The 53,986-nt window shown below is 41.3% G+C and overlaps 1 protein-coding gene and 1 long non-coding RNA gene across 7 annotated transcripts; one reads left to right on the top strand and one right to left on the bottom strand.

Moving 5' to 3' along the window:
• Positions 1–18,124: 18,124 nt before the first annotated feature.
• Positions 18,125–20,699, top strand: LOC106605037 (uncharacterized). 4 transcript variants are annotated; one of them, XR_001328778.3, is made up of 5 exons: positions 18,125–18,248; positions 19,293–19,363; positions 19,470–19,577; positions 19,679–19,868; positions 20,098–20,699. It is a non-coding gene; the product is annotated as an uncharacterized LOC106605037 (long non-coding RNA). The 4 variants fall into 4 exon arrangements; XR_001328777.3 differs by having other exon boundaries at positions 19,432–19,577; XR_001328782.3 differs by having other exon boundaries at positions 18,141–18,248; positions 19,191–19,363.
• An 8,400-nt stretch (positions 20,700–29,099) lies between these two features.
• Positions 29,100–49,719, bottom strand: LOC106605019 (cysteine sulfinic acid decarboxylase). Of its 3 annotated transcripts, none has more exons than XM_014200239.3 (16): positions 49,578–49,705; positions 49,188–49,242; positions 41,983–42,083; positions 41,601–41,737; positions 39,175–39,301; positions 38,875–38,965; positions 38,559–38,781; positions 38,399–38,478; positions 38,239–38,293; positions 37,832–37,948; positions 37,278–37,342; positions 36,979–37,060; positions 33,275–33,474; positions 29,791–29,842; positions 29,614–29,703; positions 29,100–29,478 (listed from the first exon to the last, which is right to left on the bottom strand). In XM_014200239.3, the coding sequence occupies exons 3-16, from the start codon at positions 42,065–42,067 to the stop codon at positions 29,305–29,307; spliced, it is 1,578 nt and encodes a 525-aa protein (XP_014055714.2). In that variant the 5' UTR covers positions 42,068–42,083; positions 49,188–49,242; positions 49,578–49,705; the 3' UTR covers positions 29,100–29,304. The 3 variants fall into 3 exon arrangements, with proteins under 3 accessions (XP_014055714.2, XP_082831340.1, XP_082831341.1); XM_082975214.1 differs by lacking the exon at positions 49,578–49,705 and adding an exon at positions 49,514–49,569; XM_082975215.1 differs by lacking the exon at positions 49,188–49,242 and having other exon boundaries at positions 49,578–49,719.
• Between the last annotated feature and the right edge of the window lie 4,267 nt (positions 49,720–53,986).

Raw genomic sequence — 53,986 nt, 5'->3', positions numbered from 1 at the left:
CTCAAAGATATAGAGAAGGCGGGAGGAGGCGTGATCAGGTGGGACCATTCTAGCCAATGGAAAGGCAGATACGCGCGTGAACAACAGGCGAAAGAGATATATCGAGGACTCATATTTTTATCTGTGCAATTATAGTGTCTGTGAAAGCATGGTCAGCGCCATTGAGGCTATCTCCATTTTAAAGTAGAACCTTTTCTTCTTAATTGGCTGATTACTCCCAACTCATAGGAATCCCCACCCAGTTGACTACTTTAAAATGGTGAAGGGCAATGTCCATGCTAAAATGGGTTATAGCCATGATGAGTCCTCTATCTATCTCTGAAAACAGGCACAACTCCAATAGTTTTTTGTTGCAAAGTTGCCGAAATGCCATTTGCGTCCACTTATATCAATCAATCAATCAAATGTATTTTTAAAGCCCTTCTTACATCAGCTGATGTCACAAAGTGCTGTACAGAAAACCAGCCTAAAACCCCAAACAGCAAGCAATGCAAATGTAGAAGCACGGTGGCTAGGAAAAACTCCCTAGAAAGGCCAGAACCAAGGAAGAAACCTAGAGAGGAACCAGGCTATGAGGGGTGGCCAGTATTCTTCTGGCTGTGCCGGGTGGAGATTATAACAGAACATGGCCAAGATGTTCAAATGTTCATAGATGACCAGCAGGGTCAAATAATAATCATCACAATGGTTGTCGAGGGTGCAACAGGTCAGCACCTCAGGAGTAAATGTCAGTTTGCTTTTCATAGCCGATCATTCAGAGTATCTCTACTACTCCTGCTGTCTCTAGAGAGTTGAAAACAGCAGGTCTGGGACAGGTAACACGTCTGGTGAACAGGTCAGTGTTCCATAGCCGCAGGCAGAACAGTTGAAACTGGAGCAGCAGCACGGCCAGGTGGACTGGGGACAGCAAGGAGTCATCAGGCCAGGTAGTCCTGAGGCATGTCCTAGGGCCCAGGTCCTCCGAAAGAAAGAAAGAAAGAAAGAAAGAAAGAAAGAAAGAAAGAAAGAAAGAAAGAAAGAAAGAAAGAAAGAAAGAAAGAAGAAAGAAAGAAAGAAAGAAAGAAAGAAAGAAAGAAAAAGAGAGAGAGAGAGCATACTTAAATTCACACAGGACACCGGATAAGACAGGAGAAATACTCCAGATATAACAGACTGACCCTAGCCCCCGACACAAACTACTGCAGCATAAATACTGGAGGCTGAGACAGGAGGGGTTGGGAGACACCGTGGCCCCATCCAACGATACCCCTGGACAGGGCCAAACAGGCAGGATATAACCCCACCCACTTTGCCAAAGCACAGCCCCCACACCACTAGAGGGATATCTTCAACCACCAATTTACCATCCTGAGACAAGGCCGAGTATAGCCCACAAAGATCTCCGCCACGGCACAACCCAAGGGGGGGCGCCAACCCGGACAGGAAGATCACGTCAGTGACTCAACCCACTCAAGTGACGCACCCCTCCTAGGGACGGCATGGAAGAGCACCAGTAAGCCAGTGACTCAGCCCCTGTAATAGGGTTAGAGGCAGAAAATCCCAGTGGATAGAGGGGAACCGGCCAAGCAGAGACAGCAAGGGCGGTTCGTTGCTCCAGTGCCTTTCCGTTCACCTTCACACTCCTGGGCCAGACTACACTCATTCATAGGACCTACTGAAGAGACGAGTCTTCAGTAAAGACTTAAATGTTGAGACCGAGTCTGCGTCTCTCTTATATCAGTGCATTCATAACAACCTAACCATTACAAAACGTATATACTTTTATATAAGTCTTACGTAGCATTAGCAATAAAAAATGTTGTTGACCAAATTCGACCCTGTCATTGACCTCAATACAAAAATTCCTCACTTCGTGAGCTTATTTTCGTGTACAGATTTTGGGCTGAGTAAAACCTCTTGCTTTGCTTCTTCCTCTCTTACAGCACTCATTTCAGAACCACCTCTGTTACCATAACCATATTCCAGTAGAGATGGATAGGATACTGAATTCCTATGTCTCAGCCAGAGGGTCTCTCCCTCCCTCTTGGTCTCTCTGCTGGTGCCCAGCCTAGTGGGACATCACAGTGGGCTTCATCGCTGCTGAGTGGGCCCCAACCATCTGCTCATGTAGAAAGGAGAGGGGAAACAGGGTAATTGTGATTAAATCAGAGAAGCCTGGTGGGAGGAGCTATAGGAGGACAGGTTCATTGTAATGGCTTAAATGGAATCAATGGAATGGTATCAAACACTTCAAACAGATGGAAACAATGTGTTAGCCTGTTATGGCTAGGGGGCAGTATTTTCACGGCCGGATAAAAAACGTACCCGATTTAATCTGATTATTACTCCTGCCCAGAAACTAGAATATGCATATAATTATTAGTTTTGGATAGAAAACACTCCAAAGTTTCTAAAACTGTTTGAATGGTGTCTGAGTATAACAGAACTCATTTGGCAGGCTCAAACCTGAGAAGATTCCATGCAGGAAGTGCCCTGTCTGACAATTTCTTGCCCTTCTTGATTATCTCTATCCAATACAGGGGATCTCTGCTGTTACGTGACACTTCCTACGGCTCCCGTGGGCTCTCAGAAGGCGGCAAAAAGCTGAATCGTGGCTTTGCAGGCTCTGGCTGAAAAACATTAGCGCGTTTGGATAGTGGCTACTCACAGTACTGTGAGACTCAGGCTCGTGCACGAGTTGACTCCATGTTTTATCTTTGAACGAAAACCACCACTCCCGGTCGGAATATTATCGCTTTTTTACGAGAAAAATGGCATAAAAATTGATTTTAAACAGCGGTTGACATGCTTCGAAGTACGGTAATGGAATATTTAGAAATGTTTTGTCACGAAATGCGTCGTGCGCGTGACCCTTCGTCACCCTTGGATAGTGTCTTGAACGCACGAACAAAACGCCGCTATTTGGATATAACAATGGATTATTTTGAACCAAACCAACATTTGTTATTGAAGTAGCAGTCCTGGGAGTGCATTCTGACGAAGAACACCAAAGGTAATCAAACTTTTCTAATAGTAAATCTGACTTTGGTGAGTGCTAAACTTGCTGGGTGTCTAAATAGCTAGCCCTGTGATGCCGGGCTATGTACTCAGAATATTGCAAAATGTGCTTTCACCGAAAAGCTATTTTAAAATCGGACACCTCGATTGCACAAAGGAGTTCTGTATCTATAATTCTTAAAATAATTGTTATGTTTTTTGTGAACGTTTATCGTGAGTAATTTAGTAAATTCACCGGAAGTGTTCGGTGGGAATGCTAGTTCTGAATGTCACATGCTAATGTAAAAAGCAGTTTTTTGATATAAATATGAACTTGATTGAACAAAACATGCATGTATTGTATAACATAATGTCCTAGGGTTGTCATCTGATGAAGATCATCAAAGGTTAGTGCAGCATTTAGCTGTGGTTTTGTTTTTTGTGACATTATATGCTAGCTTGAAAAATGGGTGTCTGATTATTTCTGGCTGGGTACTCTGCTGACATAATCTAATGTTTTGCTTTCGCTGTAAAGCCTTTTTGAAATCGGACAGTGTGGTTAGATAAAGGAGAGTCTTGTCTTTAAAATGCTGTAAAATAGTCATATGTTTGAAAAATTGAAGTTTTTGTATTTTTGAGGAATTTGTAATTCTACGTGATTTTAGATATTAGCAGAATCTTTTTTAATACCACACAAATTACCGAAGTTACAGGCTAAGAATGGACAGAGATTCTCCAATGCCAAATCAGTGTGTCTTGTTTGCAACGAAACTGTCCCTGTTTGCACATCATTTAATCTGAGACATCATTGGGAATATGTACTTTCAAAACTTAGGCCTACCTTTCCACCCCAGACATAATAGGCCTACTGATGCAGGAAAATGTAAGCTTTAACTGCTGGCTACTCTTCTTCCGTGGCATAACCCAACGAGAGGTCACAAGTGTTTCCCTAAAAGCTGTCTGGGTTTAAACATCTTCTATTGTACAGACAGTGAATAGCTTAATCAATTGATAGTGACAGAATTACTTCCCAAGCAAAGTCCATTTTTGTCTCCTTGGCTATAGAAGGTTGTATCTCAGCCTCTGAATGTCATAGAAACAAAACAATATCACGTCTTTAAATGGGTATTTTAAAGCTTGTTTCTAGCATCAAGCATCGTGGACCAACTTGCTGTTATAGATTGCTTTATATGATTTTATCCGTTTTCTTTGTTCTTCAGAATCTTAAACTAACGAGGGGTAGGCCTGTGCTTTTTGCCATTTTCTTTAATAAAAAGTAGGCCTATGGTGTACCCTCTCATACTCCCTCAATTCGAGTCTTGGTTTTAATTTAACAGCCCTTCACTGACAAAGAGGTAGGCTATTTAAAGAATGCATTGTGGGTGGAAGAATTGACAGAAAGATCTATGGATATATCAGACTATAGCCTAATTTCATCTGTCAAACAGGTAGGCCTACCTCATTTTTTAAAGGAAATAAGCTCAACACAAAGCCCTCTTGTTGTTAGTAAAGTCTAACTAAAATTAGTTTTCCTGCTCTAAATTGCCTACTTTCAGCACCATAAGCTGTCCATTGATTGTGTCACGGCTGCTGCTTCAAATTTCAGCACCACACTGTAAATTACTCGAATCAGGCGTATTGTGAGGTCAATAACTCTGATAAATAGGCCTACATCATGGGCCAGAAACATATTGTTTTTAATCAAATAAATGATAGTAGGCTAGCAGCAAGCTATCAAAGTTGACCTCCAGTCCTCATCTTCACACTCTTTTTCTAAAACTGAACATAACACAGGCTGTAGGCTAGTCCACACGCAAGACAGTGAATTGTTTTGGACTAGTCCTAATCTAAATGTATTTTAAGAAGAAGCCTTTGACTCTCCTCCTGAACTGCCTCGGTAGGCTTAGACAGCACAGCCATTGGTTAGGCAGCACAAAAAAGTTCAGCAAGGGCCCGATCCCGATTTAAGATCCAGATTTAAGAATTTATGCCTGTCCTTTTCAGTCATGTAACGCGCTCTGCAGGTGTGGCTACCTTGTGCGCTCGGAATAAATGTCATTCAACTGCTGAAAACCCTCCCACTTGCTGTCCAACATTTCTCATGGAGTTTTCATTCAATGGGGTTTTCAGTACATTTATCTTAAGCCATCCCTTTAAATATGGTGCACCTTAAATTAGAATTTTGTCCACATACTGAATAAAATACAGAAAACAGGGTCAGAATATAGAGATCAATTAAAGAAAGCCATATATGCATCTTCGTCTCCGTTTCAGCACCAACTGGTAGATTTAAAAATACTCTGATCTTGTAGATTATTTAGGCACATTTTGGGGTTTGGCCAGACAAAATTGATTCACTGTTTAACGGATTTTCCCCCCAGAAAAGTGAGGCGAGTGAGAGAAAAAAACGAACAAATAAATACAAACATTAAGTGGATAAGGAATAACAGCACTTTACCACATTGTCCTAGGCACTGTGCATGCTCTAGGCCTAATTCTTAAAAATAATGCATTTGTTACAATGTTATTATGACTATGAGAAATTAAACCCAATAGGAAGTATAACTTGTGACAGTTTCTTTATTCATGATTGAAAAAAATGCCTGATAAAAATCAAGAACAGCTTCACAAGACACCATAACTAAAGTTGGTCGTGTGCCGTAGATCACATACTGGGTGTCAACAAACATTGGTGATTCAACCTGTAGAATTGTCTGGAAATGAAAATGATGGCCAGTGTTCTGTAGTCCGAGGCAATAGCACAATCACCTGCTGCTTTTTACTGTTCAACAGTCTCTAGGGTGTTCATTTATTTGTAAGATTTATTGGATCTCTCGTAATGAACTGCTTCCCTTCTTGCTTACACACCTGGGCACGTTGGCCTGACATGTTGGAATTGTTGTTTGAGCCTCACCACCTCTTCCCCCTCAAGAACATCTGGTCATCCACAATGGACACACATCTGGGAATGACACTGCGATTGCTGAGTAATACTGCGTCTCCACTTGCGTTCCACAGGGTAGCCCCTTGAAAGCAACTATCGGCTCGTGATATGGGATTGTCTTCTTGGAAAATCTCTGAACCACATGTAAACATGTTCTCACCCCGAATGCGTTGGACTGCTTTCTGTTCTTCTTTAGACAGCTTGCTATTGGCATACAAGCACCTTGGTTTCTCACATTCAACACAGTTGAAGGTTGCTCTCACCTTTGCACTGACCATGGCAGCACTCCTCTTTACATTTTCTATATTTGGAGTCAGAGAAGGCCTATCCTTGTCAGTGGTGTCCAAGCTGTACACATCATATGTCTGGTATTCCCGTCTGTCTGCTGTAAATGTTGAATAAGGCACAAACCTTAACTTCTTAAATTGTTCTTCTGGCAAGCGTGGAGGATTCATTAAGCAGTACCAGCATGGATCTTCTCCCTTGCATTTCTTGATCTGTACCATCTATTGTGACATCTTGGAATGTACTGTTCCTTGTCAAGGTCTTTTCTGCTGAGGTCATGCATTATGTCAACTTCTGGATCAATGATGTTGAATTGTTGTGCAATATTGGCAATTTCTTCCTGTGTTGCAGGCTAATGTACTTCTATGGGGGTTCCTTTCCACTTCAGATGCTCAAACCGGTGTCACGCCCTGACCTGAGAGAGCCTTTTTTATGTCTGTATTTTGGTTTGGTCAGGGTGTGATTTGGGTGGGCATTCTATGTCCTTTTTTCTATGCTTTGTATTTCTTTGTTTTGGCCTGGTATGGCTCTCAATCAGGGACAGCTGTACATCGTTGTCGCTGATTGGGAGTCATACTTAGTCAGCCTGTTTTCCTTTGGGGTTTGTGGGTAGTTATTTTCTGTTTTGTACATTTTGTGACCTGACAGAACTGTTGGCTGTCGTTCATTTTCTTGAATTGTTTTGAAGTGTTTCTTTTTATTAAATCATTAATATGAACACTCACCACGCTGCGCTTTGGTCCACTTCTTCTACAGACGACAAGCGTTACAACCGGCCACTCACGAGAGCTGCAACAGGATGCATACTCTTTTCAAAAGCCTTTTTCAGCGCTGGTTGTTTGCTGGCTGTTTCATGTAGGCTTGTCATTGTGCTACACTTCTTCACACGCTTCTCATTTTATTCTTCCATCTTTTCCCTCGCCAGGGCTGTTCCCTGAAGCCCCAAGGGAATTAACTCTCTCGGCAGGGTTGGCCCAGCTGTCACCTGGTGCTGTTCTATAGGCGAGAAGCATGTCAAGATCCAGTTGAACAAACAGGAGTGTCTGGCATGCATAAACAGAGGCATAAGTGGTTCTGTGGTCTGGCCCACCATCAGATTGAATTGTCAAGATTGACTTGTTGAAGGCCTTCCGAGTGGCGCAGTGGTCTAAGTCTGGGCTCTGTCGCAGCCGGCCGCGACTGGGAAACCCATGGGGCAGCGCAAAATTGGCCCAGCGTCGTCCGGATTAGGGAAGGGTTTGGCCGGCAGGGATGTCCTTGTCCCATTGGGCACTAGCGACTCTTGTGGCGGGCCGGGCGCAGCGCACGCTGACATGGTCGACAGGTGTACGGTGTTTCCTCCGACACATTGGTGCGGCTGGCTTCCTTGTTAAGTCGGCATTGTGTCAAGAAGCAGTGCGGCTTGGTTGGGTTATGTTACGGAGGACGCATGGCTCTCGACCTTCGCCTCTCCCGAGTCCGTACGGGAGTTGCAGCGATGAGACAAGACTGTATACCAATTGGATACCATGAAATTGGGGAGAAAAAGAGGTATAAATGTATTTATTTTTTAAATAAAAAAATGTTTTGTTGAGAGAGACATCTTCACTGTACTGTAGTTCTCTCTGAGGATGCTGAGATTTTCAACTGTGTGTCGAAGGGGTCTGGATTGCTGGAAAACCTTGACAGTGACATGCACTTTCCCATCATAGATATGAACTAGATGGAGATGCTGGGATCACATGACAGATGGTATAAGTCCACTGATGTGGTAATCATGGTCGGCAGCTGCTAGAACTGGCCCACTCACAAGAGCAATACTTGGATGTCTGCCTCTGTTATAGGTCCCTATTGGCTGGCCAGGTTCTCTGACAGGGATGATTGCCTTATCATCCACACATAACACTTCACAGTCCTTCTGCCACATGCAGGCAAACTGTTTAATGTAGTTCCACTGTACTTCAACAAACTGAGTCTTGATGTCCCTTTCTTATCACCTGAGACTGGACCATGAACTTGAGGTCAAACCTTCCTGTGTACTGGAGAGCAGACATGGACCATGGATTCTTGGGTGTAAACTGCTGTCTTAGCCACTGTATTGATGAGATTTTAGTTTCTGGTGGAAGCCGCTTTTCCACTATGTCACGCAAGGCATCAACTGATATAGCAAAAGGTAAGTACAAGTACTTCCCATGTCTGCGATAGTTGACCTAAGCTGTGTAGTCGTTAAAATACTTATGTACTTCATCCCAAAAGGGCTGGAATGAGGATTGCGGTTTGCATTCAGCTTCCTTAAATCCATGATCAGGTCTGGGTCATCACCATCAAGGAGGAACAAGGACACACTCTCATCAAGTAGGCCCTGTTCATCATCGTTTGCTGAACTCTTGTCATCTGTCAGAAACCGACACATTTCTCTCAGGAAGTAGCTGTTCACTTTGGCAGCATGTGCGTATTTGTTCAGGAATGCTTTTTTCATTGCTCTAGTGTGGTATGTTGGTATTTATTTTCTCAGTGTGGAGATGACAGACGCTTATCTGGTCTCATGAACGCCATTGTTATGTGAGGATACCTTCCGTATGAATGTCAGAGCACCTACACTACCGTTCAAAAGTTTGGGGTCACTTAGAAATGTCCTTGTTTTTGAAAGAAAAGTTGTTTTTTGTGCATTAAAATAACATCAAATTTAATCAGAAATGCAGTGTATGTCACGGGCGTCGTAAGGAGTGGACCAAAATGCAGCGGGTATATTGCTCATCTTCTTATTTATCAAAGAAAAAAACACTTAAACAAAACAAATGACAAAAACAGTCCAGTAAGGTGCACATACTATACTAGGAACAACCACCCACAAAACACAAGTGAAACAAACCCCAACTAAATATGGCCTCCAATTAGAGGCAACGACAACCAGCTGCCTCTAATTGGAGGTCCTACCAAAACCCCAACATAGAAATAGAAAAACTAGATAAACACATAGAAATAGAAAATGTAGAACATAAACCAAAAAAAACCGAACTACACAAAACAAACACCCCCTGCCACGCCCTGACCAAACTACAATAACAAATAACCCCTTTTACTGGTCAGGACGTGACAGTGTAGACATTTTTAATGTTGTAAATGACTACTGTAGCTGGAAATGGCAGATTTTAAATGGAATATCTACATAGCCGTACAGAGGCCCATTATCAGCAACCATCACTCCTGTGTTCCAATGGCACGTTGTATTAGCCAATCCAAGTTTAGCATTTTAAAAGGCTAATTGATCATTAGAAAACCCTTTTGCAATTATGTTAGCACAGCTGAAAACTGTTGTTCCTGATTAAAGAAGCAATAAAACTGGCCTTCTTTAGATTAGTTGAGCATCAGCATTTGTGGGTTTGATTACAGACTCAAAATGGCCAGAAACAAAGAACTTTCTTCTGAAACTTGTTAGTCTATTCTTTTTCTGAGAAATGAAGGCTATTCCATGATACTAATTTAGTTTAGTTACCTTAGCTTTCTTGGGAACAGGAACAATGATGGCCATCTTGAAGCATGTGGGGACAGCAAGATTGGGATAGGAATTGATTGAGTATGTCTGTAAACACACCAGCCAGCTGGTCTGCGCATGCTCTGAGGACGCGGCTAGGGATGGCATCTGGGCTGGCAGCCTTGTGAGGGTTAACACGTTTAAATGTTTTACTCACGTCAGCCATGGAGAAGGAGAGCCCACAGTCTTTGGTAGCAGGCCACGTCGGTGGCACTGTATTGTCCTCAACGCGCGCAAAGACGTTGTTTAATTTGTCTGGAAGCAAGACACCGATGTCCGCGACGGGGATGGTTTTCTTTTTGTAATCTGTGATTGTCTGTAGACCCTGCCACATACGTCTCGTGTTTGAGCCATTGAATTGCGACTTCACTTTAACTCTATACTGACGCTTTGCTTGTTTGATTGCCTTACAGAGGGAATAACTACACTGTTTTGTATTCGGCCATATTTCCAGTCACCTTGCCATGATTAAATGCGGTGGTACGTGCTTTCAGTTTTGCGCGAATGCTGCCAGCGATCCATGGTTTCTGGTTAGGGAAGGTTTTAATAGGTTTTATAAACTCGCTCACCGAGTCAGCGTATACGTCAATGTTATTATCGGAGGCTACCCGGAACATATCCCAGTCAATGTGATCAAAGCAATCTTGAAGCGTGGAATCCGATTGGTCAGACCAGTGTTGGATAGACCTAAACATGGGCGCTTCCCGTTTTAGTTTCTGCCTATAGGAGAGGAGCAACAAGATGGAGTCCTGGTCGGATTTGCCAAAAGGAGGGCAGGGGAGGGCCTTGTATGCATCGTGGAAGTTAGAGTAGCAATGGTCGAGTGTGTTACTCCCTCATGTGCTGCAATCGATATGCTGATAGAATTTAGGTAGCCTCGTTCTCAAATTAGCTTTGTTAAAATCCAAAGCGGCAATAAATGCAGCCTCAGGATATGGTTTCCAGTTTGCATAGAGTTCAGTGAAGTTCCTTGATGGACGTCTTGGTATCCGCTTGCGGGGGGATATACACGGCTGTGACGATAACCGAGGAGTGTTCTCTTGGGAGATAATACGATCGGCATTTGATTGTGAGGAATTCTAGGTCAGGTGAACAAAAAGACTTGAGTTCTTACATGTTGTTACAATTACACCATGAGTCGTTAATCATGAAACATACACCCCCGCCCTTCTTCTTACCGGAGAGATGTTTATTCCTGGTCGGCGCGATGCACTGAAAATCCCGTTGGCTGTACGGACTCCGACAGCATGTCCACAGCTAGCCATGTTTCTGTGAAACAGAATGTTACAATCCCGGATATCTCTTTGGAAAGCAACTCTTGCCCTGATTTCATCGACTTTCTTAACTAGGGACTGGACATTAGCGAGTAATATATTCGGAAGCGGTGGGTGGTGAGTGCGCATCCGAAGCCTCACTAGAAGACCGCACCGGCACCCTCTCCTCCAGTGGCGTTGTTTTGCGTCGGCCTCTGGAATCAGTTCAAATGCCTGGGAAGTGCAGACAAAGGATCCACTTTGGGAAAGTCGTATTCCTGGTCGTAGTGCTGGTTGTGCTGGTAAGTTGACGTCTCTGATATCCAATAGTTCTTCCTGACTGTATGTAATAACACTTAAGGTTCTCTGGGCTAACAATGTAAGAAATAATACATAAAAAACTAAATACGTGATACCGGTATGCCCATGGCTGGGATATTGAGATAGCGAGCAGACTGCAGTGATCCCAAAGCTGATCTTGACTTAGTTTTGATGCCTTGTGTCGTGTTTCCTGGTTTCTGTTGTAGGATCCAAGGCCTTGTGGTAATTGCAGGAATCTGTCTGGTATGGCTAAGCCTCTCTCTTTGAACTTCTCTAGATGGGGGTCCATATACCAGAGTGCTTTTGATAAATTCGGGTAACAAATGTCCAGGCTATATGGACATGAAAAATAGGAGAAATATTACATTTCAGCCTGTTTATCAGATTATTTTTATTAATACACAAATGAACATGAATGAACATTATTCACATATGATGTATAATAGAATGCAATATTCTATCATATTCAAAAAACAATTGAAAAAAAAAAGTTAATGTATGAATGTATACTGCTCAAAAAAACACTTAAACAACACAATGTAACTCCAAGTCAATCACACTTCTGTGCCAGAGAACACCAAGATTGGCAAATTCGCCACTGGCGCCCTGTGCTCTTCACAGATGAAAGCACGTTCACACTGAGCACGTGACAGACGTGACAGAGTCTGGAGACGCCATGGAAAACGTTCTGCTGCCTGCAACATCCTCCAGCATGACCGGTCTGGCGGTGGGTCAGTCATGGTGTGGGGTGGCATTTCTTTGGGGGGCCGCACAGCCCTCCATGTGCTCGCCAGAGGTAGCCTGACTGCCATTAGGTACCGAGATGAGATCCCCAGACCCCTTGTGAGACCATATGCTGGTGCGGTTGGTCCTAGGTTCCTCCTAATGCAAGACAATGCTAGACCTCATGTGGCTGGAGTGTGTCAGCAGTTCCTGCAAGAGGAAGGCATTGATGCTACGGACTGGCCCGCCCGTTCCCCAGACCTGAATCCAATTGAGCACATCTGGGACATCATGTCTCGCTCCATCCACCAACGCCACGTTGCACCACAGACTGTCCAGGAGTTGGCGGATGCTTTAGTCCAGGTCTGGGAGGAGATCCCTCAGGAGACCATCCGCCACCTCATCAGGAGCATGCCCAGGCGTTGTAGGGAGGTCATACAGGTACATGGAGGCCACACACACTACTGAGCCTCATTTTGACTTTGATTTCCATTGATTCTTTTTGTGTGATTTTGTTGTCAGCACATTCAACTATGTAAAGAAAAAAGTATTTAATAAGATTATTTCTTTCATTCAGATCTAGGATGTGTTGTTTAAGTGTTCCCTTTATTTTTTTGAGCAGTGTGTATATATATACATATATATATATATATATATATATATATATATATATATATATATATATATATATATATATATAATCAAGAATGATGGACAATAAATAATTGTAATTAAATTGATGTATAATAAGGACTTAATTCCCTGAATGCATCTCTAGCGTCTATAGGTGTTAACAAAATATTCATACAAATATGATTAGGCCTCTCATAGACTAGGCCTTGTAGAAAGAGGGTCAATCAAGTTAGGTCTGCCAAATTAATGTAGCATTGGAAAAAATACATAAATCCAGCTATAGAGAAATGCCTATCATCAACAAAATAAAAATGGCGTTTCTAACACGCACAATTAAAAGCATCAATCTATATAGAGCAAGCTTGACTAAATTCGAGCCCAGTAACTTTGCTCACCACATCCTCCTTCGATTGTCTCGTCTGGCTGCCACAAAAAGCCCCCACTATGGGGGGTGATAAGAGACTTTATAAAGCCTCGACAACCGCACCACCGTGTGGCTGCCTTACTAACATCTGCATTAATTAAGCCTAGGCAACCGTACCACCGTGTGGCCTGCGTCGTGTGTTAACGAAAGTCATAACGTGCATAGTTCATATTTATGTTCATTTATGTTAATTCAATCTCAACCATAAATGTTAGAAACGTACACATTTTCCTGTGCAAGCAGACATTCCGACGTAGCCACCTTGAACTATAGTGTAGCCTACGCTTGTGTATTTCTGGTTATCGCTAATGGCCTGGAAAAGATTATGTCCAATCTTTAAATAATCTGTTTTTCCCTCAACACCTCATGGAATGTTATATTATCTCGCTGCATACAGATCTAAATGTTGTTTGCCAATCACAGACTGTGTTGTTACCAGTTCCCAGTAGCCTACATCAGACAACTAATAAGAGTCGTGTCCGTGGCTTTCAGTCGAATAGAGGAGTTCATAGGCTTTCCCAGAAGGTCCGTGCTGTTTGGGATCCTTGGGATGTCCCTACCCCTATCAAGTATAAATGTAAAATGGTCAAGTTTAGTGTTAGTTCAGGGTTTAGGTTTCAGGGTAAAGACGTCCCAAGGAATCCAGATAGCAGTGACTGTTCTTTGTGAGAGACTGGTACGGTATTTGACACAGACATTCATTTGTGTTTTTTTACAAGCAGCAGAAGTAATTTTCGAGCATCAGCCACAGATAGTTTCCTTAGAGACAATGAAAATAATTACCAAGATGTCCTTGATCCAACTGAGGAATAAGTTAGGCTATATTTATTTTTTTGATATCGTTAGGAAATATTTATGGCTACTCTGTTGATAAGGCAAATTTGGTTTATTTGAAAAGAATGACTTTTTGTTGATAATGAGTTGATAACGTATTGTCGAAAGAACTTGGGCAATATTATTTACTGTGTCGATAGGGGAGTAGGCTAACAATAACGTAATTTGATGTGCTGGTATTATTTATTAAATGGATGAATTAAATTGTACATGAAAATATACACACGTGGTGCTATAGGATATATACATATTTTGCATTGTAATACAATACCCCTACATGCCATTGTACGATAGGATATATACAGTTGAAGTCAGAAGTTTACATACACTTAGGTTGGAGTCATTAAAAGTCATTTTTCAAACACTCCACAAATTTCTTGTTAACAAACTATAGTTTTGGCAAGTCTGTTAGGACATCTACTTTGTGCATGACACAAGTCATTTTTCCAACAATTGTTGACAGGCAGATTATTTCACTTATAATTCACTGTATCACAATTCCAGTGGGTCAGAGGTTTACATACACTAAATTGACTGTGCCTTTAAACAGCTTGGAAAATACCAGAAAATAATGTCAGGGCTTTAGAAGCTTCCGATGGGCTAATTGACATTTGAGTCAATTGGAGGTGTACCTGTGGATGTATTTCAAGGCCTACTTTCAAACTCAGTGCCTCTTTGCTTGACATTATGGGAAAATCAAAAGAACTCAGGCAAGACCTCAGAAAACAAATTGTAGACCTCCACTAGTCTGGTTCATCCTTAGGAGCAATTTCCAAACACCTGAAGGTACCACGTTCCTCTGTACAAACAATAAGTATAAACACCATGGGACCACGCAGCCGTCATACTGCTCAGGAAGGAGACGCGGTCTGCCTCCTAGAGATGAACGTACTTTGGTGCGAAAAACATGCGGTTTTCTGGATTTTTTTGTTGTTATTCTGTCTCTCACTGTTAAATAAACCTACCATTAAAAGTATAGACTGATCATTTCTTTGTAAGTGGGCAAACGTACAAAATCAGCAGGGGATCAAATACTTTTTTCCCTCACTGTATATTGAAGCAGCATATCAAGACATCAGTCAGGAAGTTAAAGCTTGGTCCCAAATGGGTCTTCCAAATGTTCAATGACCCCAAGCATACTTCCAAAGTTGTAGCAAAATGGCTTAAGTACAACAAAGTCAAGGTATTGGAGTGGCCATCACAAAGCCCTGACCTCAATCCTATAGAATATTTGTGGGCAGAACTGAAAAACCGTGTGGGAGCAAGGAGAACTACAAACCTGACTCATTTACACCAGCTCTGTCAGGAGGAATAGGCCAACATTCACCCAACCTATTGTGGGAAGCTTGTGGAAGGCTACCCGAAACGTTTGACCCAAGTTAAACAATTTAAAGGCAATGCTACCAAATACTAATTGAGTGTATGTAAACTTCTGACCCACTGGGAATGTGATGAAATAAATAAAAGCTGAAATAAATCATTCTCTCTACAATTATTCTGACATTTCACATTCTTAAAATAAAAGTGGTGATCCTAACTGACCTAAGACAGAATTTTTACTAGGATTAAATGTCAGGAATTGTGAAAAACTGAGTTTAAATGTATTTGGCTAAGGTGTATGTAAACTTTTGACTTCAACTATACATATTTTATATTGTAATACACTACCCGTACATGCTATTGTGAGCTGGAGCTATGGGTTTATTTTTTCCATTGTCACTAGGCCAACACATTCACACTCAAACAGAATTGAATGGGGGATGCATAACTACTTTTCACTGAAGAAGGGAAAGAGGCACGACATACAACTTTGATCGAAGACCTTAAAACTTCTTCAGGATTGGTGGGTCCCCTGTGGGACGGTTGAGCTAACGCAGGCTAATGCGATTAGCATGAGGTTGTAAGTAACAAGACCATTTCCCAGGACATAGACATATCTGATATTGGCAGAAAGCTTAAATTCTTGTTAATCTAACTGCACTGTCCAATTTACAGTATCTATTACAGTGAAAGAATACCATGCTATTGTTTGAGGAGAGTGCACAGTTTTGAACATGAAAAGTTATTAATAAACAAATTAGGCACATTTGGGCAACAACATTTTGAACAGAAATACAATGGTTCATTGGATCAGTCTAAAACGTTGCATATACACTGCTGCCATCTAGTGGACACAATCTAAATTGCACCTGGACTGGAATAATACATTATGGCCTTTCTCTTGCATTTCAAACATGGTACAAAAAATGCAAATAAATTGTGTTTTTTTTCTTTGTATTATCTTTTACCAGAACTAATGTGTAATATTCTCCTATATTCCTTTCATATTTCCACAAACTTCAAAGTGTTTCCTTTCAAATGGTACCAAGAATATGCATATCCTTGCTTCAGGGCCTGAGCTACAGGTAGTTAGATTTAGGTATGTCATTTTAGGCGAAACTTGAAAAAAAGGGTCCGATCCTTAGAGGTTAAAATCATGCCTGACAAGACCAATGAAATCATAACGGTGTCCTAATATAGTGTGGATAGAGGAATAGCCTATTCTACAATAATGTAACTATGTGCTTGTATTATTTGTCTAATTGGTTAATTAAATTGGAAATGTGGATGGGTACGCTACTTCATTCAATGATTACGGCATTGTACAAGGTAGATACAAGAGTAGCCTATAGTCTACAATAATGATGTCGTTGAATGTGCTATAGTATAATTTATTTCATTAATGAATTAAATTGTAAACGGGGATGGGTAGGCTACTTCATTCAGTGAATACTGAATGTCTTGCTATTTCTGTGAGTATGTTAATGAAGGCTTTTCAGCTGTTGAACTATGGCAAGGTTGAACAAACGTCTAATTTCTTTAAGTCAAGAAGATGAGCCAGAGCAACCAATCAGCATCACTGCAGCTGTTCTACCCACCCTCCACACTGTTCTCCCTCTGCAAGCAACCACATCCTCTTCTCCTGTTCAATTAATTTGCCGCCACACTGAAAAGGACCATACATACATACATACATACATACATACATACATACATACATACATACATACATCTGTGCCCATCTCATTGCAACATGATCCATCCAAGGCCATAGCTAGACACCTAAAATGTGAGAAATGTAAACAAGATGCTACAGTTGTGTGTGTGTGTGTATAAATGGAGTTCCAAGAAAAACATGACAAGATGGCAAAGGAGATAGTGATGAGAGTGAGAGCATGCAGTATGAAAATAAAGGCCCCTTGGGATATAAAATGAGTGTGCGGTTCCCTCGTGTCTCCTTTTTCTCCGTTTGAGGATACTATAGTCACCCCTGGTGGAGGTTCTTGGAACAGTGCTATTTAAGTCTGAGGAGAAGTTGACGAAAACCTTCAAAGGTGCTATGTTGCGTGTTTTCTTGAATACCAGGCAGATGTTTGAGTACAGAATGAAATGGTGTAAACTTAACAGGCTGAACTTGTTGAGTACACTCTTTGAGAAAGGGGTTCCAACAGGGTTCTTTGGCTGTCACCAAAGGAGAACACTTTTTGGTTCCAGGTAGAAGTATTTTTGGTTCCATGTAGAACCCTCTGTGGAATGAAGCCCAAAAGGGTTCTACCCAGACCGAGAAGGGGTTCTACCTGGAACCAAAAAGGGTTATCCTATGGGGACAGTGGAAGAATCCTTTCAGTTTGTAGATAGCACCTTTTTATCGGAGTGTAGGCCTATATTGCAGTGGTGGTTCCGTGGTTTTCTGATTTTTTTTTTAAAATTATTATTATTTTTTAATTCATTGGTGGTGGGTGAGTGAAGATAGATCAGAAATACTATGAAACATCCCCACTTTCAGCACACATTTGCAAGCAGGCAAAATAACCTCTGTGTGCTGAGGCATGTGTGATCACTCAACTTTGACAGGACCGACAAAAAAAAGACATGCTCACATACAAACAAAAGATAGCATGTGCCTAACTTGCACCGTTATGCAATTATTAGGAGACTAGATACAAATAGCTAATCCTGGCTACTAATGTTCTAGCATTAATGTATTGAGGCAAGCAGATCATAGATTAAGGTAGTATCCAAGCATATGCCATGTGTATATGTGACACACACATATGCATGGTCATATTTTTGATGTTTTATTTATTTTATGGAGCCATCCCTTTATGGAGCCATTTTCTTGGCCTCCCAGGTATTTACATTTAATGTATGTACATGATTACTGCCGCTAGGGGGAGCTGTGACGTCAATGGCGTGCATTAGTGAGATTGAGGTCTTGGAGATTTCTTCTTCAATCTTGGAGAATGACTACTTCTGAAAACTAATGTTTCTCCGTCTCATAATTTTACCCTATTAATTCAGGTATGTAATGTGCAATAAGAAACAAAATATTGACGTAACATGTTTAATTACATAGTCCATGAATTTGGTGATATTTGAAGGCAATTGAAGGGAGTTTTAACCGAGTAAAAAACTGTTTGGTATTTTCCCCATCGTATGTAATGGAGTTAGGCTAGGTTGCTATTGGTTTACATAAATGTAAGAGAAATTATTAAGATGGCGTCCAAACTTTCTGTACTTTTTTCAACAACGTTTTAAATTCAATTTGTTTTATTTTCTATGAACAACGGTTGTTTACTTTAGGTAATATGTAAATATGTAATGTCACAATAAAATGTGTTAGTGTTAATATTTGTACGAAAATAGCGTTTTACAGTTCGCTTGATGCTAAACAAATTTTGCTTGGCTAAGCACTAAAACTCTAGTCAATGCCAGTTTACATGTTTAGTGGTTAATAATGTAATGGTTGTAGCATTGTTTCGCGTAGGCGTCCAGTAATTGAGAGTTTTTTTCCCGAAATTGACAATGATAGTACAGTGAGTTATATACTTTATTTTTATTTATTTCACCTTTATTTAACCAGGTAGGCAAGTTGAGAAGAAGTTCTCATTTACAATTGCGACCTGGCCAAGATAAAGAAAAGCAGTTCGACATAACAACACAGAGTTACACATGGAGTAAAACAAACATACAGTCAATAATACAGTAGAAAAATAACTCTATACAATGTGAGCAAATGAGGTGAGATAAGGGAGGTAAAGGCAAAAAAAGGCCATGGTGGCGAAGTACATACAATATAGCAAGTAAAACACTGGAATGGTAGATTTGCAGTGGAAGAAAGTGCAAAGTAGAAATAGAAATAATGGGCTGCAAAGGAGCAGAATAAATAAATACAGTAGGGGAAGAGGTAGTTGTTTGGGCTAAATATACAATGTGAATGTGTAAATGTATGGTGATTCCAAGTTTGGATGATCGGACCAAGGTGACTGCCATGGGCAAGTCCCTTGACGGGTACCAGGAATGGTGGGAGGACAATCTGAAGTTAATGATCTTTGCCTACAACAGCAGCGTCCAGGCCTCTAGAGTACTCACCCTATCGCCTGCTGTACTAATGGGCCCTGCAGCTGTTTACGGAGGTAAACAATGCAATTGTATATAAAATGATTGCCTATACTGTAGCATATACAATTTGTGATTGACTTAGTGTTTTTCTATTGCTATTTTTGTATAACGTACTTTGAGATCACTGATAATCCACCTGATGTGGTGGAAGTTGTCGAACCAGATCAGAATGCCTTCAAGGACCACCTTCAGGCACGGACTGAGAAGGATGTGAAGGTTTTTGACCAGGTAAAAACTATTGTCTGCTGTTCATTTATTTTCTGGCCTTCCAAGAGATGCATTTGTAATAATATGAAATACTATTGCATTTATTTATATTATCAATCAAGGTGAGACTGAACACGGACAAGGCGCAGGAGAAACAGAAGGAGGAGAATCAATTCACCGGAGGAGAATCAAGTGGACCAAGTGCTTCGACATCCGGGCGAATGACTTGGCTTGGAAGAAGGACGAAAGGAAGGCAAGACCTGGGAAAGCTTGGTGCTCTTTCGCTCCTAGCTGGGGTCACCATCTGTTAAGGTGAATAAAAATCTCAGATGATAACTATTTTAATTTGCCGCCTCGTGATGCTGTCAGCAGTACCAACACTGGCCCATGGGTTTCTCCAAATAGTCAATCTCATGGCTAACCCACTGGGTCACGTTAAATAACCGCCGCTTCCAGGTAGGTCGTGTTAAGGTGCATGATTTCAGTGGTCAAAACGCCAGCCTGGAGTTTCTCTCACCATTCATCTCTCCATCTTTTCCAGGGAACATACCTTACCTCCCTTATCAACCCCACTGACATAAAACATCTGACAAGCTAAGAAAGAGCAAGAAAACTATCATACTGGGTACATAATGTGAGCTGCACAGATTAGCTAAAAACACTAGCCCTGAAAATACTCAGAACAAAGAGGGCTGCAGCGCCTGGACTTTGCAGTTTCCCTCTTCAGGTCCACCTTCCAAGACTACCTGTTGAAAACAAGTGACAGGCAGAACCTCTCATCCACACAGCACCCGCCTCCTCTCTGTTCTACACTACAGAATTCAGTATTTTAGTCTGATTGCCATGTGAGTGTACAAAAAATCAGAAAGTAAATTGACACACTTGTACCCCCAAAAATATCAACGTTTATGTATTAAATCTAAAATATTGCCAGATTGGTTTTCACAGCTGTTTTATAAGGTGTTCAGTATTGTAAATTGTAACGTATCCCTTGATGGTATTTGTTAGTTAAACATTATTAATTGTTGTATCAAATGCAATAGATATATATTCAACCACAAGGGTGTACTAATGAGCTATGAGTGTTAAAAAATCATAATAAAGGACTACTACTGAAATATTATTTCAGTGTAGATAAGGAAAGGCCTGTTCAAAATGAAAACATGCCAGCCAGACAAGCCAGTGTATGAATCAAATGTATTTACATATGGAGTGAAAATTAGCTGACTTTTATCTGTAAGGTAAGTAACCGTGGGGGGAGAGGGGCATTGAAATTATAATTTTTTTACCCTGATACCTGTTTATTAATAAAAAAAATGGTAAATAACATTTGCAATGGTTAGCCTATGCAAATGAATAGGAAAACAAAAGCTTATTAATAGGAATACATTTAGCCCAATTGGTAACATATAGGGATTACCGACTTTCTAAGTTGTTTTGAATGCGCCACTAGAGACCTAGATGACCTCTTATTTCTGAATAGGGATACCTCCAACAAAGAAGCCCTTGTGTCTGTATTGATGTGAGAATAAGCATGTCTACAGAGTAATTGTGGCTGGCTGAGATATCAACTAGCTTAATCATTTTTGTATTGAGGTGATAGGCCTATTTTAGCTAATTCAACAAATGAAATTGATTACATGTAGACGTTTGTATGGTGTTCATGGTGAGATCTTTAATAATAAACTAAACAGACACAAACTAACACGTGACGCATAACACATGTAGACGTTAAGGAGTTAATTGTAAGATTGTTCATAATAAACTTCACTACGTGAACACGTCACGTGCCACGTCTAGACGCCTTAGAAAGAAACTTGTCTCCATTGACAGTCCATGTTAATTCATGGCGCTAAAAATACGTTAGGTGACTGTGAGACGTATCAGTAGCTTCACGAGGCTTAATTATGGCCCTTATCACCCCCCATACGTGTGTGTTTCTTTCACTGTCCAATCCGAGGCTCGAACATGATCCGAGCATGTGATCTGAGGCTGTTTGGACTCTTGCGCATCAACTTGAGAAAGCATCAAGGTTGAGTGGACAGTGCATTATGAACAAAGTGCCGCATATATTTGCGTGGTGTGTTGAAAAGATGGGCCATCCGTTAAACAGCAATTCAACTTTGAACGACCTTAGTAATGTTTGTATGAATAAAAAATTAAAAAAAGTTTGGAGAGCCAATTATTTAATGGATTGAACTTGAATGACAATTTTCAGAATGAATCAAACCAATAGTTTTTTCCCCCTCATCAATCTACACACAATGCCCCAACATTTTAGAAATGTTTGCAAATATCACATTTAAATAAGTATTCAGACACTTTACTCAGTACTTTGTTGAAGCACCTTTGGCAGCGATTACAGCCTCGCGTCTTCTTGGGTATGACGCTGCAAGCTTGGCACACCTGTATTTGGGGGGCTCCCGAGTGGCGCAGCGGTATAAAGCACTACATCTCAGTGCTAGAAGTGTCATTGCAGACCCTGGTTTGATTCCAGGCTGTATCACAACCGGCAGTGATTGGGAGTCCCATAGGGCAGTGCACAATTGGCCCAGCGTCGTTAGGGTTTGGCTGGGGTAGGCCATCATTGTAAATAAGAATTTGTTCTTAACTGACTGGCCTAGAAATTTAAATAAACACATTTGGGGAGTTTCTCCCATTCTTCTTAAGCTCTGCGAGGTTAGATGGAGAGCGTCGCTGCACAGCTATTTTTAGGTCTCTCCAGATGTTCGATCGGGCTCTGGCTGGGCCACTCATGGACATTCAGAGACTTGTACTGAAGCCACTCCTGCGTTGTCTTGGCTGTGTGCTTAAGAGTCATTGTCCTGTTGGAAGGTGAACCTTCGCCCCAGTCTGAGGTCCTCAGCACTCTGGACCTCATCTTCCTCTCAATCCTGACTAGTCTCCCAGTCCCTGCCGCTGAAAAACATCTCCACAGCATGATGCTGCCACCACCATGCAACAACGTAGGGATGGTGCCAGGTTTCCTCCAGACGTGACACTTGGCATTCAGGCCAAAGAGTTCAATCTTGGTTTCATCTAGGATGAAGTCAGCTCTAGGAAGAGTCTTGGTGGTTCCAAACTTCTTCCATTTAAGAATGATGGAGGTCACTGTGTTCTTGGGGACCTTCAATGTTGCAGAATTTTTTTGGTACCCTTCCCCAATTCTGTGCCTCAACACAATCCTGTCTCTGAGCTCTAAGGACAATTCCTTCGACCTCATGTCTTGGTATTTTCTCTGACATGCACTGTCAACTGTGGGACCTTTTATAGACAGGTGTGCCTTTCCAAATCATGTCCAATCAATTGAATTTACCACAAGTGGACTCAAATCAAGTTGTAGAAACATCTCAAGGATGATCAATGGAAACAGGATGCACCTGACCTCAATTTCAAATATCATAGTAAAGGGTCAGAATACTTATGTAAATATGTTTTTTTCTGTTTAGTTTTTTAAAATTTGCAAAAATGTCTAAACCTGTTTTTGTCGTTATGGGGTATTGTGTGTAGATTGATGAGGGGGAAAAAATGGGGTCTGAGTACTTTCCAAATACACTATGTTTTCTCTTTGGCAGCACTTGTAATAAAAGGGAGCTGATCCAGGTCTAGTGGCTGTTTTATTTGAAATATCCCACCTGCTCCTAGTGTAGAGTTCCTAGGCAAATGGCCCTGCTCTACAAAACAGAGATCCTGGAACTTGTTGAGACCCCGATAGACAGAAATCTGTCTTCTGTCCTTAATGCTTTAGCTTACGTGTACCTTTCTCATATGGTTTGTATTGATTGATTGGCTTTCCCGTTCAGTATTTTTTGTCTTTTTTTAATCATATTTTATTAATTCAGGCTTATTGATCATTTAGGGTTTATTGCTGAAAAAGTTTCTCACATTGAAATTCTTTGAAACCCGGCCGACCAGTTCTGCTTCTACTGTGGCGGTCGGTGCCATTTAAGATGAGGAAGGACACACATTTGTTTTGTGAGCATGGCCTTATTTATATTACAGCATATTGGATGACTTTCATTCATGTTCCATTCACCCATCTCAATGTAACAGCAATAGGTTTAGGCTACTATATGATAGTAGAATTTTCCATATACCCATCATAAGGTTGTTACAACCTAGCCTATGAATGAAAGTTTACAACATAGGTGCACAGGTTGAGAGAAATTTGAGTAATCAAGGCGATAGACATTGACACATTCAATACCAACTTGCACAATCTTGCCTGCATCTAGCTGATCTAGGGTGTAATCATGAGTCCAACAGTGGCAAACGAGAGTTTATATTGGATACATGCAGGTATGTTTATCCCCGTTTTTCAACAGAATTGCCAGAATGAATACACCCCTTATCACACGCAAACAGTTCCCTTTCATTGCAGCCACATACAAACAGCTTGATCCCTTTGATTGTTGGATAATTCCTTCTCACATCTACACGGTCTCCTACTCTCATCTTTTCACTTTGCTTGTGGACTTCAGTCTGTGACCAGGCGAAAAAACTTTTCCAAACCTTCATTTCATAACCGCTACACACAGCCGTCATTGTTGTCACCATATTAGCCAACGTCAAGTCAACATAGCTACCAGAATTAAATCATTAATAAACCCGCTACAATCATGCAGTGTACAGTTAGCAAGCAGTTTAGCAGTTACACCGGCAGGCCCCGGTGGAAATAAATTAACTAAACCAAAAGCTTACCTTGACTTGGAAGAGTTGCAATGTAGGTAGCCATAGCCAGCTAGGTAACATAGCACCCCTCTGTTTGAGCCGAATGTTTGAGAAGGATGAACTAGCTAGCTGCATTCCCTAGCTAAGTAAGTTAAAAGATCTACTAAATAGCTAGCTAGCTCTCTTTCTCGCTTCTCCGTCATTTTGAACAAATTAATTTGTTCAAAACTGTTCAACTATGGTTTTTCTCTGAGTCAACTACTCACCACTTTTTATGCACTGAAGTGTTAGCTAGCTCTAGCTTATGCTTTCAGTACTTGATTCCTCCTCTGATCCTTTGATTTGGTGCACAACATGTCAGTTCATGCTGCAAGAGCTCTGATAGGTTGGAGGACGTCCTCCAGAAGTTGTCATAAATACTGTGTAAGGCTATGGAAGGGGGTGAGAACCACGAGCTTCCTAGGTTTGTATTGAAGCAGTGGCGACAGTCATTCAGGGCAGGTGGGGGCCCTATTTGAGCCCCACCTGTTTAGCAAAAAAAAATTATATTTTTTTGTGTCAGTGTCACACATCACTTAGCAAACAATGTAAAATTAATTAATAATCATTGACTTCATAAATAAATGTTGCTTTCTTGAGTAAGGCAGCTCCAAAATGCAGATGTTTCAGCCTAGCTCATTGCTTTCTGTGGTGGTGGCACAGCCAGCGGAAAATACGGAGCGTAGGGGATGGTAATGTTCTGTAGTTGCGCCGTGATTGGCTCAGTGTTGTGTCACTCATGGGGACACTGTCACCACAAAATCTACGGGTAGAGCTCGAAAATTCAAGCCCCTTCGGTGCTGCCATAGAGTTACATTAGAACTGCCCATCCAAGTAGGCTCTAGGTCATTGGCCACTGATAAAATGACATCAAATCACATTATATCTACTGTAGCTTTGATTGGACTTATGTCAACATCATACTTCAAAATCTTAGCTAGCAATCCTTAACTTTTCAATCCTTGTCATATCAAGAGAAATTATGTAGATAAATTACAGATAAAAAGTACCGGTGCTCATCGACCAATGGACATAAACATTACCCAACAAGTTGGAAATCGCAAATTCAACAATGAGTGGTTTGAAAGGAATCAGTGGCTAACTACAAGCATTGCAAAGCAATCACTAGCCTGCTATTCAGTGGAGTGGGTGTGTGGTCCAGGTCTGGGTTTAAGGGTCTCTTTTCCAAGCTTAAAAAGGATAAACATTCAACATTGGCCATGCTGTCAATCCAGTATGACTTCTGCCGGGTTGAAAACAACTGGAAACTCAGAACTGGGAAATGTCAGACTTCAGTGAGTGCAAGACAACTGAGAAAAAAAAGAGAGCTCTCTGGGAAAATACGTTTTGAACGGTCATCCAACTCAGAATTCCAAGTCGGGAACTCAGGCCTCTTTCTAGAGCACCGACCTGAAGATCACTGACGTCTTGATTTTACCTTCCCCCGCCCGCCCATGTTCTGAATTCTGTCGCTGTACATTTCAAAAGTGCTGAACAAATATACTGCTAAAAAAAATAAAGGGAACACTTAAACAACACAATGTAACTCCAAGTCAATCACACTTCTGTGAAATCAAACTGTCTACTTAGGAAGCAACACTGATTGACAAGAAATTTCACATGCTGTTGTGCAAATGGAATAGACAACAGGTGGAAATTATAGGCAATAAGCAAGACACCCCCAATAAAGGAGCGGTTCAGCAGGTGGTGACCACAGACCACTTCTCAGTTCCTATGCTTCCTGGCTGGTGTTTTGGTCACTTTTGAATGCTGGCGGTGCTTTCACTCTAGTGGTAGCATGAAACGGAGTCTACAACCCACACAAGTGGCTCAGGTAGTGCAGCTCATCCAGGATGGCACATCAATGCGAGCTGTGGCAAGAAGGTTTGCTGTGTCTGTCAGTGTAGTGTCCAGAGCATGGAGGCACTACCAGGAGACAGGCCAGTACATCAGGAGACATGGAGGAGGCCGTAGGAGGGCAACAACCCAGCAGCAGGACCGCTACCTCCGCCTTTGTGCAAGGAGGAGCAGGAGGAGCACTGCCAGAGCCCTGCAAAATGACCTCCAGCAGGCCACAAATGTGCATGTGTCTGCTAAAACGGTCAGAAACAGACTCCATGAGGGTGGTATGAGGGCCCGATGTCCACAGGTGGGGGTTGTGCTTACAGCCCAACACCGTGCAGGACGTTTGGCATTTGCCAGAGAACACCAAGATTGGCAAATTCGCCACTGGCGCCCGGTGCTCTTCACAGATGAAAGCAGGTTCACACTGAGCACGTGACAGACATGACAGAGTCTGGAGACGCCGTGGAGAACGTTCTGCTGCCTGCAACATCCTCCAGCATGACCGGTTTGGCGGTGGGTCAGTCATGGTGTGGGGTGGCATTTCTTTGAGGGGCTGCACAGCCCTCCATGTGCTCGCCTGAGGTAGCCTGACTGCCATTAGGTACCGAGATGAGATCCTCAGACCCCTTGTGAGACCATATGCTGGTGCGGTTGGCCCTGGGTTCCTCCTAATGCAAGACAATGCTAGACCTCATGTGACTGGAGTGTGTCAGCAGTTCCTGCAAGAGGAAGGCATTGATGCTATGGACTGGCCCGCCCGTTCCCCAGACCTGAATCCAATTGAGCACATCTGGGACATCATGTCTCGCTCCATCCACCAACGCCACGTTGCACCACAGACTGTCCAGGAGTTGGTGGATGCTTTAGTCCAGGTCTGGGAGGAGATCCCTCAGGAGACCATCCGCCACCTCATCAGGAGCATGCCCAGGCGTTGTAGGGAGGTCATACAGGCACGTGGAGGCCACACACACTACCGAGCCTCATTTTGACTTGTTTTAAGGACATTACATCAAAGTTGGATCAGCCTGTAGTGTGGTTTTCCACTTTAATTTTGAGTGTGACTCCAAATCCAGACCTCCATGGGTTGATAAATTGGATTTCCATTGATTATTTTTGTGTGATTTTTGTTGTCAGCACATTCAACTATGTAAAGAAAAAAGTATTTAATAAGATTATTTCTTTCATTCAGATCTAGGATGTGTTGTTTAAGTGTTCCCTTTATTTTTTTGAGCAGTGTATTTATATTGACTACGTCCGCCCTAGCTACCGCATTGTCTTAATTGAAATTACAGATTGCCTCTTATCCGCTTGTCATCCCCTTATGCCATCATTTGTACATCTCAATTGTCAGTAGAAAACATTTGTTTAAGCAAATCAGCCATGTCTTTTTTAAAAGGCAGTAAATGAGGCTGAATGAACTGTTTCACTGCCAGACAATGCACCACTGATAGCCAGACTCTGTCCCTTTCAGAGATTTAGGCATGGCCCTTCTCTTTGACCCCAAATGCTAATGCAGCCCTCAGGGTGTAGTGACATTAGGCAACCTCAGTCACAGGGGCAGACTGGGACCAATAATCAGGCCTGGAATTTAACACACCGGCCCGCTCTTTTCCTTGAGGCCCCCAGACTGACCCATTATTTTCCTTGAGGCCCCCATTATTAGCCAGATAATGATAATTTGCGCTAAAACAAAACTATTTAGACAGGCCCACTGGGCTAGAAATGGACCAGCCCATCTGGCATTTGTCCGAAATGCCATATGGCCAGTCTGCCCCTGCTCAGTCAACATGCATGGTGGGTTTGATGCCAGGAAGTGGCCCCTTTGAACACTTTTTCATGGACTTAACCCCAGCAGAGTGTTTGTGCATCACACCCATGTCAGCTGTAAAGCCTTACCTCCCTTCCTGCTGTACACACTCACGTACAACTGCTCAAAAATTAACATATGCAGACAGATGTAATAAACATTCACCCTTCTCAGCCAAGGCCATCTTTAATCCAAGCACGTTGGGTCACGAAAGTTTACTTTTTATGGCTGTGCAGGGAAGACTATCACTCTCTATGAGAGGCCTCTGGTGCCAAAAGCCTGTATTAGCATGGGTAGTGCCATTGATGGCTTCCACCATTTTAATGCAGTCAACTGGGTGGGACTTCCAACTTCATTGGCTGATCCCTCCTCATGACCCAGTTGGAGTTATGTCCAACCGGGTCATCAGGAGGGATCAGCCAATCATGAAGAAAACCTAATACTTCAAAATGGAGATCGCCTCAATGGCGCTGCCTGTGCGCTCAGACACCATAGAAACTATACCGAACAAAATATAAACGTAACATGTAAAGTGTCGGTCCAATGTTTCATGAGCTAAAATAAAAGATCCCGGGAATTTTCCATACGCACAAAAAGCTTATTTCTCAATTATTTTACACAAATTTGTTAACATCCCTGTTAGTGAGCATTTCTCCTACGTCAAGATAACCTATCCACCTGACAGGTGTGGCATATCAAGAAGCTGATTAAACAGCATGATCATTACACAGGAGCACCTTGTGCTGGGGGAAGAAAAAAAAGAGGCCACTAAATTGTGCAGCTTTGTCACACAACACAATGCCACAGGTGTCTAGTTGAGGGAGCATGCAATTGGCATGCAGACTGCAGGAATGTCCACCAGAGATGTTGCCAGAGAACTGAATGTTAATTTCTCTACCATAAGCCACCTCTGTCATTTTAGAGAATTTGACAGTACGTCCAACCGGGCTCACAACTGCAGAGCACATGTAACCACGTTTATATTTTTTGTTCAGTGTATATAGGGACGCCTTCTCTATGGAGTTATGCTGCAGCCCATGGGCTCCTCTGTCGGTCTGTCTACACCAGGCATCATGGCCCTGATCAGGCTTCCGTCAGCATCTGTCACGGTCATTTCTTAGAAGAATCTCCTACATCATGTTCTACAACCCAATAATACATAAAGTAGGCCATACAATAAGTCACTGGACTAGGTTTATTACTGTGTCACATACCACATTTCAAACACTTTGTTTGGTAACTTTGTCCACAATCAGTGCCATTAGACTAGTGAAATGAGCATTAGACTGATAAGAATTGGTCATATTGTAAAAAAAAACGAACATATCTGATGTTGAGTCTATGACATAAATGGAGATGCAAGACTATATTTAGGTATAATTACTATCACAGATCATTCCCAAGTCTCTCAATCTCATTCAGACAGAATGACATATCTTGGTGGGAGAGTTGCGGTGAGATGACTATCATGCGGAAGAAGTTGACTCGTCCACCCTGAGGCTGGTAGCCCAACATCATAGTACCCTGCTTCATCATACGCTCCTTAATCACTGGAGCCACCTGGTGATGAAGATACAAGATCACCGAAGCATTGTATCAGCGAGACAAACTGGATTAATTGTAGAATATATCATAGCAATTGAGGTAAAAAATAAATAACTGGAATCATTGTAAGCACTTCACACACACACCAACCTTTGACAATCTGTCATTGTAGTCTGGACTGTTCTCCTTTCCCCGCAGACTGGGTGGTATGAACCAGAAACACACGTTCACAAACAACGGCTGTTCAACAGAACAAAAGCAAAAGACATAGGTGAGATAAAAGGGAGAAGAAATCTTTTCTATGTATTTGCTAAAACAATGACTCACCTTCCCTATAAGTTCAAAGCCCTCTCTTCTCTTCATCTCCTCCACCAGATATCTATGGTTGGACGGTCAACACAGAGATCAGTGTTCCACAACATTTGAAACGTCTTTCATTGACATACAGTACCAGTCAAAGGTTTGGACACCTACTCATGCAAGGGTTTTTTCTTTATTTTTACTATTTTCTACATTATAGAATAATAGTGAAGTCATCAAAACTATGAAATAACATATGGAATCATGTAGTAACCAAAAAATTGTTAAATCAAAATATATTATATTTTAGATTCTTTAAAGTAGCCACCCTTTGCCTTGATGACAGCTTTGCACCCTCTTGGAATTCTCTCAACCAGCTTCATGAGGTAGTCCCCTGGAATGCATTTTAATTAACAGGTGTGCCTTCTTAAAAGTACATTTGTGGAATTTCTTTCCTTCTTAATGTGTTTGAGCCAATCAGTTGTGTTGTGACAAGGTTGGGCTGATATACAGAAGATAGCCCTATTTGGTAAAAGACCAAGTCCATATTATGGCAAAAGACCAAGTCCATATTATGGCAAGAACAGCTCAAATAAGCAAAGACAAAAACAACAGCCCATTGTTATTAAGACATGAAGGTCAGTCAATCCGGACAATTTGTGCAGTCACAAAAACCATCAAGCTTTATGATGAAACTGGCTTTCACGAGGAGCGCCACAGGAAAGGAAGACCCCGAGTTACTTCTGCTGCAGAGGATAAGTTCATTAGAGTTACCAGCCTCAGAAATTGCAGCCCAAATAAATGCTACAGAGTTCAAGTAACAGACATCAACATTAACTGTTCAGAGGAGACTGCGTGAATCAGGCCTTCATGGTCGAATTGCTGCAAAGAAACCACTACTAAAGGACACCAATAATAAGAAGAGACTTGCTTGGGTCAAGAAACACAAGCAATGGACATTAGACCGGTGGAAATCTGTCCTTTGGTCTGATGAGTCCAAATTTGAGATTTTTGGTTCCAACTAAGAATACCTAAGAGTGAATACAATTATTTTGAAAACGCAATTAAGGGAATTAACTGGAATGATATCTTGTCCAAAACAGATGTGGAAGCTGATCATCAGGTTTTTCTATCCACAATCCAGACTACAATAAATGGTTTCCTAAAGAAAATCAAATCCAAACCTGGCCAAAAGAGCACTCTTCCTTGGCTAAATGGAGAAATCTGGAAATTTATGAAAGAATGAGATTATGCTCTAAAAACAGCCCTAAAATCCAAATTAGAGCATGACAGACGTAGGTTTACCATGTTGAGAAATAAGGTAATGAAAGAAATCAGACAGGCCAAGGCAAACTTTTTTTATTAACATAATTGGTGAAGCAAAGGGAAATTCTAAATTGATCTGGGAGAATCTAAAAAAGTTAACAGGGAAAGACCATAGTAACACCGCAAAAAGACTAGAAATCATGGTGAATAACAATCGAAAAACAGGATGCAGTCGAAATAACAATAGCCTTCAATTCCTACTTTATTGACTCTGTCACAGAACCCCTCCACTGGTTTCTTGGGCCCAGTGCTAGTAAATGACGCTCAACCTTTCTTCATCATAAGGGAGGTTTCTGAGTCAAAGGTGAACAAGGTGATTAGCTCACTAAAGAACTCTAAAGCCAAAGGTATGTTTGGGCTGGACTCTACCTTTCTTAAAAACTACAAAGAGTCAGTCATTGGCCACGTTACTAAGGTCAACAACACATCTATTGGTCTGTGGGTGTTTCCAAGTGTATGAAGTCGGCCATAATAACGGCCATCTTTAAATCGGGTGACCCTGCTGACGTGAGTAACTACAGGCCCATTAGTATACTATGTGACGTCGAAGGTTGTTGAAAAGTGTGTAGCAGAACAACTGATTGTCCACCTCAACAACAGCCCCTTCACATTATACTCCATGCAGTCTGGCTTCAGAGCGAAACACTCCACAGAAACGGCCAACTGCTTTCTTCTGGAAAATGTGTAGTCTAAGATGGACAAAGGGGGCGTTGTTGGGGCTGCGTTTCTGGACCTAAGGAAGGCTTTTGATACTGTTAACCATGAGATTCTCATCACAAAGTTGTCCAAGTTCAACTTTTCCCCCGATGCCTTGAGATGGATGAAATCATACCTTGAAGGCAGAACTCAGTGTGTCAGAGAGAGCAATGAGCTGTCGCCCACTCTTAGCTATGATGTGGGCGTGCCCCAATAGTCAATACTGGGGCCCCTCCTGTTCAGCCTGTACATTAATGATCTGCCTTCTGTCTGTACTGGGTCTGAAGTTCAAATGTATGCAGATGATACAGTGATATATGTGCATGCAAAGAGCAAACAACAAGCTGCACAAGAACTCAGTACTATAATGGTCCAGGTTACAAAGTGGCTCAGTGACTCGTGTTTGCATCTCAAGTATGAGCTTCTCCCCTGACACATAGACATCTGGCTCTGTAGCATCTGTTGCTCTCTTTGTGAAGAACATGCAGTTCTTCACAAAGAGAGCAACAGATGCTACAGAGCCAGATGTCTGTGTGTCAGGGGAGAAGCTCATACTTGATTCCAACCTCTCTTTTAAAAAGCAGGTGAAAAGGGTAATTCAAATAACCAAATTCAACCCAGCTAATTTCCGATTTATACGAAATTGTTTGACTACAGAGGTAGCAAAACTGTACTTCAAATCTATTATACTCCCCCACTTAACATACTGCTTGACAACATTAAAACCCATTCAGTCTGTCTACAAACAGGCTCTCAAAGTGCTTGATAGGAAGCCCAATAGCCATCACTGTTAAATCCTCATAAAGCATGAGTCTGATTTACTGTCTGTGATTTATTTAGAATTCCAGGCACACTTAAGCATTCTGCAGCAATACGCCATCCCATCTGGTTTGCGCTTAGTGTGACTATCATTTGTTGTTTTTCAACAGGACAATGACCCAACACAGCTCCGGGCTGTGTAAGAGCTATTTGACCAAAGAGTGATGGAGTGCTGCATCAGATGACCTGGCTTCCACAATCACCCAACCTCAAACCAATTGAGATGGTTTGGGATGAGTTGGACCACAGAGTGAAGGAAAAGCAGCCAACAAGTGCTCAGAATATGTGGGAACTCCTTCAAGACTGTTGGAAAATCATTCCAGGTAAAGCTGGTTGAGAGAATGCCAAGAGTGTACAAAGCTGTCATCAAGGCAAAGTGTGGCTACTTTGAAAAATCTCAAATATGCATTTTATATGTTCAGCACTTTTTTGGTTACTACATGACTCCATGTGTGTTATTTCATAGTTTTGATGTCTTCACTATTATTCTACAATGTAGAAAATAGTAAAAATAGAGAAAAACCCTTGAATGAGTAGGTGTCCAAACTTTTGACTGTACTGTAGATTCGATACATTTTTTTTTTAAATGACAGCTCTAAAAGGTGTTTTAAGTAAGGAGCTTGACTAATCAGACTTACAGCCGTAGGTTTGTGAATGTCTATGTTTGTACCTTGTATGGGCGACAGCCCTGTCAACACGCTCTTCCAAGCCTTTTGACCCTACAGCTTTCCACATCAACCACAGCTTCAGGCAGTCAACCTTACGGCCACACTGTATCGACTTGTCCCCCGTGTCCAGACTTGTGTCATAGAACTTGTCCTGCTGGAAGAGGTACTTTGCATCTGCACTGTGGCAATGTTTCAATAGGTGCTGTGGAAAAAGGGAAGAGATCAAGAATAGCTGAGATTTAACAAAAAAATTACAACAGACCAGTCATAACTGAAAAGACAAACAGGTATCAAACTGTCACGACAGGAAAGAAGGAGAACTATAGAAAGCATGGTCTTTAAACCTGTGGTGCCCAGGCCCCGGCCCAACCCCACCAACCACAAGGACCCCTGGTACTAGAACGTTCCAGGGAATTCCTTTGATTGGCAGAGAGCAGGTTTACTGGCATGCCAGACCCCCCGAAACCTGGGTACTGGTAAAGTACCACAACAACGCAAAGGAACAATGTAACTCAGACACCCATAGTCGTCTGTCTATGCGGGTCGCTACAATATCCTCACAATTTTCTCAATGTAATTTCCCTTTTTTTGGACACCAAATTATTGGGCTTTTTAGCTAACATTCCACTCAGTGTCACTTGGCACATAACATGGAGTGGAATGTTCGCTAAAAACACTAGCAACCAGGCTACCAAATTATAAATGGAATCTTCAAATTTATGACATGAAAGGATGTGATTAGCCATTTTCTTTAATATAGACCCCTTCCCCCAATTAAAGTTGACTACTGGAGGGAATGCTCACAAAAGTATGTGGACAACCCTTCAAATTAGTGGATCCGACCATTTCAGCAACACCCGTTGCTGACGTGTATAAAATTGACAAACATTGGCAGTAGAATGGCCTTACTGAAGAGCTCAGTGACTTTCAACATGGCACCGTCATAGGATGCCACCTTTCCAACAAGTCAGTTTGTCAAATTTCAGCCCAGCTAAAGCTGCCCCGGTCAACTATAGGTGATGTTATTGTGAAATGGAAACGTCTAGGAGGAACAACGACTCAGCCACGAAGTGGTAGGCCACACAAGCTCACAGAACAGGACTGCCGAGTGCTGAAGCATGTAAAAAACGTCCGTCCTCGGTTGCAACACTCACTACCGAGTTCAAAAGTTTCTCTGAAAGCAACGTCAACACAAGAACTGTTCGTTGGGAGCTTCATCAAATGGGTTTCTATGGCTGAGTAGCTGCCCACAAGCCTAAGATCACCATGCACAATGCCAGGCGTTGGCTGGAGTGGTGTAAAGCTCACCACCATTGGACTCTGTAGCAGTGGAAACATTCTCTGGAGTGATGAATCACGCTTAACCATTTGGCAGTCCGACAGATGAATCTGGGTTTGGCGGATGCCAGGAGAACGCTACTGACCCAAAAGCAGTGCCAACTAAAGTTTGGTGGAGGAAGAATAATGGTCTGGGGCTGTTTTTCATGGTTCGGGCTAGGCCCATTAGTTCCACTGAAGGGAAATAACGGAAATAATACAATGACATTCTAGACGATTCTGTGCTTCCAACTTTATGGCAACAGTTTGGTGTTTCCTGTTTCAGCATGACAATGCCCCCGTGCACAAAGTGAGTTCCATACAGAAATGGTTTGTCGAAATCATGTGGAAGAACTTGACTGGCCTGCACAGAGCCCTGAACTCAACCCCATCCAACACCTTTGGGATGAATTGGAACGCCAACTGTGAGCCATGCCTAATCACCCAACATCAGTGCTCGACCTCACTAATGCTCTTGTGGCTGAATGGAAACAAGTCCCTGCAGCAATGTTCCAACATCTATTGGAAAGCCTTCCCAGAAGAGAGGAGGCTGTTATAGCAGCAACATGGGTGGACCAACTCCATTTTAATGCCCATGATTTTGAGATGTTTGATGAGCAGGTGTCCACATACTTTTGGTAATGTAGTGCACCTTTGTAATGAGTGATTTTCAAGATGGCAACACCAATGACACAACTTAGGGACATTTATCTTGGTAAAAATATATATTTTAATAGCCTTTAATATCAGTGGTGTAAAGTACTTAAGTAAAAAAACTTGAAAGTACTAAAGTCGTTTTTTGGGGAATCTGTACATTACAATTTATATTTTTGACAACTTTTACTTCACTTTTTTTTTTACCCCTTTTCGTGATATCCAATTGGTAGTTACAATCTTGTCCCATCGCTGCAACTCCCGTACGGACTTGGAAGTGATAAAGGTCGAGAGCCATGCGTCCGTCGAAACACGACCCTGCCAAGCCGCACTGCTTCTTGACACACTGCCCTCTTAACCCGGAAGCCAGCCGCACCAATGTGCTGGAGGAAACACCGTACAGCTGGCGACCAAAGTCAGCGTGCATGCGCCCGGCCTGCCACTAGGAGTTGCTGGAGCGCAATGGGACAAGGACATCCCGACCAGCCAAACCCTCCCCTAACCCGGATGACGCTGGGCCAATTGTGCACCGCCTCATGTTTAGCAGGACAGGAAAATTGTCTAATTCACACACTTATCAAGAGAACATCCCTGGTCATCCCGACTGCCTCTGATCTTGTGGACTCACTAAACACATGCTTCATTTGTAAAAGTGATGGCGCATGCCCCTGGCTATCTGCAAATGTAAAAAAAAAAAAAAAAAGATTATGCCATCTTGTTTACTTTATATAATAAACCACATTTTATTTACTTTTGATATTTAAGTATCTTTAAAACTAGTTTTTAAAATTTAGTTTTAGTATTTTACTGGGTGACTTTCACTTTTACTTAAGTCATTTCTATTAAGGTATCTTTTCTTTTACTCAAGTATGACAATTGATTACTTTTTCATCACTGTGTATGTATGTATGTAAGTATATATACACATACACACACAAATTGTTGTAGTCACCCTACTTTCACATTTCTCACTGTCAATCTTGAATTATAATTATAATCGTGAATTATAAAGTTTTACTGGTGAAACAACCTGCCAACCATTTGATCTCAGTTTCATGGGAATATGTAGTTTTTCAATTATGTACAGTGAGTGGATTTTTAGAGTTGATGGCATTAACAAACTGTAGCATACCGGTGTTTTGTTTCAATCAGAATCACATTTTGCCTAGTGGCGCACACGTGAGATTTCTTTTACATTAACGTTATACTATGATATTATATTTGGTTCTGTTATGTACAATAGGCCTACTATCATTATGTGATCTTGCAGACATTGATTCAGCTTTGCTCTGAATTTATTAAAACGAACACCATTCAGAGTAGCTTGTTCCGTACAAGTAGAGCAGAGACTGTGCGCGAGTAGAGAATCCCGCACATGGGCAGACGTGTTGAGACCATTAGACCCTGGGAATATGGATCAAGAAAAATCAGATCCGCAGCCAATACGTTTTACTCCAAACTGCATGTCGACATAAAAATTGTATCCAGGAGTTAATCTGACTATGGGTAAGTAGAACAAAACGGATTAATTTCCCAAATATCCCTTTAAACAAGTATAAAGGACTTGCATTACATTTTATCATTGACAAACAGTTCAATATAAAAAAAAACATGTATGATGTGTAAATATTTGTCATTTTAAAGTGATTTTTATGGTTGCAAAGGCAAGGGACACAAATGTCATCACAACTCAAGAACAACCCTTTGGTGTAGATCCCCTGAAGGGGTGTCTTACTGTGGTGTCCTTGAGCAGAATGGCTGAACATTGCAAGCCCGTCAGCATCATCTTGTGTGGATTCCAAGTCACTGAATCGGCTCTGATCACAAACACATCATTACAATCAAGTCAAAGTCATATGTTGAGCCATTCAGAAGGCTTGCCCAGTCATGCGAGACATCAAGACACCTAATCTATACTTTGGTACACTAGCACACAGATTGAATTAATTTAAAAGCTTTTTTTTTTTGCAGCACATTTAGATGTTTTGTCTACAACTTAATTCCAGTAACTGTATTCAGAGCATGCAATCCTACCTCTCAACTCCTCTCATGAGATGTTTGTGTTCCTTTGAGAAGAGAACACTCCCTCCCCAGGCTGCCTGTGCCAAACCACAAGAGAACGCCAGTCAGTACAGATGTAGGATCTTAATTTGATTACCCTGTTGCAGAAGAACTTTCGTGCAACGCAGGAAACTTTAATTTGTAGTGTATTTCAGTAAAAAGGCTTCTGAAATTAATTATTTCAGACTTGCATCAAACCCTTCAAAAATGTCCATTAATTCTAATCCAAATAATTCACATTTCCTGTTGCTGCAGGATTATTTTCCTGCTATAGCAAACTGGCTCAAATTAAGATCCTACATCTGTATTCTTCAGGTCAAAATACATGGGAAAGATGGTCAACTGTTGAAAAGGATGTAAATTAGACAGTGGCTATCTTTTACACTCTTTTGGGAATGGGGTATGAAGTTTTGATCAACATAATAGATGCCGTCGGCCATCATCTTGACAGAAGACTACTTTTGTTGTCTGAAAACATTGGACAAAGTTTGATTCTGGAGTGAAAGATCACCTTAAAAAAAACTCACATCAACATGCATCCACAACCCCTGTCTGTCACAGATGTCAGCGATGGGCTCCAGTGGATCAAAGGCGCCTTGTACAGTCGTTCCTGACGTGGCATGGATAAAGAATGGCACTGCCCCCTGGTAGGTGAAGAGGGGTAATGAAAGATGCCCTTGCATCTCTACTTAGTGCCTTGTACTGTGATATGTGCTTTGCCGATTGACTACTAGGAATTGCAGATAAAATATTTTAAATGCTAACAGAGTACTAGGAATTCATCAGATCCTTGTGCAAGATATCACTGATTGTCTATCAGCAATTCCTAGTAGTCTATTGGCAATTCCTACTGTTATCGGTATAAATACTGAATATCACAGCACATAAAATAGAATTTACACAGTAAATTAAAAAAGGTAAACAGTAAACTTGCTTGAGATTTCGCCAGCTCAATTGTCTCACCAAGGTCTTCTGGAATCATGCAACCCCTGTAGGTCAACAGAGAGCACGTGTTAAAATCTGTAAAATCATGTATGCCTAAGAATGATGAGATGACTGACAAGAGTCACAAAGGAAGGTTCTGATCACTTTACCTATCATCCACTTTGACCTTAAACACGTTCTCTGTCCCAATACCTTGAAAGGCAGCTGCTTTCATCACAGAGTAGTGGCTCTGGAGGAAAGTGTGGGTATAATGAATGAATGGGAAGTTGAATAGTGTATTACTTCTACCATACAGTCCGTTTTCCCCACCTGTTGAGATGTAAAGACAGCCAGTCGAGGGAGGGACCACATTCCCTTCAGTTTTACTTCTGGGAAGGCCCGGTAGCGTGCTACGTTCATGGCATACATGTTAGACATGGTACCGCCTGGGCAGAAGATGCCATCTCCCTCTGCCCACCCAACTAGAGAACGTAGCTTGGAGAGTACCTCGTCTTCCATCAGGACAAACACTGGAGCCACCTCATAGGTATACCTGTTAAAGAACAGTCCATCACAAGCATCTTCATACCAAAACATACTTTATGGTATGTATATGTGCATATAAATATTTATTGCTTTCTCCTACTGGCTAGTGTTAAGAGCCTCCGTAAGGAATCGTCCTGTCAAGGCATGGTAGTCCACCCCTGCAAAGAGCTGATTGAAGAACCGCGGATGATCTGGAAAGAGATATGCATGCACTACAGTAAAGAGCATTCAGGACCATCCCAAGCAATCGCATTTACCAAAAATCGAATGTAACCAAAACCACACATCTCGCTCTGTCTAGTTTCCCTGTGGGGTCGGGTTAGCTCTGGTCCAGGGCGCTAGCATGGCTAGCAGCAAACCGCCCAAACAACCTGGACAGAGCTAGGGAGAGACAACTTACTGGTCTTGACACTGTACTTGGCCACATCCCGTATTCTCTGCAGCAGCTGGTGTTGCGGCTCCCCAGTCTCTCGCAGCTCCAGATCTAGCAGAGCAGCTAACTCCTCTGGCTCGCGCCATTCACACACCTGTGACCAGGGGTATAACAAGCACAGGAAACCCATCAAAATACAGCACTGAGTAGTGAGTACCTCCACGTTTGATTGTGATGCACACAGTCAGGTGTGAAGAATGTCAGTTAACTTAGGCAATTCCACGGTAAGAGTGACAAAGATTCCGATTTTTCACTTTAAAATGTAAAAAAAAAAAAAAATGATTGCAAAGATAAACAACTATGCACACGGACTACTTATAACAATTTCCACTTTAAATGGAAAAAAACACATTTACTTCAAGAACAGTGCAGATGCAAAGTTTGGTAACAGAATGACGGTTTGTGCTGTACAAACAGAACAAATCGTCATTCTTTTACCAAACTTTGCATCTGCACTCTTCAAGTAAATGTGTTTTTGTAAAATTCTGTGGAAAATGTTAAAAGAAGTCCTTGTGCATAGAGTAGTATGGTCTGGTTAATTTTGCAATCATTGGTTTTTGTTTGCCATACGTTTTAAAGTGAAAACTCTGAGTCTGTGTCACTTACCGTGGAATTGCGTTTATTTTTTTATTCATTTAACTAGGCAAGTAAGTTAAGAACACATTCTTAATTATAATGACGGCCTAGGAACAGTGGCTGGTTCAGGGGCAGAACGACAGATTTTTATCTTGTCAGCTTGGGGATTCGATCTAGCAACCTTTTGGTTACTGGCCCAAAGCTCTAACCACTAGGCTACCTACCGGTACAGGCCCAGTGGTTCCTAAACAATTTTGCTACATGACCCACCAGGACAGGTATGTCACTCAGGACTTACCAAAAGGCTTGTGCAGCAAAAAAACGTAACAATACAGTGCCTTCAAAAAGTATTCACACCCCTCAACTTTTTCCACATTTTGTTGCATAAACTGAAATGTCTTGACTCAATAAGTATTCAAACCCTTTGTCATGGCAAGCCTAAATAAGTTCAGGAGTAAAAAATAAAAATAAATAAAAAGCATAACAAATCGCATAATAAGTTACATGGACTCATTTCGTGTTCAATAATAATTAACATGATGATTTTTGAAAGACTAGCCTGTCGCTGTACCCCACACATACATACAATTATCTGTAAGGTCCCTCAGTCGAGTAGTGAACTTCAAGCACAGATTCAACCACAAAGACTAGGGAGGTTTTTCAATGCCTCACAAAGGGCACTGACTGGTAGCGGTGTAAAAATGAAGAAAAGCAGACACTGAACATCCCTTTGAGCATGGTGAAGTTATTAAATAGGCGTTGGATGGTTTATCAATACACCCAGTCACTACAAAGACACAGGTGTCCTTCCTAACTCAATTGCCGGAGAGGAAGGAAAATGCTCAGGGATTTCACTATGAGGCCAGTGGTCATTTTAAAATAGTTACAGAGTTGAATGGTTGTGATATGAGAAACCCGAGGATGGATCAATAACTTTGTAGTTACTCCACAATACTAACCTAAATGACTGCGTGAAAAGAAAGAAGCCTATAGAGAATAAAAAAAAATATTCCAAAACATGCATCCTGTTTGCAACAAGGCACTTAAGTAACAGTGAAAAAAATTATTAATTGTCAAAGAAATTAACTTTTTGTCCTGAATATATGCACTATGTTTGGGGCAAATTCAAAACAACACATCACCAAGTACCACTATTCATAATAGTGGTGGTTGCATCATGTTATGGGTATGTTTGTCATCGACAAGGACTAAGGAGTTCAGGATAAAAATAAATGGAACACAGGTATAAGCACTGGCAAAATCCTAGAGAAAACCCTGGTTCAGTCTGCTCTCCAATATACACTGGGATACTAATTCACCTTTCAGCAGGATAATAACCTAAAACACAAGGACAACTCTATACTGGAGTTGCTTACCAAGACATGGCATGGTTAGTTTTGGCAATAATTAACAATCAACTTGACAGACCTTGAAGAATTATTTTAAGAATAAAGTAAACATATTGTACAATCCAAGTGTGCAAAGAGACTTACCCAAAAAACTCACAGCTGTAATCGCCACCAAAGGTGTTTCTACAAAAGATTGACTTAGGGGTGTGAACACTTATGCAAATTAAATATTTCTGTACTTAATTTTCAATAAATTTGCAACAACTTGTTTTCACTTTGTTATTATGGGGTATTGTGGGTAGATGGGTGGTAAATAAAATATTGAATCCCATTATGAATTCAGGCTGTAACAACAAAATGTAGAATAAGTCAAAGGGTATAAACACTTTCTGAAGGCACTCTATATTGCATAGTGCAGAGAACAGGCATGTTAGGCTAGAGATTAGACAGTTAACAGGGATGTGAGACCTTCTCTTTGACATCTGTGCCTTTACATAGCACCTCCTCAATGATGACTTTAAAAGCCTCGGTCAGGAAGAGCTGGCCTTCACTGTTGTCCAGAAGAGGTTCATTCATATTCTGCTGACCATACAGGGGAGAAGGTCCTGTAGTTGTCCCATAGTCCAACCAGGAAAAAGGAGAGAGGGTTGAATAGTTGTAGTAGTTTCATGATACTGCATTGTTGAGTCAATAGTTAAAGTCAATAATTAGAGTTACCAACAAGTTCTTTGCATGGTCAAGGTCTTTATACAATAGCAATTCATGGTATTGTAGATATCTAGTCACAGGTTGAGAACCCTGGACAGTGCACCCTCCTCCTGTCAGATAACACACAAACATTCCAAATCACCTTGCTCTGAAACAACACTCTGATTACTCCACCAGTCAAGAAAGGAAGACCATCCCAGGTTCCAGAATCTAGGTAGGTGACTCATGACTTAAAACCACAGTCTGCAAATAAGACCAAACAGAAACAATTGAGCAAATGCATCCCTTGACATTCCAAATTTCTAAAAGGGGTAATTTACACTACATACATTTACGGAAGCAAAAAGAATATATAACCTGCATATTAGAGGTCGACCGATTAATCAGAATGGCCGATTAATTAGGGCCGATTTCAAGTTTTCATAACAATCGGTAATCGGTCTTTTTGGACACACCAATTTTGGCCGATTACATTGCACTCCACAGAGGAGACTGCGTGGCAGGCTGACTACCTGTTATGCGAGTGCAGCAAGGAGCCAAGATAAGTTTAATGCTAGCTAGCACCTTATCTTAAAAAAAACAATCAATCTTAACATAATCACTAGTTAACTACACATAGTGGATGATATTACTAGTTTATCTAGCTTGTCCTGTGTTGCATATAATCGATGCGGTGGCTGATAATTTATCATTGAATCACAGCCTACTTCGCCAAACAGGTGAATTAACAAGCACATTCGCGAAAAAAGCACTGTCATTGCACCAATGTACCTAACCATAAACATCAATGCCTTTCTTAACCTGTTTAGGATAGGGGGCAGTATTGACACGGATGGATAAATAACGTACCCGATTTTATCTGGTTACCACTCCTACCCAGTAACTAGAATATGCATATACTTAATACATGTGGATAGAAAACACCCTAAAGTTTCTAAAACTGTTTGAATGGTGTCTGAGTATAACAGAACTCATTTGGCAGGCAAAAACCTGACAAGGTTTCAGGCAGGAAGTGGCCTGTCTGACAAGGTGTCGTTCTTCTTGTCTCTGTTTATTGAAGAGTGAGGATCTTAGCTGTCCCGTGACACTTCCTACGGCTGCCATAGGGTCTCAGAAGGCGGCAAAAAGCTGAATCGTGGCTTTGCAGGCTCTGGCTGAAACAAAGTAGCGCGTTTGGGTAGTGGCTGGTTACAGTACTGTGAGACTCAGGCGCGTGCCCGCGTCGACCGAAAGCTTTGTTTACTTTCCTCAGTTTAGCTAAATGGACATTCCCGGTCGGAATATTATCGCTTTTTTACGAGAAAAATGGCATAAAAATGGATTTTAAACAGCGGTTGACATGCCTCGAAGTACGGTAATGGAATATTTAGATTTTTTTTGTCACGAATTGCGCCATGCGCACGACCCTGATTTACCATTTCAGATAGTGTCTGGGACGCACGAACAAAACGCCGCTATTCGGATATAACGATGGATTATTTTGGACCAAACCAACATTTGTTATTGAAGTAGCAGTCCTGGGAGTGCATTCTGACGAAGACAACATAAGGTAATCAAACTTTTATAATAGTAAATATGATTACGGTGAGTGCTAAACTTGCCGGGTGTCTAAATAGCTAGCCCGTGATGCCTGGGCTATGTACTTAGAATATTGCAAAATGTGCTTTCACCAAAAAGCTATTTTAAAATCGGACATATCGAGTGCATAGAGGAGGTCTGTATCTATAATTCTTAAAATAATTGTTATGCTTTTTGTGAACGTTTATCGTGAGTAATTTAGTAAAATGTTAGCGAATTCCTCCGGAAGTTTGCGGGGGGTATGCTAGTTCTGAACGTCACATGCTAATGTAAAAAGCTGGTTTTTGATATAAATATGAACTTGATTGAACAAAACATGCATGTATTGTATAACATAATGTCCTAGGGTTGTCATCTGATGAAGATCAAAGGTTAGTACTGCATTTAGCTGTCTTCTGGGTTTATGTGACATTATATGCTAGCTTGAAAAATGGGTGTCTGATTATTTCTGGCTTGGTACTCTGCTGACACAATCTAATGTTTTGCTTTCGTTGTAAAGCCTTTTTGAAATCGGACAGTGTGGTTAGATTAACGAGAGTCTTGTCTTTAAATAGCTGTGAAATAGTCATATGTTTGAGAAATTGAAGTAATAGGATTTTTAAGGTTTTGAAAATCGCGCCACAGGCTTAAAGTGGCTGTTACGTAGGTGGGACGAATTTGTCCCGCCTAGCCCAGAGAGGCTAAAATCAATACACACATATATATTTTTAAACCTGCATATTTAGTTAATATTGCCTGCTAACATGAAGTTCTTTTAACTAGGGAAATTGTGTCACTTCTCTTGCGTTCTGTGCAAGCAGAGTCAGGGTATATGCAGCAGTTTGGGCAGCCTGGCTCGTTGCGAACTGTGTGAAGACCATTTCTTCCTAACCATGACCGTAATCATTTACATAATTATGACATAACATTGAAAGTTGTGGAATGTAACAGCAATATTTAGACTTAGGGATGCCACCCGTTAGATAAAATACGGAACGGTTCCGTATTTCACTGAAAGAATAAACGTTTTGTTTTCGAAATGATAGTTTCCAGATTTGACCATATTAATGACCTAAGGCTCGTATTTCTGTGTGTTATTATATTATTTTTAAGTCTATGATTTGATAGAGCAGTCTGACTGAGTGGTGGTAGACAGCAGCAGGCTCGTAAGCATTCATTCAAACAGCACTTTCCTGCATTTGCCAGCAGCTCTTCGCTGTGCTTCAAGCATTGCGCTGTTTATGACTTCAAGCCTATCAACTCCCGAGATTAGGCTGGCAATACTAAAGTACCTATTAGAACATCCAATAGTCAAAGGTATATGAAATACAAATGGTATAGAGAGAAATAGTCCTATAATAACTACAACCTAAAACTTCTTACCTGGGAATATTGAAGACTCATGTTAAAAGGAACCACCGGCTTTCATATGTTCTGAGCAAGGAACTTAAACATTAGCTTTTTTACATGGCACATATTGCACTTTTACTTTCTTCTCCAACACTGTGTTTTTGCATTATTTAAACCAAATTGAACATGTTTCATTATTTATTTGAGACTAAATTGATTTTATTGATGTACTATATTAAGTTAAAATAAGTGTTCATTCAGTATTGTTGTAATTGTCATTATTACAAATAAAAATAAAAATCGTCCGGTTGATTGGTATCGGCTTTTTTGGTCCACCAATAATCGGTATCGGAGTTGAAAAATCATAATCATCGACCTCTACTGCATATACACATAATTGTAGTGTAAAGATGAAAATCTCGTGCGTCACCTTACCTAGTAGGTAGTGTGCGAGACAGCCCCTAGACTTGCTCCCATCTGAGCAGTAACATGTATAATTGGGCACGTTCCTCTGACTAGGTGTTGGACTCATGCCACATCTTACAACGCCTGGATAGGTATTTGAAGCATCATCATATGTAAGAGCAATCTGTCAGTTGATGACATAGCACACAACCACTGGTGGATGCTTGCAACATCTGAGCAGGGGAACGCGATCAGAGTCTCCTCAAGCCAAATGCTCCTACAGTAATTGGTTGCGTTGCCCTGCTGACATGCATCAACCAATGGTAGAGTGCCACGTCATCGACAGATTGCTATAACATATGATGTGCTTAGCTGATACTTAAAATACCTATCCTGGGGTTGTAAGCTCTGGCATGCATCAGCACCCAAAATCTTAATAGCAGAGCAATCTTTTTAAAACAGCTGAAATATACAGAATAAAAATTATCAACATGTAAAGTTGGTCCCATGTTTCATGAACTGAAATAAAAGCTCCCAGAAATGTTCCTGACTAGAGGTCGACCGATTATGATTTTCCAACGCCGATACCAATTATTGGAGGACCAAAAAAAGCCGATACCAATTAATTGGAAGATTATTTTAATTTATTTGTAATAATGACAATTACAACAACACTGAATGAACACTTATTTTAACTTAATATAATACATCAATAAAATCAATTTAGCCTCAAATAAATAATGAAACATGTTCAATTTGGTTTAAATAATGCAAAAACCAAGTGTGGAGAAGAAAGTAAAAGTGCAATATGTGCCATGTAAAAAAGCTAACATTTAAGTTCCTTGCTCAGAACATGAGAACATATGAAAGCTGGTGGTTCCTTTTAACATGAGTCTTCAATGTTCCCAGGTAAGAAGTTTTAGGTTGTAGTTATTATAGGAATTATAGGACTACCTCTCTATACGATTTGTATTTCATATACCTTTGACTATTGGATGTTCTTATATGCACTTTAGTATTGCCAGTGTAACAGTATAGCTTCCGTCCCTCTCCTCGCTCCTACCTGGGCTCAAACCAGGAACACATCGACAACAGCCACCCACGAAGCAGCGTTACCCATGCAGAGCAAGGGGAACAACTACTCCAAGTCTCGAGTGATGTTTGAAACACTATTAGCGCGCACCCCGCTAACTAGCTAGCCATTTCACATCGGTTACACCAGCCTAATCTTGGGAGTTGATAGGCTTGAAGTCATAAACAGCGCAATGCATTGCGAAGAGCTGCTGGCAAAAGGCACCAAAGTGCTGTTTGAATGAATGCTTACGAGCCTGCTGCTGCCTACCACCACTCAGTCAGACTGCTCTATCAAATCATAGACTTAATTATAATATAATAAACACACAGAAATACGAGCCTTAGGTCATTAATATGGTCGAATCCGGAAACTATAATCTCAAAAACAAAACGTTTTTTCTTTCAGTGAAATATGGAACCGTTCCGTATTTTATCTAACGGGTGGCATCCCTAAGTCTAAATATTCCTGTTACATTGCACAACCTTCAATGTTATGTCGTAATTACGTAAAATTCTGGCAAATTAGTTCGCAACGAGCCAGGCGGCCCAAACTGTTGGATATACCTTGACTCTGCGTGCAATGAACGCAAGAGAAGTGACACAATTTCATGTTAGCAGGCAATATTAACTAAATATGCAGGTTTAAAAATATATACTTGTGTATTGATTTTAAAGAAAGGCATTGATGTTTATGGTTAGGTACATTGGTGCAACGACAGTGCTTTTTTCGCAAATGCGCTTGTTAAATCATCACCCGTTTGTCCAAGTAGGCTGTGATTCGATGAGAAATTAACAGGCACCGCATCGATTATATGCAAGGACACGTTAGATAAACTAGTAATATCATCAATTATGTGTAGTTCACTAGTGATTATGTTAAGATTGACTGTTTTTTATAAGATAAGTTTAATGCTAGCTAGCAACTTACCTTGGCTTCTTGCTGCCCTCGCGTAACAGGTAGTCAGCCTGCCATGCAGGCTCCTCGTGGAGTGCAATGTAAAGCAGGTGGTTAGAGCGTTGGACTAGTAACCGGAAGGTCGCAAAAATGAATCCCCCCTGAACAAGGCAGTTAACCCCCGTTCCTAGGCCGTCATTGAAAATAAGAATGTCTTCTTAATCTGACTTGACTAGTTAAATAAAGGTGTAAAAAAACATTTTCTTTTCAATATTTTTTTTTCTTTCATAAATATATATTTATTTTTTATTACGTTTTTTTTTTAATCGGCGGCCAAAATTACCGATTGTTATGAAAACTTGAAATCGGACGTAATTAAATCGGCCATTCCGATTAATCGGTCGACCTCTATTCCTGACGCACAAAAAGCTTCTCTCTCAAATGTTGGGCACAAATTTATTTACATCCCTGTTAGTGGGCATTTCTCCGTTGCCAAGATAATCCATCCACCTGACAGGTGTGGCATATCAAGAAGCTGATTAAACAGCATGATCATTACACAGGTGCACCTTCTGCTGGGGACAATTAAAGGCCACTCTAAAATGTGCAGTTTTGTTGCACAACACAATGCCACAGATGTCTCAAGTTGAGGGAGAGTGCAATTGGCAAGCTGACTGCAGGAATGTCCAAAAATAGTTTTGAAAGGTCATCAAACATGGAATTCCTTGTCGGAAAGTGAGGCAACTTTCTAGAGATACGACTTCATAATTTGACCTTGTTTTAAATCAGAACTCCCAGTTGTCTTGAAAGCACCATATATCCAGAAATACTGTAAATAATGACAAGATGGTCTTGTCTCCCTACGCCCTATCAAATAGGAGTTGTTGTCCAGCAGACCGATTTAACGGGAGTGGACCCTGTTGCTTCGCCTCCTCCCTCTGGTATATCGCTTTCGCCTGTGTGACTCGGACTGTGAAATCTGACACCACTTGAAGCTGGGATGTTTCACCTACCATTTCAGTCGCTCTTCCAACTGTCCAACTCCTGGCTAAACGCGATGGTCACATTCCCCTGCTCAGACATTGCACGCATCAACCAATGGTTGCGTGCTACGTCATTATCAGTGTCATCGACTGACAAATTGCTATAACATATGATGTGATTAGCTGATCCGTTTAATACCTTATCTAGGCGTTGTGAGGAACGCTAGGTCACAGCCACTAACAATGCACATGCCTGCAATCCTTAGATCCTAGCAAAGCAGGATGGGTTCGTCGCTCTAGCACATTCAGAGATCAATTTATAGCAAACTTTATCAAAGTAATCTAAAAAAATGTATCGATTTTTTTTTTTACAAAAAACACTTTCAGTTATTCATAGACGGACAATATTAATATGAGCTGAAAGGTCAGTTCCTAATATGGTCAGGAAGCCAAGCTAAAGCCCTGTCTGATGTTCAGAAGAGTGGGGCATAAGTTTTGATCAAGAGAGACCTTTAGAAAATATGCAAATGTTCTCCAAGACTAAACATACAAATATGTAATTTACAGAAAACATACAAGTCACTTCAAGCCTTATACGTTTTGTTGAATAAGAAATACATAATTCAGATGTAATATTTTTCATATTTGTACGGTGTACTTGAGCTTGTGTCCTCAAATGTGACTAACGTTACACCTCAGCAATTTATAAAAATGAAAAAAATACCAGAAAGGTATTGGAGTATGGTGCATTAATAGTTATTGTTTATCGCCCTCATGATAAATAATCACCTTTGGGATTACATAGATTAGCCTACATTTTATTTACGCTAAAACTGTAACGTAAAAGCAATTTAGTTATGGTTCTGCTGGTAGCTAACGTTAACATTAAGCTAACTAGCTAATCATATGCGGCACGTGAGTTTCAAGTTAGAAAAAATAATAACGAAATAAAAAAATAAAAATCACCTTTATGATAAAGTATTGCATGCATCATCGAATTTGCAGACTAATGTGAAATGACCTACTATTGATAATGTGATGAGTAGGTTGGATAGTCATAAATTAAGCTAATAAAATACTCACGTTCACAAAAGACAATTCTGCTTTTCTTCTTTCTTTGCACACACCCAGAGCCCAGCTAGAGGGACATTTTTAAGGATGGTCATTTTTAAAGAGGATCCGAGAAAAACGTGCCCTTTTATAAACACATTTCATGCAATTCTACAACGATTTACTTTTCATGACTAAATAGTCTTTAATATTATAACAATTACACAATAAGAAACTCTGCTGACACTGACAAACTGAAATCAATAAAAACGACCTTGTATTAAATGCAACCATCTAATCGATGCCTATGAAAAGGGGAGACATATTGTAGGCTATGACGTCCATCTAGATGAACTTACTGTCTTTAAAAAAACGTTCCAGGACCCTGGACTCCAATTATAAAGATAGAATATACGCACTCACCGAGAATATGGCTGATGCTCTCCACTGTAGTCCCAAAACTTTTGTTTTTCTGGATCAAAATGGGGTTTAGGTGGTGGGCGTGACCAAGGGCGTGGTCACCGGTGCTGCTGCCGACCGAACATTTTCGAGGCCGCCTGTTTGCCGAAGTGACACAATGTAGCTGTTTTAAAGCTAATTTCCTGCAATTCTACACATTTTTCCATGTGGTGGAGATTAAATGTTGCAGTTTTACAACCAATCTCGTGCAATTTTACACGTTTGGCCATGGCTTATGCTATCTGAGTGACTCAAGCATTATAACAAAATCAATGGGGCCCCATGGCAAAAATTCTTCTGAATGCAGTTTTAAAAAATGTTGATTCTCCTTCACTGTCTAGCTTTTATTTAGGTGATTGTTAATTCTCAAAGATCTTATTGAAAAATGTATTAGTCTATTATCTTTTCTACATACTTTATATCTGGTTTTAGTCATTCAAGTTTACTCTGAAAACGTTTTTACACACAAGTTTTGTTTTTATTGTTTTAATTTTTTATTTTATTTCACCTTTATTTAACCAGGTAGGCTAGTTGAGAACAAGTTCTCCTTTACAACTTTTACCTGGCCAAGATAAAGCAAAGCAGTGCGACACAAACAACAACACAGAGTTACATATGGAATAAACAAAATATACAGTCAATAACACAATAGAAAAAAAGTCTATATACAGTGTGTGCAAATGAGGTAAGATAAGGAAATAAATAGGCCATAGTGGCAAAATAATTACAATTTAGCAATTAAATACTGCAGTGATAGACTGGAGTGGTAGATGTGCAGAAGATGAATGTGCAAGTAGAGATACTGGGGTGCAAAGGAGCAAAAAAATAAAAAAGAACAGTATGGGGATGAGGTAGTTGGATGGGCTATTTACAGATGGGCTATATACAGGTGCAGTGATCTGTGAGCTGCTCTGACAGCTGGTGCTTAAAGTTGGTGAGGGAGATATGAGTCTCCAGCTTCAGTGATTTTTGAAATTCGTTCCAGTCATTGGCAGCAGAGAACTGGAAGGAAAGGCGGCCAAAGGAGGAATTGGCTTTGGGGGTGACCAGTGAAATATACCTGGTGGAGAACGTGCTACGGGTGGGTGCTGCTATGGTGACCAGTGAGCTGAGATAAGGCGGGGCTTTACCTAGCAAAGACTTATAGATGACCTGGAGCCAGTGGGTTTGACGACGAATATGAAGCGAGGGCCAGCCAATGAGAGCATACAGGTCGCAGTGGTGGGTAGTATATGGGGCTTTGGTGACAAAATGGATGGCACTGTGATAGACTGCATCCAATTTGCTGAGTAGAGTGTTGGAGGCTATTTTGTAAATGACATTGCCGAAGTCAAGGATCGGTAGGATAGTCAGTTTTACGAGGGTATGTTTGGCAGCATGAGTAAAGGATGCTTTGTTGCGAAATAGGAAGCCGATTTTAGATTTAATTTTGGATTGGAGATGCTTAATGTGAGTCTGGAAGGAGAGTTTACAGTCTAACCAGACACCTAGGTATTTGTAGATGTCCACATATTCTAAGTCAGAACCATCCAGAGTAGTGATGCTGGACGGGCGGGCAGGTGCTGGTAGCGATCGGTTGAAGAGCATGCATTTAGTTTTACTTGCATTTAAGAGCAGTTGGAGGCCACAGAAGGAGAGTTGAATGGCATTGAAGCTCGTCTGGAGGTTAGTTAACACAGTGTCCAAAGAATGGCCAGAAGTATACAGAATGGTGTCGTCTGCGTCGAGGTGGATCAGAGAATCACCAGCAGCAAGAGCGACATCATTGATGTACACAGAGAACAGAGTTGAACCCTGTGGTACCCCCATAGAGACTGCCAGATGTCTCGACAACAGGCCCTCCAATTTGACACCCTGAACTCTGCCTGAGAAGTAGTTGGTGAACCAGGCGAGGCAGTCATTTGAGAAACCAAGGCTGTTGAGTCTGCCAATAAAAATGTGGTGATTGACAGAGTCGAAAGCCTTGGCCAGGTCTATGATTACAGCTGCACAGTATTGGACATAGGCAGCCCCCCAAAAAAACTGTTAGGTGGCCCGCCCAAGACTTTTCTATGCAGAAAAAAAACTGCATTAAGATAGGCTGTTTGCTCAATAGTGGCAGTTGAGAATGTTGGTAGCCTGACTAAAGACAGTTGCAGTTTTTATTTTATTTTCAAATATTGAAAATAGATGCTTTTCACTGACAGCCGCAAACCAATAATCAGCTATTTGTTATGCTGCATGCAGCTGCCCAAATTGCGAGCTTCCCATAGAGAATGATTGAGGCCTCTAGTGGCCAAAAGGCTGTTTTAGCATGGGCAAAGTCATTGAGGGATTCCACCATTTTAATGTGGTCAACTGGGTGGGACTTCCAACCACATGAGGTTGGTGGCACCTTAATTGGGGAGGATGGGCTCATGGTGATGGCTGGAGCGGAATCAGTGGAATGGTATCAAACACAACAAACAAAATGGTTTCCATGTGTTTGATGCCAATCCATTCCCAGCCATTATTGTGAGTCGTTCTCCCATCAGCAGCCTCCACTGCTTCCAACTATATTGGCTGATTCCTTCTGATGACCCTGTTGGAGTCATGTCCAACCGGGTCATCAGGAGGGATTAGCCAGTCGTGAAGAAGAAAATGGACTAATTCAAAATTGAGATTATCAATGTGGACACTGTGTGGACAGATGTGAGTGCTATGGGTCGGTAGTCATTTAGGCAGGTTACCTTAGTATTTTTGGGCACAGGGACTATGGTTATCTGCTTGAAACATGTTGGTATTACAGACTCAGACAGGGAGAGGTTGAAAATGTCAGTGAAGACACTTGCCAGTTGGTCAGCGCATGATCAGAGTACACGTCCTGGTAATCCATCTGGCCCTGCGGCCTTGTGAATGTTGACCTGTTTAAAGGTCTTTGTCACATCAGCTGTGGAGAGCATGATCACACAGTCGTCTGTAACAGCTGATGCTCTCATGCATGTTTCAGTGTTACTTGCCTCGAATTGAGCATAGAAGTTATTTAGCTCGTCTGGTAGGCTCGTGTCACTGGGCAGCTCTCGGCTGTGCTTCTCTTTGTAGTCTGTAATAGTTTGCAAGCCCTGCCACATCCGACGAGCATTGGAGCCGGTGTGGTACGATTCGATCTTAGTCCTGTATTGATGCTTTGCCTGTTTGATGGTTCATCGGAGGGCCTACAGTAGAGGGATTTCTTTTAAGCTTCCGGGTTATAGTCCCGCTCCTCGAAAGCGGCAGCTCTACCCTTTAGCTCAGTGCGAATGTTGCCTGAAATCCATGGCTTCTGGTTCGGGTATGTACGTACAGTCACTGTAGGGACGACGTCCTCGATGCACTTATTGATAAAGCCAGTGACTGATGTGGTGTTCTCCTCAATGCCATTTGAAGAATACCGGAACATATTCCAGACTGTGCTAGCAAAACAGTCCTGTAGTTTAGCATCTGCTTCATCTGACTACTTTTTTATAGACCGAGTCACTAGTGCTTTCTGCTTTAATTGTTGCTTGAAGCAAGAATCAGGAGGATAGAATTGTGGTCAGGGGTGTGTGCTTAGACCCCTTCTGTACTCCCTGTTCACTCACAACTGCTTGGCAACGCATGACTCCAACGCAATCAAGTTTGCTGACGACATGACGGTGGTAGGCCTGATAACCGACAGCAATAAGACAGTCTACAGGAGGAGGTCATTGACCTGTATTTTGGAGTACCTGTTTGAGGCTGTTTGCGTAATTAGTAGGACCCAATTTTATTTGTACAACATCTAAAGACCTACATCACTTCCAAGAGCATTGCCATTTCTAAAAGTATGTATTTTGATGTTTTTGGAGCCTTTGTTTATGTTTATCTCTGTCCCTTGAACTGCAGAACGAGCATGAGGAAGTCTATCGCTGATGGGGTAAGTTTCTCAAAACCAAGTGAAATCTCAAAAAAAGTGTCTGGACACCTCTATAACATGCCACTTCCAGCAAAAATAGAGATTTGGTAAAAAAAATGTTAACTTGTCCTTTAATTGTCTGCACACGGTTGTGAATTGTTGCGTTATTCAAGAGTGTAATATGGTTTAGATGAGATGTCGTTTGTTAAAAGCATGCTTACTGGCTACTGTGATATTTATGGTAAATATTGCTGCCCAGCAAGAAGGGTGCCATTAACAAGTCACATCCAAAGTGTCACGTCCTGACCAGCAGAGGGAGCAATTGTATTAGTTTTGGTCAGGACGTGGCAGAGATTTTGTGTTACGTGTGAGTTGGTTGTTGGACTCCCAATTGAAGGCAGGTGTGTTGAGTTGCCTTTGATTGGGAGTCCTATATAGTAGTGTGTGTTTTTCCTTGGGGTTGTGGGTAGTTGTTTTTGCACTGCGTTTTGTGTGCCTGCAA

This window comes from Salmo salar, chromosome 01 (genome assembly GCF_965601325.2).
Source record: "Salmo salar chromosome 01, fSalSal1, whole genome shotgun sequence".
NCBI classification, from domain to species: Eukaryota; Metazoa; Chordata; class Actinopteri; order Salmoniformes; family Salmonidae; genus Salmo; species Salmo salar.
This window is presented reverse-complemented; position numbering and strand designations above follow the sequence as displayed.

What these genes read in the sequence shown, in the direction of transcription:
- LOC106605019 (XM_082975215.1), bottom strand. Translation starts at nt 42,067, where the DNA reads ATGAGTCACCTACCTAGATTCTGGAACCTGGGATGGTCTTCCTTTCTT. An exon ending in AAGGTCAAAGTGGATGATAG is followed by an intron (nt 38,294 to 38,398) that starts GTAAAGTGATCA and finishes GTTGACCTACAG; the next exon opens with GGGTTGCATGATTCCAGAAG. An exon ending in ACAATGACAGATTGTCAAAG is followed by an intron (nt 29,479 to 29,613) that starts GTTGGTGTGTGT and finishes CTTCATCACCAG; the next exon opens with GTGGCTCCAGTGATTAAGGA.